We start from the raw sequence: 72,089 nt of genomic DNA, 5'->3' as shown, positions 1-72,089 counted from the left end.
CTCTCTCTCTCTCTCTCTCTCTCTCTCTCTCTCTCTCTCTCTCTCTCTCTCTCCATGCAATTAATCGTTCAAGGTATTGGGGGTGTGTTGGTAGCTTCAATTTTTTCTAGGGTCATATCCTTGTTTGAATGGTCACATGAGTCTTAACAAGGGCCAAGTTGGAAGAAGCTGCCAAATTATGCTTTTTCATGAAGGCCCAAGAAATTAGGCATTGTGGTGGACTTTCATAAGAATGTCCTCAGAGAGAGGCATTGAGAGAAGTCCTACTTTTAAATTTTTTAATTGATTTTTTTATAAAACTATGGCTATCATCAAAATGTTGATGACTACATGTCGATATTTTGACGATGCCTACTATTTTTGGCATGAAAAACTCATTGATAACAATCTCCTAATTATTGATATTTTGACAAGGATTTCCACTAAGGGAATAGAAATCTTGTTGATAAAAATTTCCTAAACATCAAAATTTGGATGAGAACTATTGTCAATAAAAAAAATTAATTTTCAAAGTTTCGACGTTTCCTACTAGTGGTCTAACATCGCCTTGCAACAGAGTTTGGGATCATTTTTGATGGGGTTATCTGTCGATATATAGATAGCCATGGATTACATCAAAATTTTGACAAAATTATAGTGACACAATTTTTTGACCATTGTCCATTGAAATATTGACCAACTCTCATCAAAAAATATATCCAAATTTATTAGTGAGTTATGAAGACCAAATCATAGTCTTAGGGGAAGTGCTATATTTTTTTATATTTTTTGATTTTGAAGGGATTACTAAGTCATGAAAAAAAAAAATTTCCACTAATTTAAAAGGTGGATACTGTTGTCCTCTAAGCATTGTCTCCTATTACATCCCGACACTTAGTCATTTCCTAGGAAGTGTTGGTCGGTCATCATTATAATTGAGCCATCAAGAGAATCTCAACTACATGGACTTGTCTACATTCCAAACAAGTCTAAGATTTCATAGCACCCCAATATAAGCCAAGATAGTATACATATCAAGTAATAAATATAAATACTATGGCTCGCTTTTACTGAGAAAGTTAATAAATTCAAAGTCTATAGAAGCCAAGAGATATCATGAATGTTGGTTATGACTGAGTGACAAAACATTCAATTGCTGAGTAAACTTGTTTTGGCATATGTGTTTTTAATGGCATAAACACTTATGAAAATCATTTTGGCCAACTTTTATGAGGCATATATAGATTGTAGAGAAATTTAAAGAGAAAATTACTCATTTTGTTAGAAGGAATTAATCCCTAGGAAAGAAGATTAACCAATCAGAAAATTAGAAGGTTTAAATAGAAAAAGGAATTATGATCTAGAAAATTATATGATTATATAATTAATAAGGGTTCTAATCATAAATCATAATATATGTGTGATGGGAGTGAGATGAAAGTGTGAAAGAGCTAACAAGTTAAAGATAGAGTAGGGAAGGCTAAGTTTGATAAGAAGATCAGACAGAGAAATCTAATAGTGAAGGGAAGAATAGAGAATATTAGATAAGGATACTAGTTTTAGACATTGAAGAGAGAAAATTCATAAACAAATTTGTGAGAGAAAACTAAAGTATTAGGTACTAAGACATTCTATCAAGTGTATTAGGGAAAATCTCTTAACATAGTAGTTTTAACAGACATTGTTTAAATCTCCTAACATAGTGGTTACTTCATTGTAAATTTAAATCCTTCAATCAAGGTAGAGTTAATAGTCTTGTATTTATTCTAATAGAGAAGATTCCTCATAAGGTAGAATCAGAAGTGATCAAATTTTAGCCTTAACAAGTTAAATTCATTGTTGCACTAGTAAAGGTTTGTGTGTGTCATCCCCACCCTAGTTTTACCTTCACCTTGGAGGGTTTCTATGTTACCAAAATATTAATGTTATGGTTTTCTATTTTCATGGATGTTATTCTTAGATACATTTCACTTTTATAGTTTATTATTATTTGGTGCGAGATCTAAGATATGAGATGAATTAGGAGTGACTGTAGTTAATCTATTATTCTAAGAAGTTAAAAGTTTAATAGATCCTGATTTACCCCTCCCCCCTCTTAGTATCTTGTTTCCCAATAAGAATTCTAGTAGAAGATACAAAAAATTTCCTACTAAACATGAATGAAAAATCCTCTATAAAGATAAACAAGAAGCAAACTAGGGTATTACATTTGCAAAGAAGAAAAGGAAGACACCATATGAAACCATGCAAAAAGCTTGCAAGGAAAAAGTTGAACAAAAAAAAGCTATGAACATCTTTCTATAAAATATAAAACTGAATTACAAACTTATATAAACTAATACATTTTTTTATAGACAACAAGTTTATGTCATAGACTTCAACCCAAAATTGACCCTACCCAAGAACATTCATTTAGTTAAAATGAATATAACAAAATGTATTATTCTAAGAAGTTAAAAGTTTAATAGATCTTGATTTACCCCTCCACCCTCTTAGTATCTTGTTTCCCAATAAGAATTCTAGTAGAAGATACACAGAAGTGCCTATTAAACATGAATGAAAAATCCTCTATAAAGATAAACAAGAAGCAAACTAGGGTCTTACATTTGCAAAGAAGAAAAGGAAGACAACGTAGGAAACCATGCAAAAACCTTGTAAGGAAAAAGTTGAACAAAAAAAGGCTATGAACATCTTTCTATAAAATATAAAAGTGAATTAAAAACTTACATAAACTAATATTGCAAGGAAAAAGTTGAACAAAAAAGGGCTATGAACATCTTTCTATAAAATATAAAAGTGAATTACAAACTTATATAAACTAATACATTTTCTTATAGACAACAAGATTATGTCATAGACTTCAACCCAAAATTGGCCCTACCCAAGAACTATCTTATTATGGTTTTAATGAATATAATTATGGACCTTCCCAATGTGTTTAGATTACTTGTTAGTTTAGAGTGGATGGTTTTCCTTTTTCCTATCAGAAAGTCCTATTTTGGTACTAAATTGATGTTCATTCCTATCTTTTTTATATTATCTATGGGTGTATAGTCTATTTTGTATGGGTCTATGATTTGTATGTATTTTGATAGTGACATTGTCACTATGCTTTTTCTCTAGGCCAGTCACCCAATTTTGACTTCTTTTTATATAAAAAACAATATTAAATACTTAATATGTTGTGAAATATTAGATCCATTAGAGCAATTAGGATTATTGCTGAGATGATTTCTCTAGCCTCATGAATAGACAAAAGCATACTTCAAAAATTATAGTCATGTTTGTCACTACTATGTTTCATGTAGATAGGGATAAGGTTGCCATAGACTTCAACCCAAAATTGGCCCCATCCAAGAACATTCATTTAGTTAAACCGTCCTTCTAGAGATAGCATTACATACCTTTGCAGTCAATGCATATGCATCTATGTGAAGTTGTGAGTAAGAACATCCCATTACATGTAATCTCCTCCATTCTTCCTAAAATAATAGTTTGGTTCTTGATCTCCTATAATGGGTAAACCTAGACATGATGATCACTGACCCTATACTCACTACATTTAGAAATAAATAGGTTCTAATCAATATTTGTAAGGACCACATAAAGTTCTTTAATTAATGGTTTATCAAATAAAGATCTACAAAAGTCTCATATGGAAACCTTATCCCTATCTACATGCAAATAGTAGTAACAAACATGATAGGGATAAGGTAGACAAACATGGTAGACAAACTATGTATCCCCTTTTCTAGATATTGATAAGGTTGTCATAGACTTCAACCCAAAATTGGCCCTACCTAAGAACATTCATTTAGTTAAACCATCCTTCTAGAGATACCATTACATACCTTTGCAGTCAATGCATATGCATTTGTGTGAAGTTGTGAGTAAGAACATCCCATTACATGTTATCTCCTCCATTCTAAATATCATGTAGTAAAATAACATTTCTACCTTCATACATAGTTTGTCTATTGTGTCTCAAGCTTCCCCTTTTTCTAGTAGTTGGAAAAATAATGGGAAGCTTGAAATAACCAAAGGAAAAGTGTTATGTCATAGGATTTGAATTAACATAATGTTCCTAGGAAGGTGCATAGCTCTATGAAAGTTATATAATTTAAAAATAAAACCAAATCGAATGATTTTGTAAGTTTTTCCCTTGTCCATACATTTCCTCACATCCATAGCCAAATCTTCTAAATTAATTAACAGGAAGAAAGGGAAAAATAATTCGTCATAATAATGAAAGTGATTCAATAGTGGGAAGTGGTAGTAATAACTTACTTTGTGTATCCCTTAGGGAGTGACATATTTTATTATCAAGAAGTAGGCATCACCCCATGGGTTAAAAAATTTCTCTCTACCAAAGCCACTACAAAGCTGAACTGGCTCCTCACCTTCTTTGAAGAATCAGTTCATACTGGTCTTATCCACTTTCTCAGTAACCCTTCTCCATTTATTTCCCTTCATATATGACTTAGCAGTTTGAGTTATAACTTCCTCATTAATCTCAATTGTAATGCCATCAATGGTGACACACCATTCTTGCCAAGTATTGACAAGATGCATAGAAACTAGATCATTATGTCCTTCCATGGGCTCTATAAAAAAAAGTAGACCATCATATACTACCCCAATCAAGAATCCCAAAGAAAATAAACCTAATATGTTACAATGTTTACTAAACTATTTATTTTAAAGTTTAAACAACTTCAAGATAACAATGTGGAAATGATATATACATACACATCAAGTACACATAAGCAATTACAAATATAGTTTCTATTCCTAAAGGGTTCCTTTGCATTGAGTTATGTTTAAGAAGTTTATATTAATTAGTTTTAAGTCTCAAGTACATGTTCATGATCATTAAGAAATAACAGAACATCATCTCACAAGAAAATGCATAAGTATAATTGATATAAAGTAAATATATCCAATGAATAACATCCACTGCACATGTTGCAGGATATGCAAGAATAGATATAAGTACATCAAAATACAAGAAAACATGATAAAACATATGCATCAAGTGAATAGAAGCCTCTAAGATAAGAATAAGAATGATAATGGTACAATTGCATCAATGAATATCCAACATGTATAAAACTGAGGGGGACCCAAATGGTAAGAAGAAACTACTTCTAGGCCACATGATCACCTAATCAGGCTCTCACTCCCACCATGTAGGAGAGATGATGTATGATCCACACACAGATAATCAAATCATAAAATAATCCTAGGCAAGGAATCCTGATAGCCAAATCTACCTCAAGGGTAACACAAACTACTCAAGAAGAAGAGAATCAAAATTAGAAGTACACTCATTCCAATACCAACATCACACACCAAGTCAACACCTAGATACCAAATACAATTCAATATCAAATCAAGATAAAGTCAATTAAAAGTAGATCCACCTTAAGTCAAAGGTCACATGTCCAAGAACAATAATCAATAGATAAAAACCATCATCAATAAAAGTAAATTACTAACAATAAGACCATCCAAAAATAAGTACACCACCAGTAAATAGTTTACACTCATAAATAAAAGTTATCTTCCAATAATAAATGACATCGAATCAATGAGTAACAACTCACAATAAATACACCATCAAAAGTAATATCCAACAAGTACATCGCTAGAAGAAATATAAAAAAATCATGAAGGAGACTTAGACTACATACTATGGAGTGTCATCACATGGTCAAACTACTTGAGTTACCCTAGATTTGTCTCTCACTAGATCCTAGACCCTCAAGCATTTAGTTACCTAGACTGGTCACTGTGGACCTCAGACCCTCAAAATGACACATGTGGAACCATAATAACCTCTCATAAAGACCAGGAAAAACTTGTGATACCTCTCACTAGGCATCATCCCATTACCATCCTTAGCCTATACAAACACTCAAGGCATGGGAAAGGAAAAATCTCTAAGTTATCTTTTTAATGTTTTATAAATATTCTAATTGCTATGTTATCACTTATTACACAACTTACAATGCGTTACCCTAGAAGCCACTTTGGGCCCTGACCCCCATTGCAAGCCACTCCCATAGACATGCACATAGAATACCTTCCAAAAACTCACAAACCACAATTGTGTCCCATACCATAAAAATAAAACTAATCAAATTTGAATCCTGAATAGGCAACCCAAAAACAATTTTGGTTCTCAAAACCCAAGTTCTCATAAATGCTCAATAACATAAAGCTCATTAAATATAAGTTTCAATTCAAACTATTAAGTACATCATGAGATCAAGTAAAATAATCATAAAATAAATCTCAAAAATGCCTCTAGTGCACATCCTAAATTGGCCAACTAAACAACCCACAAAGAAAACCATCACAAACAATAAACATCACAAGACTATAAATAGAATATAAGAATACACAAAGTTTTCAGCCATATGATTTAATTCCATTGTTTTCTCTTGTTTAGTATGTGTCATAAGGATGTGTTTAAAAATAAAGTAAGAATATACATGTTAATATAACATGTTATGCTAATATACTTATTTAAATAAATAAATATTTAAATATTCAATCTCTTTGTGCATATAAAATACCATGCAATATTATGATATTATTAATTTAAATAATCATAAACCATAAATAATTTAACTAATAACATAAATGTATATTATTTGATTAAATATTAATATCATTTTCATTTGTAAAATATTAATTTGACTTTTTAAGTTTAATATTAATATTTACTTTTCCTTTAATTCATGATGCAGCTAGAGATAAAATTATAAATTTAATTGAATTATTTGTAATTCCTCTTATAAACTCAAATAGTTATTAACTAGATGATTACAAAGTAAACTCTACCACAACTCTCTTAAAATATAATAAATTTATAAATATTTATTTATTAACTTCTCTCTTGCATTGATAAATCTAAAATTATTTATATGCAACTAAGAGTTTAACTATACTTAAAGAATCACTTACTAACATTCACTTTATAAATAAATAAATAATATTTATTTATTTTTTGATTTTTTTAAATTTTTGTAATTAATAATAATGATTATTTTAATAAATAAATAAATTTAAAAATTATATTATATTTTTATAAAATAAAAATAAACATGCAATCATTATGTCCACATTCCTTTTATCTCTCAAATCATGCAACCATCATATGCTTAGTTTTGTTTTTCCAGTATATTTGTTTCGCATGCATGTATAAGTTAAGTTATAACATATTTTCCTCTCAACTAATCTTTTATTTTTTCCAATAAATTTTGCAACCAAGTTATTTTAGATGTAAGAATAATATTTATCTATATTTAAAAATTTCATGATAATCACATGGTTCTAATGGAAAATTTAAAGTTGAAACCCGAGATGTTCAATTTGTTATTTTCTTCCAATTTTCTCTAATCAAAACTTTCCTATATATTAGAAAGGGTTTAAAAGAATACAGTCATAATAATTTCTACACTATTTTTACAGTCAAGTTTTCTTGATTAATAAGTTTTCATTTTCAAAGTCAACAACATAATTCTTTATCCAAAAATCAATACAATAAATTAATAAGCATTATGCAAGCACCCAAGGAGACATGAAGTAGACAGATCTTTTAATAAAATTATACAATGGGTTTTCAAAGCCTACCTCAAAACCACAGCTAAAATCTGAGACAATCTATGAAAGTATGTAAATCCAAACTCTGTGAAACTTTCAACAATTTTTTTGATCTAATTTTTAGTTTTTGCTCTCCAAAACCTATGTGTCTAGAACTTAGCTCGAATCTCTTAATAAATAGTTTAACTCTACCTAGGGTTTCTAATTTTTGAACATTCAAAGGCCTATCCTTAAAATAAACTTTTATTATTTAATCATTTCATGCACACTTGAAGAGCTTTTAAATTAAAATATTCTTTTATTTTATTTTCCTCTGCTTTATTAATTAGTGCAAGTGTGATTTAAAGCGTAGTATATTATTTAAATTAATAATAATTAAAGCTCATTATTTAAATGCAAATCCAATTTAATTAATATTAATTAAATAATTATAATTAAATAATATTAAATCTTTAATATTTTAATACTCTTTTTATCCAACTTCTAGAATTAGAATTTTAAATTAAATCTTTTAAATTGAAGTTCATATTTAATTAATTTCTTATTAATTAAATATCATAATATTCTAATTTCTCTTTAGTTCTAATTTTCTAAATTTAAACTTCTAAATTTAGACTTTTAAACTAAGATATTTAAATTTAAAAATATATTTAATTAGCTTTTAATTAATTAAATATTTTCATAGTCCCACATTTTCTTTTTAATCAAATTATATTTAATAATTCTCAATATTATATGATTAACCTGAATATTGAAATTAGACCATTTACCAAATAAATGACATAGCCAAATCCACATAAAAGCAACATTACCAAAACTCAAAACCAAGCAACATATGCAAAGATAAACTCATGGGTTTAAAAAGGGTGGAAGGTCAATTACAAGTCCTCCTTGCAAGACAAGTATTTAAAGGCTATGGCTAAGATTGGACCTGAACATTATCTCGCCATTATCAGCATTGAATTATTGTGATAAGGTATGCTCATCTTTGAAATTTAGGGAAGTGGATGCTCAGTACCTACAACTTTGTATAAAAGACAAGCATGTACATGTACATATATATCTAATCTAAATAGGCAATGGTGGGGAGTGGTACATCATGTAGATCTCGACTAGTAGGTGACTATGACTCCCTTTCTCAACCATATTAGGAACTTCACACATGAATGTAAAATAAACACAAACACCATACATATGCAAGTATGGGGTGAGTATAATAGTAAATCTCAAATATAGATAGCATCATATTCTGACATGAAAATATCATTATCATAATGACATAATAATCATATTTTTAGGACACACCATATGGCATCATCATATGTACAAGTAATTTCATTAACTAACTAAGAGCAATTAAAACATCATCACTACAAGTAGGAAATTGTTACAATTTGACACAATCAATTACTCAACATATCAAAGTATTGCATTTTAAATGTCAAATAAGGGCTAACACATATATAGAAGATCCATATAGAAATTTAACAACTAAGTCTACAATGATAGAAATGAAGGGTATTACACATCATCATTAATATCTAGGTCCAATTTTATCCAAAGCATCACCTATGTCAACTAGGACATCTAGTTCCTTGAGATCTTGCACCCTAAAATTCCTAGAAATGCATCTATTAATACTGCTTTTGGTTTTATAGAATAAACTAGTCATAGCAAGTAAAGGATTGTCAAGTTTATAAGAATAGATATTACAAAAATGTCTTCTATGAAAAATATGATTTGAGTATTTGTACTAGGGAGAGTGAGAGTATGATAGCATATTGGAAATATAGAGAAACAAGCCTTTGTCATAAATGCATCAATTTTGGAAGTCAATTTAATCATGTCACAATAAGATTTTGAACTTAGTAAAAAATACTACCTCCTTTTGTAATCAATTGTTTTGTCCCACATCTTTTGATGATCATTTTTGGGAAGTTTTCATAAAGGCATATAGGTGATGTGAAGTTTTCCCCTCATATTAATAACCACTTGAATTTTTGATGCCCAAAGTGATTCAAAAGGGTGGTTTATCACCATCTATAGAGATTGCTTAAAATCATGTTTCACTAGTTGTCACATGTTCTTTACTCTTAATGAGGGTGATGAGGTCAGTGGGGATCGATGAAAATTATCTCCAACACCTAAGACCGAGGATAACTTTAAGAAACCTATCCCTAGAAAAATATGTACGATGTAGAATTCAACATTAAATGTGTAGAAAAATTTTCTAAGTGGAATTTTTTCATTTAAGGCGAGGGAGAAAATTATTTTCTATTAGAAAAATTTTCCTTTTCATATTAAAATTTAATAATAATTTTAAAAAATTAAAATAAAATTTGGTATGTTATAGATGTAGGAAAAAGAAATTGTCATAAGAATTTTTATAATTTAAGAGGCAAGTAAATTGTTTTACATAACACAAACTATTAATATAGTTCGCAAATATGCCAGTTGCTATAGAGAGATTATTTAAGTTTTTGTTGAACCTAAAGAATCACAATTAGTCCATGTCCCACATGCCATGTGTACATTGTACAATGTACTTGTAGTCTTCTAGTCCATTAAGATTAAATTAATAATGTGTATTTTTTATTGCCAACTTGGTCGTCATCACTTTTCATGTTATCATATTTATGGTGAAAGGAAATAATTTAGACTGTTGATATAAGATAGATCAATGGCCTCATATCTATTTTAGGCCTAATTTAAAATGTTATAACATAAATTCTAATTCTTCCCAAAATTAGGACATGTATCCTAAAGCCCAAATAGTAAAATAGTTTGTTAAATGAGGGTAGTTGGAGACACGCATCGCTAAAATGGTAGCTAATGCACAACTCCAAGGAAAATATTATTTTATTCTAAGGGTGAAATAACATTGTCCAATAAGAAAACTTTAGGAAAAGGATGGAAAAAATTTTAAAATAACTGTGTCCTAAATGTAGATTACATTGGCAATTGGACCAAGATTTTTTGACCAATTATGTGTAAACTAATGAGCGATTAGCCTGGGATTTGGACTAAAATTATTTAATATCTTGGTGATGTGGTTGACCCGATATGTAGGTTTTATTCACCAAATTGTGATTTCCAAAAAGATGGAATCGCTAATTGGAAAAGATTCACCACTAAAACACTCACTACCTAAGACTTGTCATTGTGAATTCAAAACTAGGCATCTTGTCTACCCTGTAGTTTCCCTTCGAAAAGGTGTGTTGACTTATCCACAATTCCATTCAATAAAGGTACATCCTGACATCCAATAAAACACCCATTAGAGACCAACCCATCTTTTACCACTAATTAAAAAAATCAATAATTAACTTAGATTCCCCTTCCACAACAAAGTTGGTTGTTCCTAAGTGGCTCATAAATGTGATCCTGCATAGTAGGTCTAGGGCCTTCAACATATTATAAGAGTTTTTTCTATTTTTTGCATAGGATAAAAATATTTTTCATTTTTTATCCTTAAGAATACAACACCCCCCCCCCCACACACAAACCTCACCCCTCCCTCCCCACCATCCTCAGCCCAAATTCAACATCAAATTTGAGCTTGATCTATCCACTTAGGGAGGGGCAAGGGGATGCCATTCAATATTAGTTCTATCCTTTCTTTTAGAATTATCAAAACCTTTAGCCTCCTTAGGAAGGTGGCACTCTTTTATTTCAACCTTCCTCCAAGATTCCACCTGAAAGTTTAATCTAAACTTTTTAATTGGTAGAGTAGTAACACTTTCTGTATTCATCTTGTTTTCCCTGAAGATCATATTTTTCCTTTTATTCCATATGCACTAGTAGACATGTGGGGGTTTGGGTCTCTAGATAAGGAGAACGAGGGGATTTGTGGATGGGAGGATCCAATCCATAAATTGATGTATGGTGTCCCCCCAGACCCATGAGAGATTAAACTTTTGCAATAAAGCTTATATCTATGTTGCAAATAGGCAAGAGATAAAAGGTGGTAGATATCTTCCTCCTTCCTTTTACAAAGGAAATATCTATTAGGGAATTTGAATCACCTTGCCCTTAGTTTATCAATAATTAATATTTTTTCATGAAGCATACCCTACAAGAAGAAGTTTATCTTAGGTGTTAACTATTAAAACTAAACCTGCTTCTAGCAAAGTCTTGGAACCTTTATATCAATATGTAGAAGGTAGGAAGATCTAACAGAGAACTCATCCAAACTATTTTTATCTCATATGATTATGTCATTAGAGGGAATTATAGGGATCCTAAAGGTGTTAATCAACTTCAATAGTTCCTTCATCAGAGCTACATCTTGAGGCAGGCATAAAAATAGATGTTGAGTGAATGTGAATATTTAGTTTGTTTAATCTATTTGAAGTAAATTAACTGTCCTTGTAACTCAAAATTTTGTGGATATATTTTTTAATTTATTTTTCTATACATGACTAACCATGTTGAATATGTATTTTTCACTGAGCAAGACTTGATCCTTGGTGGGCTCTATGTGAGCCATTCAACTCACTAGCAAATAAATGTTTGGGAACTATATCAAATTATTATTAAGGGGATGATCATTTTGGTATGATTTCATCTATGTCTATAAAAATAATAACTTTTTCTCCTTTATACTTTGGGTACATATGCTCAATATAGGATTAGTCAACTCTTATTTATATGTAAGAAGTTGGCTCAACATCAATCATGAATTATAATAAATGTCTTTTATTAGTATTTATGAATAGGCATATACTATTGTAATCAATTTAATTTAACTAGATATTGACCAAATTCATTTACACCCAATTAGAATGATGTATTTTTGTTTTCTAACAAATTTCAAAAAATCATATTTCTTCACTCATTGGTTAATAAATTTCAGGTCTTGTAGATGGATTTCACGAAAAATTTAATAACTTTTAAGCCAATTTCTTTGGATCCACTATAAAATTACTTGTCTTAAAATCTATATATAAAGTTTCATAATATTAATAGAAATTATTTTTTTCTTTTTACTTTTTATTATTTATGTATAAATTCACATATTAAATAAATATTAATCTTTATATTTATATTATATTTTGGCATTACCAATTTTTGATTAATTTATGTACTATACTTTTATATTCAATTTATTCTTTAGTCATTTATATACTATATTTTTATAATCAAATTGTCAATATTAAATATTATAACAGAAGTAATCCAAAAATATTAGTTGTTACTTGACACTTGTTTAGTATTCCAGTATTAAAAGTTAATTTCTTTTAATTTAAATAATTAATATGTTACAGATTGTTATGGTTACAAATTGAATAAAGAGCATACATATTTATTGAAAACCTAATCATGAGAGAAATATTTTAAAAATATTATATTGAGATCGTTTAAGTTTTAATTTAAAAAATATATAGGTAGAATTGAACTTTATCCAAAATGTCTCTTTATGCAATCATGTTGAAGATAAAAAGATATATTTTCATAGTCATCAAAGATTAAACTAAGTATTCTCTTATAATTGTTATTGGCCCACAAGAAAAATCTGCGAAACAAAGTTTACACATGTAGACAATTCCTAAACATGTAGATGTCTATAGTAGAGAAACAAGGAAGGAAGAACACTAAGAAGAACCCAAACTATCCAGGTTTTATTTAGTAAGGTAATAAGATGGTTGGTACATATATTAACTGTCAGAAGTTTAAACATGACACACTAATGCTTGAATTAGAAAATATTAAATAGTCAATGTTGACTTATTTTTCCAAACTAAATTGCTTTAAGGGATCATTCTTTGCTTGCACATAGTATCTTCCTTCATAGTTTACCAATGAGGATGTCATGACCCTGCTCAAATTTTACCTTAAAATGTTGATTGGAGGCTCAAAGAATTTCATCAAACACTTCACATACAAGGGTCATACGACTGATATAACATTTCAGTTTGCTTTAATGACTCTTTTCTTCAATTAGCATAAATGATAATGTTTACAAATTACTCTAAATTGACTAACGATGACCTAACATGAATATGCAACTTATTTTGACAATATTCAATGCATATATGTGACTAAAACTACTTGCAATATGCAACTACAGCAACTAGTAATTATGACAAACACTTTGGATGCAACCTAAGATGACATTTATGCACTTACAACCAAGTGGTATTTTAACAAACATTTGGTATGTATAATTATAACATTATTTATGCCAAAAAAGAGAACCTACAGCCAATTGACATTTTGACAAAAAATTGGCATGCAAACTAATAAGTTGATCATGAATGGCAATAACATATTCAATTACAATAGTAGTTGACCAACAACTTATATCTCCTTCTTTGCAATAAAATGTCTACTACAATGATGCTACGAATTGGTCAAGACTCTTGGCTTACAATATTTTGACAATAGTGCAAAATTTGATTTTCTGAGTATTCACTTAGTAGCAATTAAAATGCCTATGATGACAATGTAAACTACTTAGTGAATGCAAGAAGAACCTGGTAATGATGACGCCCAATGTTGTTGATGAAGAAACAATAAAAACCCAATGTGATAGGCACCTTCCAAGCTCATATCGAAATGCTCAAGCTATTGCCCTTGTTCTTGCTTGGAAAAAGTTTAGATAATTAATTGTAGCACCAAATGCCTTCCAATTTGCCCCTAAAATGATTGTCTTGACAATAGGAATTGAATGCAACAATACCCAGAATGATTGACCTTCTCAATCAAAATGTATGAGCAAAAACATGAGACTCACATAGGCTGATCAACCTCCATAACAGTAGATTATGAAGGTCTGTATTGATTCTTCTCAATAACATAATCAATCTCAGCAATAGATCAGTTGCTGAAGTAACTTCTCAATCAAATGCAACAATACATTAGTTGTTGCAAGTACAATAATACATCAACTATTGTACTCAAATAATCTCCATCGTGAAGCACAAGATTGGACTTCTGAAATAAAGCCCACAATCAGTAATAATTTAGCTAGTATCTCATAACCTCAAAATTGTGTAACCAATGAGGTTTTTTGTCCCCAAAGGTCCTCCAATGGCTAAAACCTAGCTGGCTTCTCCACCAAATAATCACATCAAACAATCATCAATTCCTGGATTATGAGAATGAGGCCCATGATGTCTATTTATGCTTTTTCCTCAAGAGGTTGGCCCAAAATCTAGAAGCTTCCAAAAATTATTTTATTTTTATTAAGTGACTTTATGATATATTATTTTATTTAAGTCACTTTATTAAATTAATTAAATATAAAGTTACCTTTTAATATTTATTTATTTGATAACTTTATAAATAATTAACTTAATACCACTTATTTATTTAATTAAAATAATTAATTAGTCATCCTCATAAAATATTCATTATTTTGGACAATTTAATTAATTAAATCAATTAAATCAAATTACTTCCAAAATGGGGACATTACAGTCTGCCCCCCCTAAAATTGGTTGTCCCCAAGCAATCTCAACAACAAGTACCATTCTCCTCCACTTGGATCTTAAGTGAAGACCTGTGTAATGTTCCAATCATCATCAAACAACTCCTATGAAGAAAACATCAGTATCAACAGTACAAAAATCAGCAACTGAGAAATTGCACTCAACACCCAAACAACTGACATCACTAACAAAATTATCTGAAGACCAATTGTAGATGCCAATAGAAGAAACCACTTTTTAGAACTCAAGCCAAATGAAACATTGACTCTCTCAAAACTCAAGTCCCTATCTAACTGACACTCACACCCAACTACACTGTGGATATGACAACAGCCATAGGTACCTAAGTCACTGCCACCAAATCCAATCTCTGATGAACTATCCTGGCTATGTTGATACTGTAGACTGTGTAACTTGCAACTGCCAATTCCATCTACAAAAGATGGTGCTAATCCATCCCATAATGGATGGTAAGAAATTGGAACCGATCTACACCTACATGAAATCAAATCTTCAATCTTTGAGTCAAAAGAAAAATAATGAGTAGACCCCATCGTATAATGCTGATAGGAACCCCCAAACTCCACTACTGGCTCACCATCACTGAACTGGGAATTAGCAGATGGCTCCAATCTCTAACTCCAAGAGGTTGTAAGCTAGATAGGACCCTATGCAATCTACTCAACAAACCCCACCTCGAAATCCATGTGAGGTAGCATAGTAGAAACGATCACTATAATCTCCCAAACCAATCTATGAATAGCACTAGTACCTCAGATGAGAACACCTTCTGACACTTTATGCAAGTCCAGACGAACACCTGCACTATCCAAAAAATACTCCATGAATGGTTTAGTGTAGTAAAATTATACGAGGAAGCATCAACATACTCTCCCACACATGACAACTAATCCCTCTGTAAAGGTGGCATGACCAACTATACCACATTGTCATCTATGTGAGAAGAATCAATCTAGAGACTCGACTCCACTAGTATCCCAAACTCATCAAGCCTAGGTACTCCCAAATCCTAAACATGTGTGTCAACCCTAACAACATGTTCCTCAGTAACAACTGCAGGAGCGTACTCACCACCAACCACCTCAATATACAAATAAACTAGGTTTGGGGTTGGTATAGACTGCAAATGCTCCAACTCCATGGTCACCTCCTCTAACTGAAACTATGACTCTTGTAGATCTCTCTATGTGTCCTCCAAAGCCTCATTAGTCATTGTGAGCTCCTGGGTAAGCTCACTCACCTCCTCCTCACAATCCAAGAGTGCCTCATAGGCTGTACTCCCCCACTCAACCAAGTGATCATTGTCGGCCACCAACTATTAGTAATCCTATCTCAAAAACCTGATAGCTTCATGCAAGGCATGAACCTCTGCCAAAGAAAGGTAACCACCACTAGACTCATCTGTCATAGAAGCACCTGAACTAGTAACGGCCAACAATTGATGAGTGGTATCAAAATTCTCAAGAACAATAGTGATATCTCTCTTGCCAACGCTCAACTGGTCGGTCACATGGTGACTCTGCACTATGGGCCTCCTATGAACCATCTCGAATACATTGTCCACACCATGAGAGAAAGCTAAATCAAAGAAACTCCCATCAAGATCACCAATGCTCAGTGTACTTACATTTGAGTAAACCTCCACACTCCGAATGCAAGCATCTAACTCATCCTCATCTAACTCCAAAGAAGTTGTTGTTGAAACTATCTCATCATCACAACCTCTAGCTCCCTCATCCTCTGCAACTAATTGAGAGTCCAGATCCTGACAAATATCATTAGGGTCACTGGCAAAATATTCCCTGAACTAACAAGGTAGCCCTGGCTAAAATAAACTCCTGCCACTTAGACTCTACCTTGTCCTCATCTATGGGTTCCAACAACATTGAATCAAGGAACCCATTTCCACCAACTATCGACACTAAATCTATGCCCAAAGTCAGAAATAAAATCCCAAATACACTATAGCACTCATCATCCCCACTCAAAGCAACGGATGAATCTGGAATGCTAGTGTATATATCCTCTAACTACATCTCCTCTATCGACTTTGACCACGTACACAGCTCGACATTGACTTGTGGATAAGCTATACTATAGCATGGAGTGTCATCAAAAAAAACATCTATAACACTCCCATCCTAAGTGTCATCACTAGAAATCTCCATGCTCACATCCTTAGCATAGGAATATAACACTATCTCCTATACCGAACCCATACTATGACTTCTATCATAAATATCAAAACTGTCAGAGCTCAAACTCTCCTCACAGTCATCACTCAATATCATACAGGGGGCATTATCACCAATGTAACTCACAGCATCCTTGAAAGTGTCCTTAGATGTGTCCATACTAACAACTCTCACATCACTTGTAGGAATCTCAATTGCAGACACGGATCACTATACACATGACTCATCATCAACCTGTACACCAACAATGTTGGAGCCCAAATTGAAATTAAATGTCCCCTCTTTAATACTCTGATCACCAAGTACACCACTGGGAGACTCCATAGAAGCCTCAGGCCTATCTGAAGAAGCCACTGCCTCCTGAACTGGAGCCACACTACTAAAGTTGACATACACATCCCCAATGATAATTCCCTCCAAAGAAGAATCTAAGTGATTAGAGATTACTATAGCATCAATTTCCTCTATAGAACCCATAGTAACTGCTCTGGGAGCCTCAACCTGGTGATGCTTGACACTGTTGTCCTCCAATGGCACAGAAACATCCACTGAGTCTAGTGCAACAAAACTATCATCGGCACTATAGATGGTAATAGCATGTGTTGAACTAGATAATGGTACATCAACATCACAATCAGCAGATGAAGAAAACTTGATTCTTCTCCCTTGCGAACCTAATGTCTGCATATGAAAAGCAAAAGTAAAATATCCCGCTGCCCTATCAATTTTAGCTGGATCTGACAATCTCTTTGCAAGTCACTGCTGATGCAATCTTAATTTCTCAACATTTTCCACCAAAGCATCTAACTCTATCCTCTTCCCTCTACTACTACATGTCAACCTCCTAAACTTGACCTCTTGTATCTATCCATGGCTGAGAAATAGAAATACTTATCACTCTGATAATAATCTCATACAAATAATGAGATCAATTCCCACAAGATGGCAAGATCAGAGCTCTAATACCACTATAATGACCCAGCTCAAATCTGACCTTAAAATGTTGATTGGAGGCTCAAAGAATTTCATCAAACACTTCACATACAAGGGTCATATGACTGATATATAATTTCAGTTTTCTTTAATGGCTCTTTTTTTCAATTAGCATCAATGAGAATGTTTACAAATGACTCTAAATTGACTAAAAAATGACCTAACATGAATATGCAACTTATTTTAACAATATTCAATGCATATATGTGATTGAAACTACTTGCAATATGCAGCTACAGCAACTAATCATTATGAAAAACACTTTGGATGCAACCTAAGATGACATTTATGCACTTACAACCAAGTGGTAGTGGTATTTTAACAAACATTTGGTATGCATAATTATAACATTATTTATGCCAAAAAAGAGAACCTACAGCCAATTGACATTTTGACAAACAATTGACATGCAAACTAATCAATTGATATAAATGGAAATAACATATTCAATTACAATAGTAGTTGACCAACAACTTATATCTCCTTGTTTGCAATAAAATGTCTACTACAATGATGCTATGAATTAGTCAAGACTCTTGGCTTACAATTGTTTGACAATAGTGCCAAATTTGATTTTTTGAGTATTCACTTATAGCAAAAATTAAAATGTCTATGGTGACAATGCAAACTACTTAGTGAATGCAAGAAGAACCTGGTGATGATGCCCAATATTGTTGATGAAGAAACAATAAAAACCCAATGTGATAGACACCTTCCAAGCTCAAATTGAAATACTTAAGTTGTTGCCCCTATTCTTGCCTAGCAAAATTTAAGATAATTAATTGTAGCACCAAACACCTTCCAATTTGCCCCTAAAATGATTGTCTCGATGCTAGGAATTGAATGCAACAATACCCAGAGTGGTTGGCCTCCTCAATCAAAAGGTATGAGCAAAAACATGAGACTCACATAGGCTGATCAACCTCCATGATAGTAGATTATGAAGGTCTGTAATGATCCTACTCAATAACATAATCAATCTCAGCAATACATCAGCTATTGAAGTAACTTCTCCATCAAATGCAACAACACAACAGTTATTGCAAGTACAATAATACATCAACTATTGTACTCAAATAATCTCCACCATGAAGTACAAGATTGGACTTCTGAAGTAAAGCCCACAATCAGCAATAATTTAGCTAGTATCTCACAGCCTCAAAATTGCATAACCAATCAGGGTTTTTGTCCCCAAAGATCCTCCAATGGCCGAAACCCTAGTTGGCTTCTCCACCAAATAAACACATCAAACAATCATCAATTCCTGGATGATAAGAATGAGGCCCATGATGTCTATTTATACTTTTCCCTCAAGAGGTTGGCCCAAAATCTAGGAGCTTCCAAAATTTATTTTATTTTTATTAAGTGACTTTATGATATATTATTTTATTTAAGTCACTTTATTAAATTAATTAAATATAAAGTTACCTTTTAATATTTATTTATTTGATAACTTTATAAATAATTAACTTAATACCACTTATTTATTTAATTAAAATAATTAATTAGTCATCTTCATAAAATATTCATTATTTTGGATAGCTTAATTAATTAAATTAATCAAATCAAATTACTTCTAAAATGGTGACATTACAAAGGACATGGTCCTAGGGGAAATCCATAATATGGAAATGGATAAGGCTTATTGAAACTTCCATAATATGGAAATGACAGAGTAGAAAACCTATCATATGGAAATTGTTGACACCAAGTGCCAAAGAGTGGTGAATGCTAGTCATGCCTCAATAAGCTTATTTAGACATAGCAAAGGCATTTCCTTTAGCTGTGAAAAATCTCCTTACGTATAAGTGTCCCACAGATTTATTGCATGGGAGATAAGTTTCATTTGTATTACTATATTTTCTATCAAAGTTGTGTACACATTTATTCCATGGGATATAAATTTCATTTGCACTATTATAATTTTTATCTAAGTTTTGCACACGTTTAGTGCCTGGGAGATAAATTATATTTGTTCTACTATATTTTCTAAGTTGTGCAATAAGATTTTAGGCTAGATAGTGAAACATTTTTTATTTTCTTAATGCATGGTAGTGAATAGTTATTTAATAAGATGTGATGTTTAAGGGTATCCTATGATTTAGTCAATTTTATTCCCAATTCATTAGATATCTATATAGTCACCCTGTCATATGAAACCCAACTCTGAGTAAGACACATCAAAGAACTGATAATAAGGTAACATTTTATTCCAAAGAAGCTCATAAATATAACTCATATCATTGTACTATTTACGAGGACACAAATTCTAAAATATTTTCATTTAAACTAATGTACATTTCTAAACATGTAGAGAGCTTCTACATAAACATGATTTACATTGCCAAATAGGCATTATAGCTGTCGGTTGTAGGTGCTAGGTATATATCAAGAAGAAATTTACTGTGTATCAAACAACACATTTATCCTTACGGCAAAAAAAAACCTTATGTCTATAATAGTTATAATTGAAACATAATTGTTATAATTGAATAAGAATCCTAATATTGAAGTTTGTGAACACAAGAATCAGTTTGAGCTGTTGAAACACATAGTCCACTCAACAATCTCCCTCAATAATGATCTTGTTCAATTTGATCTCAATGCAAATTCCTCTTCTTTTCTCAATTCATTTCTTAGTTGTTCATTTTGTAAATTCATGGTTATTATCTCAATGTCCTCTCCATTCAATTCATGATAGGAAATCATTAATTGGTTCATTGTATCTAGTTACATGTTAGAAATCATTTATACCTCTGATGTCTTCTCTTTCAATCTATCGGTCAACGTCCTTTTGTTATCTTCAATCATGACCTTGTCTTCCTCATCTTTCTTTTTCTTCTTAATCACCTCACATAGAAAAAAATTGATTGGACTTCTTGATCTATCTTACAATTTCTGACCTCTTCAGTTACGGCACCATTAATTTCCATTAGATCTGCAACTACTGCATCAAACTCACTTGAGTTTCCATTTGCAAATATTTTATTAGTATCTTCCTCTTAGTAATGTGTGTCATTTTGCTCAATAGCTATCTCTTTCCTTCTCTTCAATTAATGTTGCAATTCATATCTTGCTTTCATGAGTTGGTGTAGGGCAAGTTGAATTTCAATCTCCTAGTTCTTAATAGTCTTTTTGAACTTGTAGACTTCCATCTTCAAGATCTTTCCTCAATGTTGCAAAGATTTCCTTTTCCAGAGAACAAAGGTCTAATACCAATTGTTGGAATTAACAATGGGAAAGTAAACTCTGAGAAGAGGAAGAGTGGGGGTGAATCAATACTTCAAAACTTTAACCATAAAACATTCACCACACATCCATCTTATAATTTATCATGTAAAGTGAAATAGCTAGCTACACATGTTCGTCTATACAATGAAACCAATAACATGTAACACAACAAGCTGGTTACCCAGAAACCCTCTAATAAGAAGATAAAACTAGAGTGCGGATGACACCCAAAAATCTTCACTACTATAATTGTAAAGTGTATCCAACTAAGGTTACATTTTTTTAATCATAAACTATGAGCTACTCTATGAAAGTTCTGCCCTATTAAAGGCTTACAAAGAGTGTTAAATCTAACCCTATTAAAAGATTTGAACACCCTGCTAAAAGTGTGCCTTGTTAGAGGACTTAAACTTGCTATAAAATAAGCACCCTATTAAAGGATTTACAAAATCCTATTAAGACTACTTAGTTAATATATTTTAACTAATTCACCTATTAGAGTTTTTTAGCCTTGATCCTTTAATTAGCACCTCTTTGCTAGATATCAGATCTCCTCTTTCCTGATGTGTACTTGATCCTCCTGATTAGATGTATCTCTTTTGTCCTTTAATTTCTCTTCTATGTTCTAACTTATTCTGCAATTCATATATCTATCATAAACTCCATAGTCGCCATGAATTCTCTCTCTACATTTAGCATTTGACCTTCTCTTCTCATCTGCACATTGCAAACCCTTGAGGTTGTTTCCTCCTTAAGAAGACTTAGGTGAGCTAGGCTTAGGTAAATCAACTATTATGATTCACCCATTTTTCCACTTAGAACATCCCTTATTTTGATTGGTTGCATGTGCTACATAGGAATTATCAATATACCTTTGTACATATCTTGTAGAATCATAAAACAATCCTTAATTCAGTCCAAAAAAGGCTTACTAGGAATTTGTTCCATTACAAACAACTATGCCAAAAATTGTTTACAGAGCACTTGAAATCTCTAATGCTCGGCATTCACTATATCCTTAATGTTGTAACTTGACTCCTAGATGACTCATTATCTACTTTTTTACTCGACATCTAAATCACTCAGCATGTATGACTTGCTCAACACTTGAGTAACTCAGTACATACTATCTGCTTGACACATATTGGTGCTCAACACTAACTGTGTATATTGCTCAACATACATTATCTTCCATCTGGTGCTTGGCTTGCACTATGTTTCTTCTTGTATATGACTTAAGTATGTTGTCACTCACTTTTCAAAACCAAAATGAGATCAACAATAATCCTCTTCCACAAAAAGGTAGGTTGTTCTTAAGTGGGCCATAAATTTGATCCCGCATAGAAGGGCTAGGGCCTCCACCATATTAGAAGAGTTCTTTCTTCTTCTTTTTCCTTGCATAAGCTAAAAAAAATTTTCCTTTTGTATCCTTACTAATACAATCGCCCCCCACCTCCAACCTTGTCCCTCCCTCCTAAACATCTTCAGATTTGAGCTTGATCCATCCACCTAGGGAGGGACAATGGGATGCCATTCAATATTAGTTCTAGCCTTTCTTTTATAATTATCAAAACCTATAGCCTTCTTAGTAAGGTGCCCCTCCTTTATCACCTAGAAATCCTAAAGGCAAGGCGGTATTTCAGGCTTTCTCCAAGATGCAACCTAAAAATTTTCTCTAAACTTTTTAACTGATAGAGTAGTAACACTTTCCACATTCATCTTAGTTTCCCTAAAGATCCTATTTTTCCTTTTGCCGCATATGCACCAGCAAACATGTGGGGAATCAGGTCTCTAGACAAGGAGAATAGGGAATTTTTTGAGGGGAGGATCCAATCCATAAATTGATGTATAACATCCCTGAAGACACATGAGAGATTAACTTTTTCAAAAAACACTTGTGATGTGGAGTCTAATCAGACTTAGAGGTTTATTCGGTGTGGTTTTCTCCCCATATTATTTCTATGGGGGTTTGGGGGATATGCCCTCAAGATGGGGTCAAGGGATAATGCCCCTACAGGGTCCTATGGCAGTGACCCAGGTGTGCTCCCTATTACAGTATAGGGTGAGGTGGAGGGGCAATGCCCCTATGGTGGTTTTGGGGGGTAGCGCCCCTGAAGCCAAAAATGCCCTTATATTGTAAAAGGCATCGGCTACTAATTTTTCCATTATTCTAACCCTAATTTTTTAACTGATAAAACCTTGTATAAAAGGGCTTAGGGTTAGGGATTTCATGATGAATGGTGATATTCTAGCTTCTTGTGGCGATATTGAGCTATAAGGGATTGTAGATTGTAATCACTGGATAATAATAATATTGGACTTGTTATTGGTGGATGTAGCCCATGGATTGGGTGAACCACGTTAAATCTTGGTGTCTTGTGTTCTCTTTTATGTGATCTACTATTTTCTAGTATTGATTATATTTGCATGTAACTATTATTTCTGTCTGAGGTTAATCCTAACAAAAACTTCCTATATATGTGTTGCAAATAGGCAAGAGATCCATCCCTCTTACAAAGGCAATATCTATTAGGCAATTTGAAACACCACCTCCTTAGTTTATCAATAATTAAGATTTGTTCATGAAGCATATCCTGCATGAAGAAGTTTATCTTAGGTGTTAACTATTAAAACTAAACCTTCTTCCAACAAAGTCTTGGGATCTTTATATCAATATGTAGAAGGTAGGAAGATCTGACATAGAACTCACCCAAACTTTTTTTTATCCCATATGATTATGTCATTAGAGGGCATTATAGGGATCCTAAGGGTGTTGATCAACTTCAGTAGTTGAGTGAATGTGAATATGTACTTTGTTTAATCTATTTGAAGTAAATTTACTTTCCTTGTAGCTCAATTTTTTGTGGATATATTTCAAATTTATTTTTCTATAGATTACTAACCATGTTGAATATGTATTTTTCACTTAGCAAGACTTGATCCCTAGTGGGCTCTTTATGAACCATTCAACTTCACTAGCGGATAAATGTCTTGGAATAATATAAAATTCTTATTAAGGTGATGATCATTTTGGTATGACTTTGTCTATGTCTTTAAATACAATAACTTTTGCCCCTTTATAATTTGAGTACATATTCTCAATAGACGGTTAATGAACTCTTATTTATATGTAAGAAGTTGGCTCATGCCAATCATGATTTAGAATAAATGTCTTAATCAATTTAGTTTAACTAGCTATTGACCAAATTCATTTACACCCAATTAGAATGAAGTATTTTTATTTTGTAGGAGTGCTTAAAATTTTTTCTAAATTAATGTTCAAATATTTAAATAACAGATTGGAAAAAAAAAAAGAATTTTCTTCAAACTCATTGGTTAATAAATTTGAGGTCTTATACATGGATTTCATGGAAATTTATCAACTCTTAAGCCAATTTCTTCAAATCCACTACCTCATTGTCAATGGTATGTTATGAAAATAATTAAATTTATTTTATTTTTTACATTATTTAATTTTAACAATGATTAGATAAATACATTTCCTATAGATATCATTTTGATAAATTATTATAAAATTACTTGTTTTAAAATCTATATATCTTTTATATGCAAATTTTTACTATTTTACTAACATTTGTAAAAAAAAAAATTAAAATTGAAATAAAACTATAACAGTTTCTTTCTAAACTTACTATGCAAGTACACGCCACTATGTGACACTTGTTGGAATTGGGATTATCCAAGATGTTTTTTAACTTATCCAATTTGTTAATAATGCTATGCAATATTGTAGGAAGTTGCTAAATAAAAAGAATTAAGTATATTTGATATAATAAAAATATATAAAACAAGTTATACCTAAAAATATATTAGTAACTTGAAATCTATATAAAGATAAAACATACATTTTTTAAAGCTTTTTAATCATTGAGTCGTAAAAGTTAGTTTCTTTTAATTTAAATAAATAATATGTTACAGATTTGTAATATTATTCTTTTATAATTCACATAACAAAATTATTTGTAAAATACAATTATTTTTTAGTCAATTTCTTAAACTTTTTAGTATTAATTGGAAAAGTTATGGTTACAAATTCAAGAAAGAGAATACATATTTATTGAACACCTAATCGTGAGAGAAATATTTATAAAATATTATATTGATTTTTATTTTATTTTTAAATAGGTAGAATTGAAGTTTATCCAAAATGTCTCTATATACAATCATGTTGAAAAAAAAAAAAAAAAAATTATTTAGAAAAATATTTTTTCATAGTCATCAAAGATTGAACTATGTATTCTCTTATAATTTTTATTTGCCAACAAGGAAACTCTGTCAAACAATGAAACAAAATTTACACACTTAGACAATGCCTTAACACATAGATGTCTATGGCAGACAAACAAGGAAGGAGGAACGCTAACCATTCAGGTTTTATTTAGTAAGGTAGTAAGATGGCAGGTACATATTTTTACCGTGAGAAGCTTAAACATGGGACACTAATGGGTGACTCCTAAGCTAGAAAATATTAAATAGTCAATGTTGACTTATTTTTCCAAACTTGACTGATCTAAATAAACTAGCCGGACCATTCAGTGCTTGCCTTCATAGGTTACCAACGAGAACATGGGCCAAGGGGAAATGGCGGAGCACAAAACCTATCATATGGAAACGGCAGATGATAAAATCTATTATACTCAAATGGCAGAGAATAAAATCTATCATATAGAAATGGGTGTTGAAAACGTTGGCACTGACAGTATGAAGAAAGACATCCTTTGCGAGCTTCAAGCGACTGTTCTATTTTTACATTTTGGTTTTCGCTCGGAACCTTACACTTCTCAAATGCACCAGCGATGACCATAACGTCCTCCCCATTAAACTCCTCAGATATTTTCTTAAGCAAATCACGCTGCTTCTCTGTAAGCGGACAACATTCTTTCAAGTCGCCTAACATACCGAATATACGAGCCATATTTTCTGTTTTTCAACGCATATAAAATCAAACGAGTGAGCACAGTGGATATAATAATTATTATAATACATGCAACATGTGCAAAACAGAATGATTATAATCGGCGTTGGTTAATCTCCAGTAAATATGTACCAAAGACAAAAATAAAAGCGTTAAACATTATTTTTTTTAGATTCACTAAAATACAGTGAAATTTTATCAGAAAAGTTATGAAATACAGTGAGATTTTGTCAGAAAAATTATTGTTCTCGACCATAAAATATATAGATCATGAAAATCAAATGTTAAAAATTTCATATGTTTTTTAGTTTTAAATTTAGTCAATAGTACAATTCGTAGAAAGAATAACTAGATCCATTATAATCCTAAAAGAGAGGAAAGTACAAAGAGACACCAAAGGCACCATTCCTTGTGTTCAAGGCAGAGCTCGCTGACACCAAGCGCCAAAGAGTGGTGAACGCTAGCCATGCCTCAATAAGCTTTATATAGACATAGCAAAGGCATTTACTTCAACTGTGAAAAACCTCTCTGGAGTATAACTGATGTAGAACCATCCCCACACATTTATTGCATGGGAGATAAATTTCATTTGTATTACTATATTTTCTATCTAAGTTGTGTACGCGTTTATTCCCTGGGAGATAAATTTCATTTGTACTATTGTAACTTTTATCTAAGTTGTGCACACTTTTATTGCGTGGGAGACAAATTTTATTTGTTCTACTATATTTTCTAAGTTCTGCAATAAGGTTTTAGGCTAGATAGTGAAACATCTTGTTTTTTCTTAATGCTTGGCAGACAATAGTTAAGATGTGATGTTTAAGGGTATCCTATGATTCATTGAATTTAATTCCCAATTCAGTAGATATCTATATAGTTCACACTGTCATATGAAACCAAACTCTGAATAAGACACATCAAAGAACTAATAATAAAGTCCAACCGGTACCATTTTTTTCCAAAGAAGCTCATTAATATAACTCATATCATTGTGCTATTGACGAGGACACAAATTCTAAACTATTCTTATATAAACTAATGTACCTTTCTGAACACGTAGAGAGCTTCTAGATAAACACATGCTTTACATTGCCGAATAGGCATTATAGTTGTCGGTTGTAGGTGCTAGGTATATATCAAGAAGAAATTTACTGTATATCAAACAAAACATTTATCCTTACGGCGAAAAAACCTTTCTATCTATAATTGTTATAATTGAACAGGAGTGCTAATATTGAAGTTTGCGAACACAAGAATCAGTTTGAGCTGTTGAATTCTATTGTTTTATTCGTTTACCGTCTGAATGCGGGTTATTAGAGTTGTTACAATGACAAAGATGTATCAAGTAGATACACACCTGCTTTACTTCTCTTGTGACGAAGTCTGACATTTCACTTTCATATCTTGATTCCGATGTCTTAACCTGGTTCGTTTGGTTAGTTTGATACTTCAGAATTACATGATATTTGTCTTTCTTCTGAAATCTAGTTACAGTATAAACAATTATTATTTATTTATATGGTTCTTTAGAGAATCTAATAATCAATTAGTTAAGGTTTGTTGGGGTCTAAATTATATTAGAGGTCGATTTAAAATAGATTTCTGCTGTTGATTTTCAAACTAGAGTAGTATAAAATGTGGTCATTGGACATTGGGAAAAGATGCAATTGAGAAGCATTCATAGCGTTAACAAATGAATTTTAAGAGTGGGGTAGAATTACATTGTAGTATAGTAGATCTGGCAAGAGAAATTGGAAGAAGAATTTGCAGAGGATATTTTCAGAGTTCTTTCAATAAAAGTAGGCAGTGTGCTCATTGTGTTGCTTATTTCTTTTCTTTTTTTGATTTGTGAACTTGTAAATGTATTATTATTTAATATTTTCTACAAACAATTCATATATGATAGGAAAGCAATAGACTTTTCACATGGTACTAGAGTCCATCTATGTATAGAAAAAATTAGCAAATCAAAAATTATGAAACCTTACTTTACCCTTGATTAACAATGGTTTAGAAAAAGGAAATCTAAATAACGAAGGATAAATCTTGGAAAAAAAATTAATAGTGGAAAAGTGAGAACTATAAAAAAGGATTAGCCCTAAACATCACAAACTAATAATTCATCATTGGGACTTAATTTACCCTTGACTAAAAATGGTTCATATAAGAGATCTAACTAAGCAGCGATAAATCCTAGAGAAACTTGAAGAGCATAAACTTAGAAACTATCAAAAAGGGGTCAGCCTTAAACATCATACACAAAAAATAAATTAAGCTTGGAATAAAATAGTCAACTTTGACTATTTTGCACTTTTAGTCTAGAACTCAGTTCTTAGCTTATGGTGTTTAATAGAATGAAAAAAAATAAGATCAAATGTTTGGAAAGAAGAATGATACTTATGAATTAGCTACTTTTAGAGTGATTAGAAAATTCTAACATAAAATTGGTGTTCTATACTATAGAAATAATTTAAGAAAGGATGTTGTTAAGAATCTCATTATATACCTAAATTGAATTGTCACTTTTCAAAAGTCACATGGTGAAGTGTTTCAAAAAGTCACATTGTGATGTTTTTGTTAAGTATATTTTCACTTTTTGAAATACATCATACAAATTTTTTTGGCTTCATATAGTAGTCAACAAATTCAACATATAAAATGAGCTATTTACCACCATTTTAAAATGTACAACACCTTATTTTACTTATCTAATATATTAACATTGAAGTTGAACTTTTTGAATGCTTCCACAATTTGATTTATGTGTACTCTAAAAATGGAAAATGCACACAAGACAAAATTCCATTCCTTCTTCTATAGTTTTCAATTGCACATAGAAAATTATCATTATTAAAATATTGAATGGATAAGTATTTAATATTAAAAGTAGTAAAAAATTGGGTGTTTGGCACAAAGAGTAAATGAAGTGGCATAATTACTATTAGCTAAGGAACAAACCAACAAATATCACACTAGACACCCATGTTTAAAATTAGAAAAACAAGAATATGAGAGTTTAGTAACCAACTACCTAACCTCCTATACTAGATACTAATCAAGCTATAAAAAACAAAACTAGTAGTATAAATGTCCTTAGTAATAAAATTTTCTTAATCAATAGAACAGTCACGTGAGGCTCAAAATTAAACATAAAATAAACTAACAACAAACATTAGCACAAAATGAGGTTGACCCCTCATTTCACCTTTTCCTCCTTGAGGGGTTCTTTTAACAACAATACATCCAATCAATTATCAGCAAGGAACTTGTAGAGATTCTCAACCTTTACTTTTTTTTACCCTCCACCTTCTCCTATTGTAAGAGTTGGAAGGTGGTTGTCACCACATGCATAACTTTTACTTCAAAGTGTTCCAATATGTTGAAAAACATATCATGCTCTAAAATAATATTCTTTAGTTTCTTGATCTCCACCCATAGGTTCTTTCTCTTGGGTGAGGTGAAAAGAATAAACAATGAATAGGGGGGATAATCAAGTGTAAGTCGTCAGTAGGGAGAGGGGTCTTCAACATCATGAGGGGGAGAAGTGGTAGTTATTGGGAAGTTTTCAATGGTGCATAGGGCCTCCCATTAAGAAATAAGCTCAACCATGTCCTAACTAAAAATAGCCAACATATGAGAGATGGATTTATCCTAAGGGACCTCCTCCATCTACAGGGGTGACTTGACAATTTCTTCCCCTTCATTCTAAATGCAATGGATTCTCCTGCCTTTCTAATTTTTCCTAACCTTTCCCATTTTCCTCACTTCCCTTCCTCTTATTTCTAATTGAGGCTCTCCAATGTTTCAATGCTTTTTATCTTACTAGTGTTCGATGGAAGCTTCTAAGAGTGTCTCCTAACCCTATTTTATTTTCATATCCAAAATTTTCCAAATAAATAAAAAAGGTCCATTTTAAGGTTGAGTTGAGCATAGGATATAATGTAGGAGGGGGCATGGGTCCTTGAGTTTTAAGCTATTATAAGAAGAGGAATCTTGGGAAATAATTGACAAGTTAGAAATGTAAGTTGACATAGACACAAGGGTAGTACTAGGTGTATGGAGTTGAATCAAAACAATATTCTTGGGAGGACATATAGGATGGTAAAACTTATACTCATGGTAAAATAAACCCTAGTAAATTATAATATTTTTTTCCTTCCCCTCTACATGCATTCAAAATGCAAGCTTCAATATCATGATGTAAGAAGAAATGGAGGGAAATTTCATCAGAGTAATGAAAGTGATTTAATAGAGGGAAGTGGTAGCAATAGATCACTTTTTAGTGGCCCTCGAGGGTGAGATACTTCATTTTCAAGAAGCAAACATTGTTCTACAACCCAAATAGTTTTACTCTGTTGAAACGACCACTCAAGAAAACTAGCTACCTGCCCACTTTAAAGAATTTGTTCATGCTAGTTTCATGTGCAACCGTAGTAACCCACTTGCATTTCCTTCCTTTGAGGGAAAGACTCATCACCTTTCCAATCACTTCATCATTGATTTCGAAAGTGTATCCATCAATAGTAGCTTTCCTATCCTTCCAAGTATTAACTAATTATTATGATACCCTCTTTTCGAAACCTTCTATGGCCAGTATGAGAGGCAATAACCCCCCTCTATTATGTACATCAAGGTGCATCGATTCTTACACCACTCATGTTTAATATTTGAATTTTCAATCTGATCCCTCTCGCCACCCATGTCAACCAATAAAACAAGCTCCTTGGTTTCTACCATCAAGAAAGATTTAAGAGAAATGTAGATAAAATTAGTAAAAAGAAGTATCCTATGAAATGATTAATAAAAAAAACCTTTCTATATAATTCCTTTACGTACAAGAGTTTGAATTTCTATTATTAGGGGTGTCTTCTATCATCAATGACACAATCTAGTCATCTCCAATCCTAAGCTTGTGAGTTTATCAACCACCTTGTTCTCTTCCCACTATGTGTGTTAAATGATGAATTCATTTTTATTTCCAAGGAGAGGAAACACAAAATAAATTCATCGCCGAACCTGCCTTTGACCATTGATTAATAACAAAAATGACAAGTGTGGAATCTCCTTCCACCTAGATCCTATCATTGCCTAACCAATCTATGAAATCGATAACCTAGAAGAGGGCCATAGATTCGGCAATATTAGAAGAGTTAGCACCAACATTGCCATTAGTGACTTTTCCCACAAATTCTCTAAATATTGGGAATAATGTGAATACAAAGGTGTGACATAATTATTAAATTGATGTTTATGATTCTTAAATCTAAGTAAAGGAGGAACACAAAGTTCAACACAAGAAAGTAAAATTCAATGAGTCTCAATGCAACAATCTCTGTAGAGAATTTGTGGAAAAGTTCAGTAATTTTAAGAAAATGAGGAGCACAAGGACAATGTCAAAATTATCATGCAACTAAGAGTTTAACTATACTTAAAGAATCACTTACTAACATTCACTTTATAACTAAATGAATAATATTTATTTAATTTCTAAAATTAATAATTAGTAATTTTTTAATAAATAAATAAATCCAAAAATTAAATTAAATTTTTACAAAATAAAAATAAACATGCAATCACTATTTTCGCATTCATCTCTCAAATCATGCAACCATCAAATGCTTAGTTTTGTTTTTTTAGTATATTTATTTTCACGTGCATGTATAAGTAAAGTTATAACATATTTTCCTCTCAATTAAACTTTTCTTTTTTCCAATAAATTGTGCAACCATGTTATTTTAGATGTAAGAAGAATATTTATCTATTTTTAGAAATTTCATGATAATAACATGGTTCTAATAAAAAAAATTAAAGTTGAAACCCTAGTTGTTCAATTTGTTATTTTCTTCCAATTTGCTCTAATCAAAATTTTCTGATATATTAGAAAGGGTTTAAAAGAATACAATCATAATAGATTTCTACAGTATTTTTGCAATCAAGTTTTCTTGATTAATAATTTTTTATTTTCAAAATCAACAACATAATTCTTTATCCAAAAATCAATATAATAAATTAATAAGCATTATGCAATCACCTAGGGAGACACAAAGTAGATAGATCTTTCAATAAAACTCTACAAATGGTTTTCAAAGCCTACCTCAAAATCACAACTAAAATTTGAGACAATCTATGAGTGCATGAAAATCCAAACCCTATGAAACTTTCAATAGTTCTTTTGATCCAATTATGAGTTTTTGCTCTTCAAAACCTATGTGTCTAGAACTTAACTTGAATCTCTTAATAAATAGTTTCACTCTACCTAGGGTTTCTAATTTTCAAACATGCAAAGGCCTCTCTTTAGAATAAACTTTTATTATTTAATCATTTCATGCACACTTAAAGAGCTTTTAAATTAAATATTCTTTTATTTTATTTTCCTATCCTTTATTAATTAGTGGTGCTATTTAAAGTGTAGTATATTATTTAAATTAATAATAATTAAATCTCATTATTTAAATATAAATCTAATTTAAATAATATTAATTATATAATTATATAATAAAACAATATTAAATCTTTAATATTTTAATACTCTTTTTATCCAATCTCTAAAATTAAACTTTTAAATTAAATCTTTTAAACTGAAGTTCATATTTAATTAATTTCTAATTAAATAAATATCATCATATTCTGATTTCTCCTTAACCAATTTTCTAAATTTATACTTTTAAACTAAGACTTTTAAATTTAAAAACATATTTAATTAGTTTTTAATCAATTAAATATTCTCATAGTCCTATATTTTATTTTTAATCAAATTATATTTAATAATTCTCAATATTATATGATTAACCTAAATATTGTAATTAAACCATTTACCAAATAAATCACATAGTCAAATCCACATAAAAGCAACATTACCAAAATTGATCAAAACTCAAAATCAAACAACACATGCAAAGATAAACTCATGCATTTAAAAATGGTGGAAATTCAATTACAAGTCCTCCTTGCAAGACAAGTATTTAGGCTATGGCTTGAATTGGACCTGAACATTATTCCCCCCTTCTTACCATTGAGTTATTGTGATACGGTATGCTCATCCAAGAAATTTAGGGAAGTCAATGCATGGTATTTGCAAATTTGTATGAAAGATGAATATATATCTAAGATAAATAGGTAATGGTAGGGAGTGGTACATTGTATAGATCCCAACTAGCAGGTGATTATGAGTCCCTCTCTCAACCATATCAGGAATGTCAGACATAAATGTAAAACAAATACACACACCATACACATGCAAGTATGGGGTAAGTATAATAGTAAATCTCAAATATAAATAGCATTGTGTTCTAACATGAACATCTCATCATCATAAGGATAGAATAAACATATTTTTAAGACACACCATATGACATCATCATTAAAGTGATTTCATTAACTAACTAAGAGCAATTAAAACATCATCAGTACAAGTAGGAAATTGTTACAATTTGACATAATCAATTACTCAACATATCAATGTATTGCACTTTAAATATCAAATAAGGGCTAACACATATATAGAATATCCCTATAGAAATTTAACAACGAAATTTGCAATGATAGAAAAGGAGGGGTATTACACATCATCATTAATATCAATGTCCAATTTTATCCAAAGCATTGCCTATGTGGATTAGGACATCTAGTTCCTCGAGATCTTGCACTTTGAAATTTCTAGAAATGCCTCTATTAACAGTGCTTTTGGTTTTGTAGAATAAACTAGTCTTAGCAAGTAAAGGATTATCAAGTTTATAAGAATAGATCTTACAAAAATGTCTTCTACCAAAATTATGATTTGGTTCTTTGTACTAGGGAGAGTGAGAGTATACTAGCATATTGGCAATATAAAGAAACAAGCCTTAGTCATAAATGCATCAATTCAGGAGTCAGTTTAATCATGTCACAATAAGATTTTGAACTTAGTAAAAAAATACTCCCTCCTTTTGTAATCAATTGTTTTGTCCCAAATCTTTTGATGATTATTTTTGGGAAGTTTTCATGAAGGCATACAAGTGATGTGAAGTTCTCCCCTCATATTAATAACCACTTTAATTTTCAATGCTTGAAGTGATCCAAAAGGGTGGTGTATCACCATCTATAGAGATTTCTTAAAATCATGTTCCACTAATTGTCACGTGTCCTTTACTCTTAATGAGAGTGATGAGGTCAATGGGGATTGACAAAAAATATCTCAAACACCTAAGACTAGGGATAACATTAAGAAATATATCCCTAGAAAAATATGTAAAATGCTAGTGAGTTCAAGATTAAATGTGTAGGAAAATTTTCCTTTCCGTATTAAAATTTAATAATAATTGTGTCAAACTTAAAATAAAATTTGGTATGCATATAGATGTAGGAATTTTTTTTTGTCATAAGAATTTTTATAATTTAAGAGGTGAATAAATTGTTTCACATAACACAAACAATATTAATAGTTTGTGTTATGTGAACTTAAAGAATCACAAGCGGTCCATGGCCCACATGCCAAGTGTACATTGTAAAATGTTCTTGTAGTCTACTAGTCCATTACGATCAAATTAATAATATTTCTTTTTTATTTCCAACTTAGTCACCATCACTTTTCATGTTATCATATTTATGGTGAAAGGAAATAGTTTAGACGGTTGATATAAGATAAATCAATGGCCTCAGATCTATTTTAGGCCTACTTTAAAATGTTATAACATAAATTCTAATTCTTCCCTAAATTAGGACATGCATCTTAAAGCTTGGATAGTAAAATAGTTTGTTAAATGAGGGTAGTTGGAGACATGCATCAGTAAAATGGTAGGCGATGCAAAACTCCAAGGAAAATATCATCTTATTCTACAGGAAAAATAGCATTGTCCAATAATAAAACAATAGGAAAAGGATGGCAAAATTTTTAAAATAACTGTGTCCTAAATGCATATTACATTAGCAATTGGACCAAGATTTGGGAACAATTATGTGTAAACTAATGAGCAATTAGCTTGGGATTTGGACCGAAATTATTTAATATCTTGGTGATGTGGTTGACCCGATATGAAGGTTTTATTCACCAAATTGTGATTTCCCAAAAAGATGGAATTGCTAATTGGCAAAGATTTGCCACTAAAAAACTCACTGCCTAAGACTTGTCACTATGAATCCAAAACTAGGTGTCTTGTCTACCATGTAGTTTCCCTCCCAAAAGGTGTGTTGAGCTATCCACAATCCCATTCAATAAAGGTATATACTAACATCTAATAAAACACCCATCAGAGACCAACCCATCTTTTACCACTTATTGACAAAATCAATAATTAACTTAATATCCCCTTCCACAACAAGGTTGGTTATTCCTAAGTGGGTTGTAAATTTGATCTTGCATAGTAGGGCTAGAGCCTCCACCATATTATAAGAGTTATTTCCTTTTTTTACATAGGCTAAATTTTTTTTCATTTAGTATTCTTAAGAATACAGCACCCCCCCACCACCACCTCGCCCCTCCCTCCCTACCATCCTCAGCCCAAATTCAAAATCAAATTTGAGCTTGATCCATCCACCTAGGGAGGGGCACGAGAATGCCATTCAATATTATTTCTATCATTTCTTTTAGAATTATCAAATAACTTAGCCTCCTTAGGAAGTTTCCACTCTTATATCACCTAAAAATCCTAGAGGTAGGGGGTATTTTAATCTTTCTCCAAGATGGAACCTTAATTTTTTTACTAATAGAGTAGTAACACTTTTTGCATTCATCTTGGTTTACCTGAAGATCTTTTTTTTTCCTTTTGTTCCATATGCACCAGCACACATGTGTGGGTTTGGGTCTCCACACAAGGAGAATGGGGGGATTTATGGATGGGAGGATCTAATCCATAAATTGATGTATATCATCCCCCCAAACCCATGAGAGATTAAACTATTGCAAAAAAGCTTGACATCTCCATGTTGCAAATAGGAAAGAGATAACAGGGGATAGATATCTTCCTCCTTCCTCTTACAAAGGCAATACCTATTAGGAAATTTGAAGCACCTTGTCCTTAGTTTATCAATAATTAAGATTTGTTCATGAAGCATACCCTACAAGAAGAAGTTTATCTTAGGTGTTAACTATTAAAACTAAACCTTCTTCTAGCAAAGTCTTGGAACCTTTATATCAATATGTAGAAGACGGGAAGATCTAATAAAGGACTCACCTGAACTATTTTTATGCCATATGATTATTTTATTAGAGGGCATTATAGGGATCCTAAGGGTGTTGATCAACTTTGGTAGTTCCTTCATCATAGCTACGTCTTGAGGCAAGCATAAAAATAGATGTTGAGTGAATGTGAATATGTAGTTTGTTTAATCTATTTGAAGTAAATTAACTTTACTTGTAACTCAAAATTTTGTGGATATATTTCAAATTTATTTTTCTATAGGTGACTAACTATGTTGAATATGTATAGACTTGATCCTTGGTGGGCTCTTTGTGAGCCATTCAACTTCACCAACATATAAATGTCTAGGAACAATATAAAATTCTTATTAAGGGCAAGATCATTTTGGTATGACTTTGTCTATGTCTATAAAAACAATAACTTTTTCCCCTTTATTCTTTAAGTGCATATGCTCAATAGAGGATTAATCAACTCTTATTTATATGTAAGAAGTTGGCTCAACATCATTAATGATTTAGAATAAATTTCTATTAGTATTTATTGATAGACATATACTATTATAATTTAGTTTAACTAGCTATTGACCAAATTCATTTACACCAAATGAGAATGACATATTTTTGTTTTGTAAAAGACTAAAAAAATCAATTTTCTTCACTAATTGGTTAATAAATTTTACGTCTTATACACAGTCACGAAAATTTAATAGCTTTTAATGCAATTTCTTTGATCCACTATAAAATTACTTGTTTTAAAATCTATATATAAAGTTTCATAATAGTAATAAAATTTAATTTTTACTTTTTGCTTTTTATTATTTATGTATTAGTTCACATAATAAATAAATATTAATCTTATATTTATATTATATTTTGGCATTACCAATTTTTAATTTATTTATGTACTATACTTTTATATTCAATTTATACTTCAGTCATTTATTTAATATATTTTTATATTGAATTTTATTTTTATAGTATATCTTAATAATCAAATTGTCAATATTAAATATAACAGTAGTAATCTGAAAATACTTGCGGCTAGTTAACACTTGCGGTAACACTTGTTTATTATTCCAGTCTTAAAAGTTATTTTCTTTTAATTTAAATAATTAATATGTTACAGATTTGAAAGTTATAGTTACAAATCGAAGAAAGAGCATACATATTTATTGAAAATGTCTCTTTGACACAATGAAACAAAGTTTACACACTTAGACAATGCCTAAATACAAATATGTCTATGGCAGACAAACAAGGAAGGAAGAACACTAAGAAGAACCCGAACCATTCAGGTTTTATTTAATAAGGTAGTAAGATGGTCCGAACATATATTAATTGTGAGAAGATTAAACATTGCACACTAATGTTTGCCTCTTTAGACTAGTGAATGTTGACTTATTTTCTCAAACTTAATTGCTTTAAGGAATCATTAGGTGCTTGCACATAGTATCTTCATTCATAGATTACCAACGAAGACATGGCCCTAGGGGAAATCCATAATATGGAAATGGATAAGGCTTATTGGAACCTCCATAATATGGAAATGGCGGAGCAGAAAACCTATCATATGGAAACGGCGAAGGATAAAATCTATTATACGGAAATGGTGGAGTATAAAATCTATCATATGGAAATGGGTGTTGGAAACGTTGACACCGAGAGTATGAAGAAAGACATCTTTTGTGAGCTTCAAGCGCCTGTTCTAATTTTAGAATTTGGTTTTCGCTCAGAACCTTACAATTCTCAAATGCACCAGCGGTATCGATGACCCCAACATCCTCCCAATTAAACCCCTCAGATATTTTCCTAGTGAGTGCAAGCAAATCACGCTGCTTCTCTGTCAGCGCACAACATTCTTTCCAGTCGCCTAATACACCGAATATACCAGCCATATTTCCTGTTTTTCAACGCATATCAAATCAAATGAGTGAGCACGGTTGATATAATAATAATTATAATACATGCATGATGTGCAAAACAGAATGATTATAATGGGAATTGGCTAACTTTTTCAGATTTATCATAAGTTAAATTTTTTTTTTTTAAATTGTTATTTTCAATCACAAAATCAAAATATACAGATCATGAAGAGCAAATGATTAAAAATTGATAAATGTTATAAATTTCAAAAAAAAGTTTATTATGTTTTTCATTTTTTTGAAATTTAGTCAATAGTACAATTTGTAGAAAATATAGCCATTCCATTATAATCCTAAAAAAGAGGGAAGTACAAAGAAACACCAACGGCACCTTTCCTTGTGTTCAAGGCAGAGCTCGCTGACACCAAGCGCCAAAGAGTGGTGAATGCTGGCCATGCCTCAATAAAGCTTATATAGACATAGCGGAGGCGTTTCCTTTAACTGTGAAAAATCTCCTTGCAGTATAAATGTCCCACAGATTTATTGCGTGGGAGATAAGTTTCATTTGTATTACTATATTTTCTATCAAAGCTGTGTACACGTTTATTCCGTGGGAGATAAATTTCATTTGCACTATTGTAACTTTTATCTAAGCTGTGCACACGTTTAGTGCCTGGGAGATAAATTATATTTTCTAAGTTGCCTAATATCTTATTAGGCTAGATAGTCAATACTTCTTTAATATGTAATGTTTAAGATGTGATGTTTAAGGGTATCCTATGATTCAGTCAAATCTTATTCCTAATTCATTAGATATCTATATAGTCACACTGTCATATGAAACCCAACTCTGAGAAAGACACATCAAAGAACTGATAATAAGGTAACATTTTCTTCCAAAGAAGCTCATAAATATAATTCATATCATTGTACTATTGACGAGGACACAAATTCTAAACTATTCTTATATAAACTAATGTACCTTTCTGAACACGTAGAGAGCTTCTAGATAAACACATGCTTTACATTGCCGCATAGGCATTATAGTTGTCAGTTGTAGGTGCTAGGTATATATCAAGAAGAAATTTACTGTGTATCAAACAAAACATTTATCCTTACGGCGAAAAAACCCTTCTATCTATAATTGTTATAATTGAAACATAATTGTTATAATTGAACAGGAATCCTAATATTGAAGTTTGCGAACACAAGAATCAGTTTGAGCTGTTGAATTCTACTGTTTTTTTGGTTTACCGTCTGAATGCGGGTTATTAGATTTGCTACAATGACAAAGATGTGTCAAGTAGATTCACACCTGCTTTACTTCCCTTGTGACGAAGTCTGACATTTCACTTTCATATCCTGATTCCGATGTCTAAACCTGGTTTGTTTGGCTAGTTTGATACTTCAGAATTACATAATATTTGTCTTTCTTCTGAAATGTAGATACAGTATAAACAATTATTATTTATTTATATGGTTCTTTTAGAGAATCTAATAATCAATTAGTTAAGATTTGTTGGAGTCTAAATTATCTTAGAGGTCAATTTAAAATATATTTCTGCTGTTGATTTTCAAACTAGAGTAGTATAAAATGTGGTCATTGGACATTGGGAAAAGATACAATTGAGAAGCTTTCTTAGCATTAACAAATGAATTTTAAGAGTGGTCAATAGTGGCATGTTGTGATGGTTAAGTTGTTGAGTTGTAATCCTCAAATCTAACGAGGATGAGGTCCCCTGTTTGTGGCCTCACTGGTTCATAGCTCCAAGTAAAAGCATTTACCCCTCTTAAAAAAAAAGAAAAACAAATGAATTTTAAGAGTGGGGTAGAACTAGATTGTAGTATGGTAGATTTGGCAAGAGAAATTGGGAGAAGAATTTGCAGAGGATATTTTTAGAGTATTGAGTTGTCTATTTCTATTTATTTTTTAATTTGTGAAGTTGTAAATGTATTATTATTTAATATTTTCTACAAACAATTCATATATGATAGGAAAGCAATAGAATTTTCACATGGTACTAGAATCCATCTATGTATAGAAAAAATTTGTGAATCAAAAAATTATGAAACCTTACTTTACCCTTGATTAACAATGGTTTAGAAAAAAGAAATCTAAATAATGAAGGATAAATCTTGCAGAAATTTTAATAGTGCAAAAGTAAGAATTATAAAAAAGGATCAGCCTTAAACATCACAAACTACTAATTCATCACTGGGACTTAATTTACCCTTGAATAAAAAAGACTCATCGAAAAGAGATCTAAATAAGGGGTGATAAACTCTAGAGAAACTTGAAGAACACAAATTTAGAAACTATCAAAAAGGGGTCAGCCTTAAACATCATACACGAAAAAATAAATTAAGCTTGGAATAAAATAGTCAACTTTGACAATTTTGCAATTTTAGTCTAGAACTCAACTCTTAGCATATGATGTTTAATAAAATGAAAATAAATTCGATCAAATGTTTGGAAAGAAGAATGAAAGTTATGAATTAGCTACTCTGCTGAGTGAGTAGCTGATTTACCATAAAATTGGTGACCTATACTATAGAAATAATTTAAGAAAGGATGTTGTTAAGAATCTCACTGTATACCTAATTTGAATTGTCACTTTTCAAAAGTCACATTGTGATGTTTTTGTTAAGTATATTTTCACTTTTTGAAATATATCATACAATTTTTTTTGGCTTCATATAGCACTCAACAAATTCAACATATAAAATGAGCTATTTACCACCATTTTAAAATGTACAACACCTTATTTTCCTTATCTAATATATTACCATGGAAGTTGAACTTTCAAAATGCTTCCAAAATTTGATTTATGTGTATTCTATAAATGGAAAATGCACACAAGACAAAATTCCATTCCTTCTTGTACATAGAAAATTTTCATTATTAAAATATTGAATGGTTAAGTATTTGATATTAACAGTAGTCAAAATTGGGTGTCTACCTCAAAGAGTAAACAAAGTGGCATAATTACTATTAGCTAAGGACCGACCCATAGACCAACAAACATCACACTAGACACCCATGTTTAAAATTAGAAAAATAATACTATGAGAGTTTAGTAACCAACTACCTAACCACCTATACCAGACAGTAATCAAAGTGTAAAAAACTAAAGTACTAGTATAAATGTCCTTAGTAAGAAAAGTTTCTTAATCGATATAACAATCATGTGAGGCTTAAACTTAAACATAAAATAAACTAACAACAAAAATTAGCACACAATGAGGTTGACCCCCCATTTCAACTTTTCCTCCTTGAGGGGTTATTTTAACAACAACACATCTAACCAATCATCGGCAAGTAACTTGTAGACAATCTATATATTATAAGCATTTACTTTTTTGTACCCTCCACCTTCTCCTATGTAAGAGTTGGAGGGTCGTTGTCACCACATGCATAACTTTTACTTTAAAATCCTCTAGCATGTTGAAAAACATGTCATGCTCTGAAATAATATTCTTTAGTTTCTTAATCTCCACCCATAGGCTCTTTCTCTTGGGCGACGTAAAGAGAATAGAGAGTGAATGAGGGGACAATCAAGCGTAAGTGGTCAATGGGGGAAGGGGTCCTCCTTCAACATCATGAGGGGGGGAAGTGGTAGTTATTGGGAAGTTATCAATAATGCGTAGGGCCTCCCATTAAGAAATAAGCTCAACCATGTCCTAACTAAAAATAGCCAAAATACGAGAGATGTCTTTATCCTAAGGGACCTACTCCATCTATAGGGGTGACTTGACAACTTCTTCCTCTTCATCCTCAATGCAATGGATCCTCCTAATTTTATGATTTTTCCTAACCTTTCCCCTTCTCCTCACTTTCCTTCCCCTTATTCCTAATTGAGGCTTTCCAATGTTTTAATGTTTTTTGTCTTACTAGTGTTTGAGGGAAGCTTCTAAGAGTGCCTCCTACCCCCATTTTATTTCCATATCCAAAATTTTCCCAATCAATAAAAAGCTCCATTTTAAGGTTAAATTGAGCATAGGATACAATGTAGGAGGGGGCATGGGTCCTCAAGTTTTAAGCTACTAGAAGAAGAGGAATCTTGGAAAATAATCAGCAAGTTAGGAATGTAAGTTGACATAGACACAAGGGTAGTATTAGGTGTATGGGGCTGAATCAAAGCAATATTCTTGGGAGGACATATAGGATGGTAAAACCTATACTAGTGGTAAATTAAACCCTAATGAATTATAATATGTTTTTCCTTCCCCTCTAGACACATTCAAAATCCAAGCTTCAATATCATGATGCAAGAAGAAGTGGAGGGGAATCTCATCAAGGTAATGAAAGTGATTTAATAGAGGGAAGTGGTAGCAATAAATCAGTTATAGTGGCCCTTGAGGGTGAGGTACTTCATTTTCAAGAATGTAATGTCCCCATCTCTTTAGCATCTCAATAGATTTCTTAGCCTTTCGTCCTTCAAAGGCTAAGTGGAAATAATTAAATTGATTTCTTATAAAGTCGTTAAATAAATTAAAAGAGATGACTTTAGATTTAATTAATTTAATATTAGGGAATCGTTGAGAGGCACAGCTCATCTATTGTTGGAAAGGAGGAAGCTTCTAGAATAGTGTGATAAGATAACACACGATTCTTCTAGAAGTGGGGGTAGGAATAATATAAATAAAGGAGAGAGCCTCATGGGAAAGCATCCAAATTTGTATTGACATTTTCCTATGTATTTGTGGAGCCAAGAGCTTGCAGATAATCAATTTGTCTTTGGGAATGAAAACTCCCAATGATAGCAATTTTGAGGGTGTGAAACATCACCCAAATTATTGCAGGTTGGAGGTGATATTTTAGTCACTCCATTGTGCTAAATTTGTGGCCAAGGGCCAGGTGTGAAGAAGAAAAAATAAGTTGGGGGTTTGCTATAGGCACCTGTTGCAAGAACATGCTATTACTTGTCATTAGGGTTTCATTTAGGGCACATCATTAGAGTTGTTTGGCAACCTCATTTTGAAAAATCAAATACTTTAAGGAATTTGCAACATAACCAAGTTTCCCTTATTTATTCATGTATGTTATATGCTACTATTGTAGGTAGAGGTCTTTTCAGTTTTTAAGCATTCATTCATACATATATTACCAGAGTCTTGGGTTTGAAAATTGGCATTGTAATGGATGAGAAAAAATTAGTAGATTGTTACAAATATTAGTTTTATATTTAGATCTTGTAAAGATTTATTGGTTGTAGATGTTTCATATTCTCTTAGTTTTTGCTTGCATAATAATTGTAGAACTATTTAAAAGTAACAAATAAGGAAATAGGTGATCAGATTTGAGCAAGGCTCGTTACAAAGAAGTGGGCATTGTTCTACAACCCAAATAGTTTTACCCTATTGAAATGACCACTCAAGAAAACTAGCTACCCACCCACTTTAAAGAATCTGTTCATGCTAGTTCCATGTGCAGCCTTAGTAACCCACTTCCATTTCCTTCCTTTGAGGGAAAGACTTATTGCCTTTCAATCACTTCCTCATTGATTTCCAAAATGTATCCATCAATAGTAGCTTTCCTATCCTTCCAAGTATTAACTAATTATTGCAATACCCTCTTTTTGAAACCTTCTATGGCCAGAATGTGAAATGTCCCCTTTGCTAATTTTATATGATATTTAAAGCCTCTAATCAGATTTTAAAATCAAACAACCAATAATTAAAAAGATCAACTGATTTCTCAATAAACCCAAATCGGGTATGCCTGAAATAGTGCCAAAATCTTCACAGCTTCACATATTATTAATAAATCTAAAAGTAGACATTTTTACAGAAAATTTTTCAGAATAAAAGCTCACAAAATGAAATTTCTAGATCTGTATAGAGTTTACACAACAGCTCCCAAATGGAGGACAAAAACAATGCTCATCGGGCTCCCGAAAACAACACAAAATAGCTTGAAAACACCACAAAACACTAATAATCTATCATAGAAGTATAACCATGACCCAATACATGTATTCAGCTCTATTTTAATATCTAAATATTTTCAATATAGCAGCAAAAAAAACTGATATGAAATACTCAACTGGAAACATCAAACTCTTACAAGAAACACACTCGAAAACTCACAAATTTGCACTGTTCGGCACAAGGGAAAACTATGCATGAGCTTGCACATGGAATTTCCTCAAACCCCCATCCTTAGCCTCCCTAGAAACCTAAAAACTCCTGTCCTTGGGTCTCCTTCTCCACAAGTTTGGCAGCCTCTGAAGAACAACAAAGCAATGAGCAAAAATCAAGTTCTAGAATGAGCCTGAAATGCCTCCAAATCTCTTTAAAAGAGGGTATAACCCTAACTCACAACCAAGAGGGGTCAATAAAACATATTTTAATAATAATTTTCATTTATTAATCCATTGATTTCCAAAGATTAGCCCCTTTTGTGGAAACTTCACTTTTTGAGCCTGCTTGCCTTAACAAAAGTTATTATTTTTGATTATTTGAAAAAGGGACATGACAACTCCTCCCATCCCAAATATTTCTTTTCCTCAAGAAATGAAGGTTGGGATGCTCAAGAATATGTGCTCCTTCCCAAGTTTCATCCTCCAATGGTAATCCTTTCCATTTGACCAAATGCTCTATGATGCTCCTATTTCTCAATCTTTTATCTCTTGTATCCAAAACCTCTTCTAGTATCAAAACTAATTTTCCTTCATCATCAAGAGGCGTTAATTCTATAGATACTATAGTTTTCTGGCCTAGAACCTTCTTTAGGCAAGACACATGGAAAACATTATGTATTTGTTGTTTGGTGGGAGCTCCAATTCATAAGCTACCTCTCCTACCTTTCTAACGATCTTATAAGGCCCATAGAACCTTGGCTTGAGCTTCTTTTCCCCACTCCTCTTCAAGGTGCCTTGCTTATATGGTTGCAACCTAAAAAATACCAAATCTCCCACCTCAAAAGATCTTTCAGTCCTTTTCCTATCAACATACAACTTCTGTTTGTTATGTGCATGTTGTAGATTATCCTTGAGGTACTTTATTATGTCTTGGCTTTGCTTGATGAAATCACTTACTTTAGGTACTCTATTATCTAAAAGTACTAGATAAATAAAGGAAAGTGCATCATAACCATAAAGAGCACAAAAAGGAGGCATACCAATAGACATGTGATGAGATGTATTATAACAATACTCCCCTAGGTGCAACCATTTCACCCAAGCATGTTGTTGATTTGAAACATAGTTCCTCAAATATCCCTCTATCTTTTTATTAACTATCTATGTTTGTCCATCTATTTGAGGGTGATAGCTAGTAATGGGAGTGAGTTCAGTTCCTACCAAACGAAAGAGCTCCTTCCAAAAAGAGCTAAGGAATCTACTGTCCCAGTCATTGACAATGTTTCTAGGCAAGCCATGTAATCTAAAAATTTCCTTGAAGGACAATTCAGCCACTTGTGATGCTTAGAAATTAGATGTGTTGGGAAAGAAATGTGCATACTTAGTTAGTCTATCTACCACCACATATATGCAATCCTTACCTTGAACCTTGGGCAACCTAGTGATGAAGTCCATGGAAATACTTTTCCATTTTCATTCAGGAATAGGAAGTGGCTGCAACAAACCTGCAAGAAAAATTTGCACACTCTTGTTTTGTTGGCATACCATACATTCCTTAATGTATTTAAGGAAATCCTCCTTCATATCCTTCCTTGCAAACCACTCTCAAATTTTTCTGTATGTCTTGAAGTATCCTTGATGACCAGCCAAAAGTGTGTTATGAAAGGCCCTCAATATCCTCTCCTTAATTTTTGATAGTGGCACTAAGAAGATCTTGTTCTTGTAATAAATCAATTCATCAACAAACTTGTAGCTATTATCATCCCCTAACTTATCTAAAATCTTGGTGGCAAAGGAATCTTTAGCATACTCTAAAATTATGGAGACTTTCCAATCAGCAAAGATAGATGTTAAGGAACACAAAGTGGGATTTCTTGAGAGAGCATCAGCAACCACATTATTCTTTCCTTGCATGTATTCAATATCAAAATCATAAGCTTGCAATTTTTTTACCCATTTTTGTTGATGATCATTCAAATCCCTTTGGTTTAAGAAGAACCTGAGGCTATTATGGTTTGTCTTTACAACGAATCTCCCACATACCACATATTGTCTAAACTTATGAAGTGCATGCATGATTGCCAACATTTCCTTATCATAGATGGAGTAACCTTTCTTTGATTGACTTGATTTTCTACTCTCAAATGCTATTGGATGTCCCCTTTGAGTTATGACAGCTCCTATACCTTCTCCAAAAGCATCACATTCAACAACAAAAGGTAAAGAGAAATTTGGAATTGCAAGCACAGGGTATGAACTCATTACCTCCTTAAGCTTATCAAATGTTTTTTGTGCCTCTTCTGTCCAAAAAAAAGCTCCTTTCTTTGTCAAATCAGTCAAAGGGGCAGCAAGCTGAGAAAATCCCTTGGAAAATCTCCTATAGTAGCTACACAACCTGAAGAAAGCTCTCAACTATGCAAGATTAGTGGGTGGAGGCCAATCCAAAATTGCCTGAATTTTTTGTTGATCAACCTGTACTCCTTTAGAACTTATAATGTGTTCCAAATATAGGATTTCTATCAAACCAAACTCACATTTAGATAGCTTAGCATAGAAGGATTGATGCTCCAAGATTCGTAAAATATTGTCTATGTGCTTTAGATGCTCTTCCCATGTTTTACTGCAAATCAAGCTATCATCAAAAAATACCAAAATAAATTTTCGAAGATGCTTGCTAAAAACCTTATTCATACAAGATTGAAATTTTTTTGGTGCATTAGTGAGGCCAAATGAAATAATAATAAATTCAAAGTGCCCATAGTGACATCTGAAAGTGGTCTTTTCCACATCTTCCCTCCTCATTCAGATTTGATGGTACCCTGATCTTAAGTCAATTTTTGAGAAGTATACAACACCATGTAACTTATCAATGAGTTCATCTATGCATGGTATGGGATATCTATTTTTTATGTATTCTTGTTTAGATCCTTGTAGTCTATACACATTCTCACGGTACCATCTTTTTTCTTGACAAGTACCATAGATGATGCAAATGGACTAGAGGTAGGCCTTATGAATCCATGTCCAGGAATTCCTTAATATTTTTTTCTATTTCTTTTTTATAACCCCTTGGATGGTGGTATAGAGTTGTTATAACTAGTTTGGCACCTTGTTCTAACTCTATAACATGCTCAAAACCTCTATCTAGTGGTAATCCTAGAGGCAAATCATTGAAAACTATACTATGCTTATCAAGAATATTTTGAATTTCAAAATGGAAATTACCTTGATTCTTTGGAGAGCTTTTTGGATGGATTATGACTCATGTTTCCCATGCTACTTGTCCTCTTTGAAAAGTCCTCTTCATTTTCTTTGTAGTGACCACCTTAGGTGCTCCATTTGATAAGCCTCTCAATAAGACTTCTTTCCCATTGGAATGAAATTTAAACTTCATGGTTTGATGGTTCATGTAATAGCCTCCAATAGAGTGCAACCATTGAACACCCAATACAAAAAATTTCTCCCCAATGCCAACAACATAGAAGTCATCACATAATTCATAATCTCCTAAAGTCATCTTGAGTTGTTTCACCACCCGTGTGCAAGGCATACTGAATCCATCAGCTACAGTAACATTGAATCCCTCAAAATCTTCTACTTTAAGCCTTCTTTTCATGACAAATCTCTCATCAATAAAATTGTGAGTTGCCCCACTATCAAGAAGAACTGTCAACCTTTTCCCTGCTAGTAGAGGGATGATATCTTGGGACTCCTGATAATGTTGTTAAAGTGTCATCCTTGCTGATTTCTTTTTCCTTCTCTTCTTCTTCCTCCTCCTTAGTATCATGAAATTCCTCATGCTCATCCAAATTAGATTCTAAAGCAACTTCAATATAGTGCACTTGACCTTTCCCCAAACATCTGTGTCCTACAACCCATGGTTCTCTACAAGTGAAACAAAGCTTTTTCCTTCATAATTCACTCCTAGTCTCTTCATCTACCTTCTTTTTTGCTACGTTTATCACATTCTTTGGTGGTAGTACTAGAAGATTCTTTTTCTAAAAATTCCCCTTATGTTGCCAAATATTTGGGGTTTTTTGATTAGTGACTAGTTTCATAGGCACACAAGTTTCAAGTTGTAAACTTCTTTTGGTAGCTTCCTGTAAGGTTGAGGGTGAGAAAACCTTAACCAGACCCTTAACAAAATCTTCCAAACCATCAAGAAAAAGATAAACAATCATCTTTTCACTTATATCAGGTACCATAATAGCCACTTTTTGAAACTCTTCTATATACTCATTAACTGATTTGGTTTGCTTCAACTTTGACAATTCTTTAAAATACTTCTCATCATCCTTGAGGTCAAATCTATCTATCACTCTTTGACTGAAATCATCAAATGTAGTTACCTGATCATGACTTTGAGTAGTCATTCCATGATACCACCAATCATAGGCTACATCTTCCAAGTGTAGACTTGCAAATTGAATGGCATCACTCTCCTTCATGGGGTTAAGTGTGAAGAAGGCCTGTAATTTTTGTAGCCATGCTCTCACTAAAATTTTATTTGTTCCATCAAAAGTAAGTGCTATAAACTTGCTTATTTTATTTTTGAGCTCTCTGAACCACTTATGTCATGCTCCCTTCTACACTCTTTCTTGGGCATCAAAGTGTTAATCATATCCACATATTCTCTAAAAGGAATCAAACTACAAAATTCATCGTCTAAGCCATTGTAAGTAGCTCTTAATGCAATCAAGTTACCTGTAACCTCTTCCACAGGACTAAGGGTTGGATTTGGTACTGGTGGCTCATCTGTAGGTAGGAAAATAGTTTTTGTTGATTTAGAGGGTTTAGGTTTCATATTTCTTGGCTCCTCTGAAGTGCTCCTTTTCTCATTAGTAGATGCAACTCCTTGCACTTTTTCTGTCAATATCCACAAAGCCTCTCTAGTTTCCACCAAACTATCCACTGTTTGCTTCTAAGTATTCTGGATTTCCTAGAAGAATTTCTTTGCCATCTCATCTGGGTCAGCCATAATTTTTCCTTCCTTGTATTTTTTACTTTTACTTTTAACTGGAGATTTGATCAAAATTTCTTTATTCTTTTCTCACTGTGAATATCTCTTTTTTCTTTCACTTGGTTGCATACAAACTTCTACAAACCCTCAGGCTAGCAAGATCATAGCTCTAATACCACTAAAATGTCCCCTTTTCTGATTTTATATGATATTCAAAGCCTCTAATCAAATTTTAAAATCAAACAACCAATATTCAAAAAGATCAACCGATTTCTCAATAAACCCAAATCGGGTATGTCTGAAATAGTGCCAAAATCTTCACAGCTTCACATATTATTAATAAATCTCAAATTAGACATTTTTGCAGAAATTTTTCTAGCATAAAAGACCACAAAATGAAATTTTTAGATCTGTATAGATTTTACACAACAGCTCCCAAATGGAGGACAAAAACAATGCTCATTGGGCTCCCGAAAACAACACAAAATAGCCTAAAAACACCACAAAACACTAATAATCTAACACATAAGTATAACCATGACCCAATACATGTATTAATCTCTATTGTAACATCTAAATTTTTTAAATGTAGAATCAAACCAAACTTATATGAAATACTCAACCAGAAACACCAAACTCTTACAAGAAACACACTAAAAATCTCACAAATTTGCACTGTTCGGCACAAGGGAAAACTTTGCATGAGCTTGCACATGGAATGGCCTCAACTCCCATCCTTAGCCTCCCCAGAAACCTACAAACTCCCATCCTTGGGTCTCCTTTTCCACAGGTTTGGCAGCCTCTGAAGAACAACAAAGCAATGAGCAAAAATCAAGTTCTAGAATGAGCCCGAAATGCCTCCAAATCCCTTTAAAAGAGGGCATAACCCTAAATTACTACCAAGAGGGGTCAATAAAACATATTTTAATAATAATTTTTATTTATGTAGTGCCTGCCCCTAAGTCGCATTCCTGATATCATTGCCAAACTCTTTTAGGCCAATTTATGTTTGATGATTAGTATTATTATTTTAGAGATTATCAGATGTTGTTTTACACTCAGTTTATTATATGATGAGATTACTTGGTACTCTATATTTCATGCATGTATGATGATTATTCAATGTTTTCTGTTATCGATGATGATTAGTTAGATGGTTTATTTTTCCATGTGCTTCTTATAGATACTTACCCCATACTGCATGTGTATGGTGTGCGTGTTTATTTTATTTATGTATGGTGTTTCTGATGTGGTTAAGGAAGGGAGTCGTAATCACCTGCTAGTCAAGATCTACACGATGCACCACTTCTTGACATTGTCTGTTTAGCTTAGAATATTGTGTTTGTACATGCGTGGATTTTATGCAGGTTGCAGGTACCGAGTATCGACTTCCCTGAATTGCCAGGATGAGCGTACCCTATCACATTGTCTCAATGGTAAGAGAGGGGAGATAAACTCTTAAGTCCAAATCTTAAACCCTTTAGCCAATTGTCCTAATTGATAATTAGGACAAGTATCTGAGTTAAGTACCCTTCGAATGCATCAAATGATGTAATTTCGTGATTATAACCCTTTTTTTTGATTTGGTATGTGTTTTTCTATGATGGATTTTCGTATGTTGCTTTATGAGTCCTTGGTGTATTTTCTATTAATTAAGTCTAATTAAAAAGATCAATTAATGATTTAATTTAATAGAGAATTATTATGATATCTTTATATTTAATTAATTGAGAAATTAATTAAATAAAAGAATTAAATTTGGAGATTAAAGTTCAAAGATAAATTTAGAACAGGATAATATTTATTTAATTTAATAATAATATATTTGGAGTTCATTTTTAAATAAATGCTAAATATTATTGTTATTCAAATTTTAATTAAATATGTTATCAATTAAGTTCTAAAATAAATTAAAAGTTGAAAGATATTAAATTATTAAGAATTCTAGATCGCATGATCTAAGCATGAGTTTAAATATGAGAATTAAATCAAAAGATTAAATTATAGAAATTAATAATGTTATTTTAATTTCTTAAAAGTGCACATAAGATTAAAGTAATAAATTAATTAAAAATAGAAGTCAAGTGGAATATTAAATAAAGTTATTTAATAATTTAACTTAATGTGCATGAAAGTTGAATGCAAAATAAAAGAAAAGATAATAAAGGTTAATTTGGAGTTAACTGAGTTGTGCAAAGAGTCTTCTCGGGTAAACGCACAATTAGTGCCCCGATTTGAGGAGAAATTGCTTATCACAACTTTGGGGGTTCATTTTTGGAGAGATACGAAGTTGGACGGGAATTTTTGGGGGAGACATCTTTTGGAAGCGATTTTCAGAAGGCGAATACCAAAGAAAGATTTTGGGAAGAAGGTTATTGAGAGGAGCGAATTCTCTTATAGTTCCTGGGGATTTCATAATAGCATCAGGATCAGGTAGGGTCTTGTGTTGTTGATTATCGATTAAATACGCAATTATCCTTTCCTGTCTTCTTCGTGTCTGGGGTTTGTAAATTCGAATTCTCTATGATGAAAGTTTTAAGCTTTCAATATTGTGAATTTATTAATTGTTCATCAATAATTTCTGTATCCATGGAGACTGGATGAATTATTAGAACCCTTATTTTCTTGATTTAGAAATTAAGATTTAATTAGGTAAGGGTTTTGAATGTAAAATTGAAAGTTCTAAGTTTTAAAAATATATATATATTATATATATATTTTCCTTGGAGGATATTGTCTTAATGAAAATTAAATAAAACTAAATTTAAAATAAACATTATTTATTATATATATATATATATTATTTTAATAAAATTAAATAAATCTAATTTAAAATAAAATTAATTTATTTATACTTTTATTAAAATCGAAATTGGAGATTTGTTTTAAATTTTTTTTTAAAAAAAAATTTAAAAAAAATAAATAAATAAATAAATATATATATATATATATATATATATATATATTTGGGGTGGGGCGGGGCCACCACTTCCCACGCCCCACACTCCTTCCCACGCTGCTGCAGCAGGTGGTACTGCGCAGCAGCAGCAGTAACACCTGCGGCCGCAGGTGGACGGCAGGCCGGCGGGCCTTTAAAAACGCCATTGTTTTTAAAAAAAAGAAAAATATTACGATTTAAATTTTTATAAATCATTTTTTTAAAAAAAATGTTTTAAATAGAATTACTTTATTTAATATTGTTATTAGATAATTTAAAATTATTAAATTTAAAATTATATTGAAATTTTATTATTATTTATTAATAATTTTATAAATAAATAAATTATTAATAAATATAATATGATTCTTTATGTATCATTAATTAATCTTAGTTATAGTTTGACTTAATTAAGATTAATTAAATCAAATATTTGTGTGAGCAAGTTTAATATTATAACATCGATTTTAATGGAAGCTCAGATTATTATAATCAACAAGGATTATTAATAATTTAATTATTACCTTAGATTGTTTTAGGACTTTGACTTAAAATCAATTAAGGGTAATTAGGTGTTTCATTTGGAGTTAGGAACGGGATTATTTGTAAAGGTGAACTATGGGTTCTATCTGTTTAAAACTTACGTTCAACTGGAAATGGAAACCTCACATTAACGCAATAGTATATTATCAATCAAATTGAACTATAAAACTTTTTACTTGAATATAAACACTAGAAACTGAAACATAAACCTTACCTTAACTCAATAATATACTTTCAAATCCAATCTCTGAGACTTTGATGTTTTCTTTGTGCTTTGAATGTTATGGGGTTGGTTTAGCGTTGACCAGTTTAGGTTGTTACCAGAGGCTCGGGGTTGTGAATGTGATGTCATGATGATTTAGTTTCGATCTTTCTTAACCCGACCATGGTAATGTGATGAAGTGCTCTATGACATGATTGTGTTTACTATTTGTTATTGCTTTCCAATTTCCTTGTGTGAAGCTGAGATGTATGTATTTGAGATACCTGATTTAACCATTTTCGAGTCTTGATCAGTTATATTGATAACCATTTTTGAGTCTCGATCAGTTATACTTGGATTGCTTTTCGGTCGCTTGAGAGGACTGAAGTGTTTGTTATGTTCTTGATGATGTCATGTTTTGACTTGACCATTTTGGAGTCTTCGATCAGTATTGTAATTTACTATTGGGATACTTTCTGGTTGCTCATTGGAGAACCATTGGATTTTGTGATTTATCATTGATGCCTTCAGTTGCTGATAGAGAACTGTCGTGGTCATATGATTATTATTTGGTGCTTATCTGTTGCTCATGAAGAACTGATGTAATTTTGTGGCTTATCTTTTATGATGTTTTTCAGTTGCTTGTATAGGACTGAGGTGGTTTTATTATGATTCTTTGATTTATGATATCATGAGCCTAGGATAGGTTATCTATGTGTAGTGTCGGGAAGTGGCTTGCAATGGGGATCAGGGCCCTAAGAGGCTGCCTGGAGTAACCCATTGTAAGTTGATTTAATAAGTGAAAACATTTACACTAAATGGGAGAAAATGAACCTAACAAGATAATTGTATGTTCTCTCCCATGCCTTGAGTGCTAGTACAGACTAGGATGGGGTAGAGAGAACACTTGGTTACGACCTTGCATTCCATAGTATGCCTCGTCAGTACGAGAGGATACTAGTGGCCGCAAGGATCAGTAGGGACCCGAGATTCCTAAGGGATTGCTCGAGTAACTTCTACGTGACTTTTGCGATGACACTTTCCTGCTTGCATATTAGGTTTCCTACGTGTCTTGTGGTACCTCTGGGATTTAGATGTCGATCTCTTTAGGAACCCTTGAGTTAGCATACTTATAGGATTTCCTGGACTTAGAGAGTATTTATGACTATAGGTTTTGTTATCCTATTTGGGACTTGAGACTATGTCCTCAGCGTGGTGGGAGTGGACCATTTAGGTTCCACGCGGTCGGGTGGTAGTGCTTTTACTCTTACCATTGAGATTCGTTCCGTGGTCACCATGGCAGGAGTTTTCATGATTGGAATTTACCTTCACTATGTTCTTGGATTATTATGATGGATGGTTAGATTTTATGATAGATGTTTTATCATTATGGATGTATGGATGTATCATGTATGGGGAATAGTTTCATATATTTTTTACTGTACTTTGTATCATGGATTTGAGGATGTTGTATCTTTATCTTTACATATGTATACTCTTTTAAGCCTTTCATACCCTGTGACTTGTACAGTGGATGATTGAGCATTCCGAATTAATTTGCCAAGGAGCATTCGGAAAAAATGTATATTATGGACATTGGAGTTTCTGATTATTCTTTCATATGTATGTGATAGTTGTTAGACTTAGAATTAATTAAATTTAAACGTGACTCAACGTCTTGGGATCTTTAAGAAATGTAACTTACAATGTATGTTGTCGATGATTACATGTTATTGCTTCTGCTACTATGTGTTTGATGTGTATGTTATACCTTCTTACTTTTTTTAAAAAAAAATGTTTAGCAAACTTAGTGAAACTTTAGGTTAATTCTTTTGGATCCCTTGGCAGGGCGTTACAATTTATTAATCCATTGGTTTCTAAATATTAGCCCCTTTTGTGGAAACTTCACTTTTTGAGCCTGCTTGCCTTAGCAAAAGTTATTATTTTTAATTATTTGAAAAGGGGACATGATAGTATGAGAGGAAATAACCCCCCTCCATTTTGTATATCTAGGTGCATTTATTCTTGCACCACTCATGTTTAATATTTGAAGGTTCAATTCAATCTCTCTCGCCACCCATGTCAACCAATAAAACAAGCTCCTTGGTTTCCACCATCAAGAAAGATTTAAGAGAAATGTAGATAAAAATGTGATTGGGCTTGCAAGGGTTGTTTTTAGTAAAAAGAATTTTCCTATGAAATGATTAATTAAAAAACCTTTCTATATAATTCCTTTACCTACAAGAGTTTGGATTTCCATTATTAAGGGTGTCTTCTATCACCAATGACACAATCTAATCATCTCCAATCCTAAGCTTGTGAATTTATCAACCACCTTGTTCTCTTCCCACTATGTGTATTAAATGATGAATTCATTTTGATTTCCAAGGAGAGGAAACACAAAAAAATTGATCTCCCAACTCGCCTTTGACCATTGATTAATAAAAAAAATGACAAGTGTGGAATCTCCTTCCACCTAGATCCTTTTCTTTTTTTTTTACTCTTTTAATGCATCGGGTAAACTTTTTAACATGATCGGTAGCGCTGGCGCGATACGCCCACTAGTACCACGAGGACGGGGGAGACTAGAACCTGTGACCAACCCCCTGCAACAAGGAAGATTTAGCCAACCAAGCTAGGGCCCCCGCCCAAGATTCTAGATCCTATTCTTTCCTAACCAATCTATGAATTCGATAACCCAAAAGAGGGCCACAAATTTGGCCATATTAGAAGATTCAGTACCAATGTTGCCATTAGTGAATTTTCTCACAAATTCTCTAAATATTGGGGATAATGTGAATACAAAGGTGTGACATAATTATTAAATTGTTGTTTGTGATTCTTAAATCTACAGCAAAGTAAAGGAGGAACAAAGTTCAACACAAGAAAGTAAAATTCAATGAGTCTCAATGTGACAATCTCTGTAGAGAATTTGTGGAAAATATCACTAATTTTATGTCATGCCCAAATCACATTTTAAGAAAACAAGGAACACAAGGACAATGTGAAAGTTATCATGCAACAAGCTTGGAAACAAGTGTACTCTGTAATTTGAGAAGCATAAATGTATTTGCAGTATTGCTCTAGTCAGGAGTGGTGAAAGAAATCTATAACATTGTGTGCTTCAAGCGAGGTCCATGTCATTCATATCCATGACTTATTGTGGTGTCTTTTGTTTGGATTTGAGACTTTCTTATGCTGTAGATTCTTCAGAGGCCCATTACAATGAGATTTGTTGTTGAAGAACGGGAGAATTTGTCAAAGAAATGAATGGTCCCTTGTACATTCATGATGAGTATGTCTATAAGAAGTAGTTGGAAAGCACTTTGATTGTGTTATGGAAGGAATATGATGGCATAAATGCTCTGACAAAAATTATGCTCAACAATAAGGAAGAAAATAAGGCCTTATTAGCCAACTTTTTAGCGTAGTGACTGTAGGTGTGGAGTAATTTGCATGAGCAAGCCAGAGTACCTAAGGTACCTGAGTGGCTTAGGATCAAATCCTGAGACTTGAAGTGGATGAATCTAGCTGATAATGCAATTGGCATGGAGTGTGAGAAAATTTGGATGGGATTGAGGTTTAACTACCTGATCCCCAATGTATAATGCTAACCCATTGCCAATGGCAAGAGATTGTGAGTTTAATCTATGTAAATATATTTTAATAGTTTTTATTTTTTAATGAATATATTATAATATTTTGGTTAGGATAAGATCAATAATAATGAGATTATAATGGGGATTTATAATTATAAAAAATGAAAAATTATATTAAGATAATGGTGATCTTTTTCAAAGTATGACATTTTTATGATTATCTTTAATTTATTGGAAAGATCTTATATTGAGTATTTGATTAGTCTATCTCTTATTTATTTAATTGCATACTATAAGAGCTATGTGCCTTGATCTTTTCCTCTAAGGATGTTTTTATAGGAAAAAGAGGGAGATCGATACTTGGAGTGAGGTTGATGATTCAAGTAACCTTGAAAGAGAGAGAGAGAGAGAGAGAGAGAGAGAGAGAGAGAGAGAGAGAGAGAGTATAGGATATGATTTAGTCAACCTTTGGTGATCTTGATCGTATTGATTTAGAGGGAGTATACATGTTTAGATGGATTCTCTAGTGATCAATAAATTGTAGTAGTCAAGAGGACTATTATTCATGAATATACCTCATCACTATGTGATTTTAATGGGCCTATCCCCTATGTCCATCATGAGGAAGTGATGACTTCCAAATGACATCACTTGTATTTGTAGAAGTTAGTGTAAGGTGACGATCTGACAACAACTTGTAACACAAAATCAAATAAATTGAGTAAAAGGTGAATGTCTTGCATCTCAACATTCTCAAAGGCCATTACTCAAAGAGTATATGGTGAATATCATTAATATTCTAAGAGGCCAATACTCTTGATATCAAATATGATATCAAAACTTATTATGAGTACTTGGTGAATATTATTCATATTTTGGGAGGCCAATACTCTTGATATCAAATGTGATATCAAACCTTATTTTGAGTACCTGATGAATATCATTGATATTATTAGAGACTTATACTCTTGATATCAGATATGATATCAAAACCTTTTTGAGTACTTGGTGGATATTATTGATATTCTGGGAGACAGATACCCATAATATTGAATGCGATATCAAATAGTGGTAATCTTTGAGATACCAAATGATATATCCTGAAAATGGTAATTTTTAATATTATGTGGAAGTAATATTTATGTTTATATTTTTATCCTTCTAAGTTAAGATGGAATGTTGATGTTGATAGCTCCACACTATTAAACCTATTATGTATCTGATCAATGAGCAGCATGTCCCATGAAGGGACATATCAATTCATTGAAAATTTTCTCTATATAAATATAAGAGGATTTTGTATATGGTACATACATACCTAATACATGGAAGTGCTATTACAATATGCAAAAGTCCTCTAGAATTTAAGAAGTTTCTAGATCCAAACCTTATCCTAGTAGATTGTGGGAACCTTCAAATCCATAAATAAAAGATAAGGGGAGGGAATAGAAAATTCCCCAAGCATGTTTCTATCCTAGATGACTTTGTCCCATGAAGGCATGACTAGGATCCTAAAGAGGCTAATAAGGTCCTATGACTCCTAAATTACGGTTAGATCTAGGTGAGGGCCCCTTCAAATTTGTTTAAGGAATTTCCATATCTAGGAGGGAGTGAAATGATCTTTGAAAAATTGACCAAAATTTTCCTTTAATTCATTCTTGAGGTGACATAATTTTCTAAATATAAAAGGCTTACCCCTTGTTAGATTATCCTCACAGAATCTTGTTTTATCTCTCTTGGTAACAAGCCATTGCAGATTCCTTTGGAGAGAAGTTTGATTTCATATCACATTGTTCCAAATTATAGAACCTTAAGGAATGTGTGTGTTTAGTTATGGGAGGTGAAGGGAGCATCACTGAAGTACTTGGATTTCATTATATGTTTCCAACATCTTGAGCCTCGGGGAAAACACCGACCAATTTTAGTGATGGAAGGTATGTAGGACAAAGGAACCAATTTGAATATCCTAACATCTCACCAAGAGTACAAAAAAAATAAAAAATAGATCTAATAGAAAATATATTTTTTCATGAATTGATATTGATTAATTAGACAACTCACATGATAAAATATGCATGCTAGGCTCTAAGTCCTTTCTTGTGTTGGAATAGTTTAGAATAACTAAGAGGGGGGGTGAATCAGTTATCCAAGGTCCAAAACTCCCAATTAAACCTTTTAGTGCTTAACACGACTCATACATATAACTCCTTATCATGTATCTTGCATGCACTCAGAACTTATAAGCTTCATAGATTATTTTCCTAGGTCAAAATCACTTTGCAGAAATGTAAACATGAAACATAACAAAATCATTCACACATATGGCATAAGGATTTTATGTGGAAACCCAATTTTGGAAAAACTACCAGTAACATGCTACTAATTCTCACTTTTCTAAAGTGATGCCCTATGAAAGGCCAACCCTATTAAAGGATACAATACACAATGTTAAATGTGACCTAGTTAAAGGATTTCAATCACCCTATTAGGAATGAGCCTTGTTAGAGGGCTTTAGGTCATTCCATTAGAATGCCTGTTAGAATCTGAAAAGATTAATAACCCAGAAAACTAGTGCAAAGAGTAAATATCTAAACTATGAATGCAAATGATACAAAATCAAAATAGCATCATAGAGTTAGTCTCCAAGAGAGTAATGCAAATGTTGGAAGTAAAATAGCATTAAGAGGATGCAAAAATAAGAGATGCAAATAAAAGCCAGGTAGCATGCTTATATAGGCTAGGAAGAGAGAGGAGGTGGCAACACCAACCAATGAGGAGCAACCATCTATCGGACTAAAGATAGCAAAGTATCTTCCCAAGATAGCTAATGGATGCTCACATGTAGGAAGGTGACACCTCACAACCATTCACCTAATAAGACATGCTTTATTAACCTAAGAGAGATTATTAAAAGTGTAGGAAAAACCTAGCAAAATAGGAAAAATAAAAAACTACACTAACACCCCCCCATAAGCGAAGCTTAGGTGGATGTAGAAATGGGTCCCGGCAAGTCAAGCCTGATGAGGTACTCATGTACATAAAATTCCCCCAAAAGAGAGAGAAAAGAGACTCCCCAAAGAAAATTAGGACTCCAAGTGAGAGGAAGAGGCCCCCCCAAAAGATGTATCATCCTGCTCCTCCAGCAAAGCTTGCAAATTTTGTCCAGTAGATCCACTTACATCGAACAAGTTTTCTTCCCTTAGGAAAAGGGACAAGATCCCAAGTGTGGTTCCTCATCAAGGAACTATACTCTTCCTACATAGTTGTATCCCACTCAAAAATACCAGAAGCCTCATGAAAGGATTGTGGATTTGAGGTAGTAGCAATGAAGATATGTAGAGCATCCTGGAATTGTGAACGAGTCTGCTTGGTGTCTGATGGATCCCCAACCCAATCACCTGCAAACTGCAAGGTCTGTCTAACCCAAAGTGGACCAGAAGATGGGGAATCTAGAGGAGAATAATCAACCTGTAAATGATGACTAGGAGAGGAAGGAGGTGAATCCTCTGAATCACTCTCTGCATCAGAAGTGGAGGTAGAAGACTGCTCAAGTGAATCTGACCCATTAGAAGATCTATCATGTATTCCAAGTGACTCCAATGTCAAAGTAGAAGGCAACCCTATGACCATGCTCTGCTGGTTAAGCTGATGCAAGTAGTGGAAGTTAAGATGGCCAAACCGCTCATGCCATAATCTGCTCACATCATTAGAGTGAGTGAGTGAAATAGTCAAAGGAGGATCAGGAACAAAGTGAGAAAACATATAGAGTCGTGACTGATGATTTGCTCTCCCAACTGCATCTGTAGAATCATTGTGCAACTCACATATCTCCACTAAATCAGGAGTGAACTCAACCCACTTGCCTAAACTTGTGTGAGTGATCTAGTCTACCGATAGGAGATTGGTTGACAATGAGGGTACACAAGGAACATCATGGAATGTGCCATCCCCCACATCAACAGACCCTCTCCCACACACCTCAACAGGAGTGTTATCACTCATCAACATAGAAGGCATAGTACATGGCTCCAAGGATGCAAGTTCTTCCTTAGATGAATCCATGTGGTGTGAAGTACTCGAATCAAGAACCCAAGTGGATGGTGAGGAAGCAACTACAAAAAGGGCCTTGCCCTTTCCTTTCCCCTTGCTGTTTTCTTTTTCCTTGTTAGACCCTTCAGTAGAACTTTGTTTGATAGACTCAGGAACACTGATATTATTCTTCTCAAGAATGTATGTCAAGTGATCAAGTTGTTTCTGCAAACATTTATGTTCATCATGACCAGGTCTTTTACAATAGGCACATTTGACCTTTTCTTTCTTAGGCTTATCGCCCTTGGAAGATGGTGTATCAATAGTTGCTTTTGAAGAAACTGGCATCTGATCCTTCTTCTCCACGCTTTCCTTTTGTTTCTTGTCCTTACTATTTGTGTTACTACTTTGTCCTTGTTGTTCTTTTGTGCCTTGGTTGGCAGCCAAGGCATGTGACTTAGAGGACTTAAGAATGCCCATCTAGATTAGCTTGTCCTATTCTTGAGTGAGATTGATAGCAAAATCATCTAAAGATGGCATGGTGAATTGAGTACCAAGTGCACCCTTAGTAGCATAGAAGGTAGAAACAAATACAGAATATTCTGAACTTAGCTTAGAGAGAATACTAAGAATCAGTTGTTCATATTTCTTTTCAATTCCACATTGTTTTAACTACAGCCTTAGTGATTTCAATTTGGTGAAGAAATCTTGGATTGTGTTGAAATTGCCTGGACTCAAACTAATTAATTCATTTTCCAACATATGACCCCTCATTGAATCTTGTGTGCCAAATAGTGTTTCTAGCTTTATCCATACTTCATTTGGTGTATCCAAAGACTCAATGTGAAATAGCAAGTCAGGAGAAATAGACAAACACAATGTCCCAAATGCCTCATCACATTTGTTAAACCACTTAGGCTTATCTTCATCTTTAGCAAGTTCAGTTTCAAGTCCCATAGTTATCCTATTTAATCCAGCTTTCTTTAAGTGAATTGTCATGCGTGATTTCCACTCAAAGTATTTGTATGGAGTTAGGATGGGCATATTTGTTTGATCCATGATGAAGAAATGTAGAGAAGAAATGCTAGAAAGAAGAGAACCCAGCCACGACAATGCCCCCTCTTTTTCACTCAATCAAAGAACCCCCCCCCCCCAAAGAAATATGATTTGGCACTTTATTTTAGTGCATTTACAACTACCACTAGAAAGAGATACTTAGTGGTCTTGATTTCAATGCATTACAAACCCTCATGAAGAGCATATGCTAAAAGTGAAACTTGGGCACAATAATCAAGGAAACAAACAGCACCACTGCGATCTACTCAAAAAATCATGCACTTTCAAAAAAAGAATCGCCTCAATACGAGGTCATATGAGAAAGTTATGATCCTCCAAAGTTTCCAAAACAAGAACTATGCACAGTCATGGCTGAGAATCTGCAATTTTTGAAGAATTCATGCATGAAAATCAAAAAATAACTCCACTAGTGGATAGAGCACAAAAAAATAGCCAAGTTCATAACAAGAATCATCAAAATCGGAGTCCGTATGAGCAAGAATGAGACATTTGAAAACTGTGTTCAAATCTGCGACTGCCAATGGAGATGGGTATCTTTTAGATTTTGCATGCAAGCTATATATTTTACAGAATCGAGCATGCAAAGCTATAGCTCTGAAAAGATTAATAACCCAGATGGTTTTTCGGGGCTGCGAACAAAACCCAGAAAGCATTTTTCTTGTTGATGTACAGAAGATGTTGTAGTGTAAATCAGACGCCTTTGACAGTAAAAAAATAGCTCCAAAAATTAAAAAATGACTCCAGCAACCAGAATATGACATGAAAATGCTAGATCAGCTTCCTAAGTCCATCAATGGCATGCTGGAACCTGCAAAACTAATTGAAAATTCCAAATATGCAAGTTGGTTGTCAGATTTGAGATTGAAACCCCAGAGGAAAACCGTTTTTGTCAAAACTTTTCTAATTCTCAAGATCATCCAAGGATGCAAGAGAAGAGCATACTTCATTTTTCAAAAAACTACAATAAAATTTATTTGCCCCCCCTCGAATCTCTCAAATAAGAAAACTAAAATCTACTCTTGCACATAGAAAAGCTCTGATACCATGTTAGAATCTGAAAAGATTAATAACCCAGAAAACTAGTGCAAAGAGTAAATATCTAAACTATGAATGCAAATGATAGAAAATCAAAATAGCATCATAGAGTTAGTCTCCAAGAGAGTAATGCAAATGTTGGAAGTAAAATAGCATTAAGAGGATGCAAAAACAAGAGATGCAATCACAAGCCAGGTAGCATGCTTATATAGGCTAGGAAGAGAGAGGAGGTGGCAACACCAACCAATGAGGAGCAACCATCTATCAAACTAAAGATAGCAAAGTATCTTCCCAAGATAGCTAATGGATGCTCACATGTAGGAAGGTGACACCTCACAACCATTCACCTAATAAGACATGCTTTATTAACCTAAGCGAGATTATTAAAAGTGTAGGAAAAACCTAGCAAAATAGGAAAAATAAAAAACTACACTAACAATGCCCCCCAGCTACAGGATTTATAAATGATTGTTAGGTCAACCTTAATACAAAGGATTTTTCCCTAAACTAATATAATGATTAGAGAGTAATAATAAGCCTTGATCTAATAACAAATTACAACTCACTTGCAGATTATAGATCTCTATTCAGTCCTCCATTTCACTTGGCTTCATTCACTTCAGCTTTAATAGCTTGTTCACCCTTCAAGTATTCATCCTCTTAAGTCTTCCTACTTTTCATGCCAATTGCAAACTCTATAGTTTGGCCTCCATATGAAGCAATGTCCTACACTTCCTGTCTACCTTGGGTTTTTGCACATGCCAACACTTAGTCAACCAACCGAACTTTGCTCCATGCCTTGTATCCCCTTATAAAGAGAATTTAGATCTTTTGTCGCTTCATCTCATTCATCCATTCCAGGGTTAGGTACGATTCAATTAATCTAACCGTCTTTCTATTTTGCCTCCCTCTAGAAACTTCCTTTACATTTCTCCTTAATTTTGACTTAAAATTATTTAACTTGAATTTTGTGCCACCATCTCATCAAGCTTATCTTCCACATAGTTCACACAATCCAGGAAATCAACCTTTCCAACTCAAGTTCATTGAATTCACGATCTTTCTCATAATGTTGTCACTCGACATCAACTAACTTATGATCCTTAGCACACACTATGTTTTTTGGCATCCACTAATAATTCACTCGGCATGCACTAAAGTTTATTGATGCTCATGACCAACTAAATTTTACTCATCTTACACTATTTTTAATTGGCATATACTAAAACTTCACTTTTCTCGACTCCAACTGATTATCTACTCGGCTTGTACTAACTTTTCTTGGCACCTACTGTGGACTCACTCAAGCTTGGAAAACACAATTCTTCTTATTTGTTCTTCTAGACTTAATCAATGTATCCATCCTTTGTGGCCTTAAGTAAATAATTAATAAACTATATCATCACTATCTCAACTTATTTTTGAACTCCTTTTTCATACCATAGCTCAACCTTTACTCTAAGTTCTCTTGAACATGATCACATTTAATCAAATCATCTTCATCAATCAAACAAATGATAGTACTCAAATTAGCTAAGCAGTTGTCTTACTAATAGGTAGCAGGTTTGACTTCAATAACAAAACAATGATTGAAATACATTCTCATACTTGTATCAATCTTTGCTCAACAATATCCCTCTTTGGCATTGATGGAAAACCAATACCAACAACAATACCAAAAATAAAATAATTCCTTGTATTGAAATCTCTCTATCTATCAATAGTTTCAATCTTCTATATAGGGTATCAAATTCTATTCTAATTAATAGAAATCAACTTTTCCTTATGACTCCCTCCATCTATCATCTTGCATGACTTCTCCTTTTGAATTTCTGACTTTCTTTGATCACTCTCTCTTTCTGATATTTAGGTATATGTCCCTTTTTCTATACTTATTTCTCCCTCTAAGTAGATATTTTAGATTCCTTTCTTGAATTATATCTCCCTCTAAGTCGGTATTCTTATCTCCCTTTACTATTTCTTTCGTTATTTGGTATTACTTTATTTCTCCCTCTTGGACAACAATGCCAAAGACTTGTCATCTTCACATGCAAATGTTAACAATTTTAGGTTGTCCCTCTGTCACCTAACTTGTGAGTGATCTTTTATTCCACCTCTTGATTACTTTAGGAAGCTCCTAAAGTAAATTCCATCACATTAATGTGTAAAATATGTCATTCATCTCAATTGATGCAAGGCACAACTCATGCTTCTTTAACTGCTTTGGATAGGGGGATCACCCATAGTTTACCTCTTAGATACTCATGAGCATCCTTAAGTAAGTATTTTTTGAATATATCAACTAGATCTATTCTTTGGCATTCACATATTCTATCTTCACTTCTTTGTCTTGAACCAACTCTCTCAAGTAATGATACTTGATAGCTATGTGTTTTGTCTTTATGTGGATTACAAGGTTCTTGGATATGTTTGTTGCACTAGTCTTGTCATAGTTAATTATAATAGGTTCTATGATTTCCTCCTTCATTCATTTGAGTAGTTATTTGATCCATAAAATATTTGTACAATTTACTACAACAACAAAATATTCAGCTTCAATAGTAGATTGAGATATGTAGCTTTGTTTCTTACTAGTCCAAGTAACTAGTCTCTTCCCTAAGAAAAATGTTCCACCACTTGTACTTTTTATGTCATCAAAATTTCCAACCCTTCAAACATCTCATTATTCTATTAACAACCATCAAATGATTCTCCTTAGGATTTGTAGAGAATCTTGCAACAATCCCAACAACTAATGCAATGTCCAGTCTGCTATGCACTACATATTGCAATTTGCCAATCATATACTTGTACAAAGTTTGGTTCACATCAGTAGAATCATCATTCTTTTATAGTTTATGTATTGTGACCATATGTGTGCTAATAGGCTTTGAATCTTCGAATACAAAAGTTTTTAGTATTTCCTTCACATACTTAGACTAAGTGATTTAATACCATATTGTATTTGATACACTTGCGAGACAACAAAAAATTTAATTTCTCTCTACATGGAAATATCAAATTTTTTCTTAATTTGATTAGCAAATGTATTGCAAAGTATATTTTGTCCTCCAAATATGTTATCATCAACAAAATTTCAACTAGTAAAATACCTTTACCAAATTTAGTCTTTAAGTATAAAAAGTTGTCGTCATTAGTTCTCTCAAAACCAATTTTCACAAGATAAGTATGAAGTCTCTCATACCATGCTCTAGGTGCTTACTTTAAACCATATAAAGCTGTGACCATGTTCTTGTTGTTAGCATCAACAAATCCTTCACGTTGTTCAATATAAACCTCTTCCTCTAATATACCATTTAGAAATGTAGATTTCACATCCATTTGGTAAACCTTGAAACCTTTGTATGCAGAGTAAGCAAGCAATGTTCTTGCTCCTTCTAGTCTTGCAATAGGGGCATAGCCTATTCCTTATTCTTGAGCATAACTTTTGCAAACTAGTCTTTCCTTATTTCTTTTGACTTCACCATTTTCATCTAACTTGTTTCTGAATACCAACTTGGTACCAATGACATTTGTGTTCTCTGGTTTGGGTACAAGTGACCAAGTTTTGTTCTTCTCTATTTGCTCAATCTCTTCTCTCTTGGCTTTACTCTAGTCATCATTCTCTAGTGTATCCCTAAATTTTTTAGGTTCATGCATGCTTAGTAGACATGTATCATTTCTCAATTTATTTCTTTTCATAGGTCTGGCCTCTTTGTCTCACATAATTTGAGTAGCGGGGTGATGTCTCTTGACATACTTTGCCAATCTTGGTTCTTCTCTTTTTTCTTTCATAGGTCTTTCAACTTTAGAATTAGTGTCTACTTCTCTTTCAAGTAATTCAACATCTCTTTCATGTGTACTAATATCATTATCGAAATGTACCTTAGCTTCATTTGCAACTTAACTCTTGACTGTAACTCAATTTTTGAATGCAACTCAACATTCACTATATGTGACTCAACAGTCACCAAGACTTATTGTTGTTGATTTATAATTTGATTCACAACAACATCATCAATCATGTCATCATAGAAACACACAAAAGATTTGTAATCTTCAAGTTCTTTTGCAAGTTCAGCTTTAGGTACTGTATATTCATCAAATTTCATATTTGCACTTTCCACAACTTTGTTAGTGTTAGTATTTAAACACTTATATGATTTTCTTCTTGTGGAATAACCTAGGAATATACCTTCTTCACTTTTAGCAAGGAATTTTTCATTCCTATTGTCCTTAATAATATAGCACTTGCTTCCAAATACCTTAAAATATTTTAAATTGGGTGAATATCCATACCATAATTCAAAAAGTGTTGAATGAGTACCTTTCTTGACTTGTACAGAGTTCAAGGTATAGATAGTTCTTCTTATACTCTCTCTCCAATATTTCAAAGAACCATTCTTGTCCATCATCAATGTTCAAGCACAATCTATAAAAAATATGTTTCTCCTTTCAGCAATCCCATTTTGTGGAGGAGTTCTAGGTATAGAAGTATGTCTTTTGATTCCTCTATTATTACAGAACATCTCAAACTCATTTGATGTAAATTCTCCACCTCTATTAGATCTCAAAAATTTCAAGATTTTTCTAGTTTCCTTTTCCACTGTAGCCAAGTACCACTTAAACATTTGAAATGCATCAGATTTTTTCCTTAAAAAATATAACTATCATCATTCTAGAACAGTCATCAACAAATAGGATAATGTACTTTTCACCTTTATATAGTTGAACATTTATTGGTCCACATAAATCAATATAAAATAACTCAAGAAAACCTTTTGAAGTATAAGTCTTTCTTTGAAAACTTGATTTAGTCATCTTTCCTAACTGACATTGTTTGCATATTACAAGTTTTGGTTTCTTTAGTTTCGGCAAACCTTTGACTCTCTTCATCTTACTAATACTGACCAAATTATCAAAGTTAACATGACATAGCCTTTTGTGCCATAGCCACACGTCATCAAATTGTACCACTAGACACGAAGAATCATTCATAATAGAAAATATTACCTCTAGTCTAATCATGATTTCCAATTAACTCTCCATTAGCATCATAAATCTTGGATTTTCTATTTCCAAATTTAGCCTTAAAATCAATACTATGATACACATGGAAAATTTTAATTCACTCCTTCCACATAATAAGAATTGTCACAAATGATCTTATCTATCAACTTAATTGATCTTTTTCCTTTGATAAGACATGGTGCATCATTCCCAAATCTAACACTATTTCCATCATAATGCACAAGGGAATTGAACTTACTTTGAACTCTAGTCATGTGATTGAAACATCCACTATCAATGATTCAGCAATCACTCTTATTCACACAAGATACAAGTGTAGTTGCCTCATCTTCATCAAACTCATCCTTCATTGAAACATATACAACTTCATCCTCATGATCATTAGATTCTTCACTAGATTCTTCTTCAGTAATGTAGTAGGATTTCTTTCCTTTGTCTTTGTAATCTTTGTTGTTCTCATCTTTTTTGCTTCTGAATTTGTCTCCACTTTTTGTGTTCTTCTTATTTGGACATCTAGTAGCAATATGACCAACTTCATTGCAATTAAAACATGTGATAGGAATCTTACCTTTGTATTTTCCTTTGCCTCTATGAAATCTCCTAGACAACAGTGCTTCAAGTTGTTCAATATCTTCCTCATCTGTATCACTATCATTAGAAACATGTTTTCACTCTTTCTTTTTCTTTTCATTAGCTTCTTTCAGTGACAACGTAGCTTTAGAATCATATTCAACATTCTCAAATTTTAAGTTATCATTTAGAGAGTTCAAATGTAGTAAGCCTACCTACCAAACCTTCAAGGTGCCAAATTAGTACTAGGCATACATCTTAGCTCTTGTATGGAAAAAACTCTAATAGCATAGATGGGCATAGGTGTCCTCAATAGTTCTCTCAATATAGTCCCATCATCAATCTTGCTAGTAGATCATCTTATAGCATTTACAACTTCTTTTTCTTTAAAGAAATACTAAACAATGTTCTCGCTATCTTCCATTCTCATATCATCGAACTTACCTTTGAGACTTTCAAATTTAGATCTCAAAACATTTTTGTCTCCTCCATAGATAGTTTGAAGAGAATCCCACATCTTCTTTGTAGTGTCACAACTCTTGATATCATCAAACTCTGAGTAATATAGGGCAGATGCAATCTCCAACATTGCTTGATTGTGTTCTTTCTTCTTTTTCAGATCTTCAGTAGTGGGGGCTCTAGTAGGGTAAACATGTTCAACAGTAATGGTATATTGTGCATGATCACAAATTCCTCCTAAGTGTAGTTTTATCAAACTTTTACATGCAAGAACGTTCTCCTTGTTAAGCTTGGGTACCTCTCTCTTAGTCATTTTGACCTTTGACTTATAGTACCTTGAAAATATCTCTCACAAGAAACCAATGCTATTATACCAAGTCTTGGAATAGTTTAGAATAAATGAGAGGGGGGAGGGGTTGAATTAGTTATTCAAGGTCCAAAATTGCAAATTAAACTTTTTAGTTCTTAATACAACTCATACATATAACTCCTTATCATGTATCTTGCATGCATTCAAAACTTAAAATTTGCAAATTACTGTCATAGGTCACCATCACTTTGTATAAATATAAACATGAACACAATAGAATCATTCATGCATATAATGTATAAGGATTTTACATGGAAACCCAATCTGGGAAAAACCACCAATAACATGCTACTAATTCTCACTCTTCTAAAGTGATGCTCTATGAAAGGTTGACCCTGTTAAAGGTTAAAATACACACTGTTAAATGTGACCTGGTTAAAGGATTTCAATCACCCTATTAGGAGTAAGCCCTGTAAGATGAATTTAGGTCATTCCATTAAAATGCCACCATTTAAAGGATATACAAATGACTATTAGGTCAACCTTAATCCAAAGGATTTTACCTTAAACTAATACAATGATTAGAGAGTAATAGTAAGGCACCTATGTTTTTATAGTGACCTATGTTTGTAAAGTGACTTGTGTTTGTATAGAAACTTGTTCCTCTATTCCAATAGTCATCTTATCCTCTTCCCTATGTGAATCAACCTTTTGATTCTCTTCCTTATCCTTTTTAATCTTCATGACCCTCTTTGTCAAGCAATTATAACAATTACTAGTAATCCAAAACTGTGTAGACTAGGCATTAATGTATCTTGTGTTTCCACCTCTATCTCTTTCATCTCAATGGCTATACTAGGTATTGAAGATGGTTCTTTTGTAAACTCACCTTTCTATTCTTGGATTACACTTTGTTCTATTTGATATTCTTGTGATTCTTTCTCTTTCTCCTCTACAAGACTAGATGGCACTGATGATATGTCTTGTTGTTTCTCTTTCTCAATGGATGAAATCTCAAATTTTTGAGATTCATCAATCCTCACCAATATGGGGTTTTTTCATGGGATTGTAGTGTTGGCGGATTCTAGTTGCAGTTTCTTGATGTCTTCTTCACTCAAAGGATTTACATTTTCAATGGTGCTTTCAAGAATTTCCTCAATAGTCATTGAGTTCTATTTCTTTCCTTCTATGTACATGGAGGACTAGTGCTTAGAGCATTAGTATCATGTGCACCCTATTTCTTTTCTTCTATAGTGTTGTCTTGTCCCTTTTCTGTTGTAGTTTCCTCTGTTGTGGTGTCCTTCTCTGTATTCTCCTTTTCTTGGTCATCTTTCTCTTCCACATCTTTTTCATTTTCTTTCTCTACTTTCTTTCCTTTCTCCTCTATAGCCTTTGTGGATAACCCATAGATAACTTTCCAAAGCAATGCGCTCTGACTTACCACCTCCTCTACTTGCTTGGCACATTAGTATCATGTGCATCTTATTTCTCTTCTTTTGCAGTGTTGTCTTGTCTCTTTTCTATTGTAGTTTCCTTTGTTGCAATGTCCTTCTCTGTATTCTCCTTTTCTTGGTCATCTTTCTCTTCCACAACTTTTTCAGTTTCTTGCTCTACTTTCTCTCCTTTCTCCTTTACAGTCTTTGTGGATAACCCATAGATAACTTTCCAAAGCAATGTGCTCTAAGGTACCACCTCCTCTACTTGCTTCTTCAAAATGTGAAATACTCTATATTTGGGAGAATATCCCACTTTTTATTTCTCCATTTCCTTAGCAATCATCTACTTATCCAAAGAAGGCATGACTTGTGCTAATGTAGCCTCTCTAATTTGTCTCTCAGTTGTTAAATTGAACTGTCACTTTTGCTCAACTCTATCATAAAAGATTTTTCATATTGAGTTGGAAATTTCTATTAGATTGGTCTTGAATGTTTCCATCATATCACATATGGCCTCTTCTACATTATTCTTATCTACATTCCCTAGCTTATCGAAATCTATATGTGAAAACTTAGATAAATCTATATTTTTTTCACATTTTCACATAGCTTATCAATATCAGAAGAAGGATTGTGGCTTACCACTTTGAATTGAATTAATTCATTAGACTATGTATTCTCCTCATCTAAATCCTCTTGAGGTGTGTATTTTCTTCTTAATTTCTTAGCAAGTTGGCTCAGCTTTGTTGTGGCACTTCCTCTAAATTACCTTTGGTCTTTGTCTCCTTGGCTTGCACAGTGGTTTTCCTAGTGCTTGAGCTTGTCAAAGGTAGAGTTGGCTTTTTTTGAGACTATTTCATAGTCTTCGTTGGTTTCTCCACTTCCTTTTGTTGTTCTTTTATCTTTTTCTCAATTAGTTTTGGTGCTTCCTCGACTTCTTCTTCCTCGGCACCCTCTACATCAACATCTTTATCTTCTCATAATCCTTATGTAAGTTTAAGAGGTTCTTAGCCTTCTTCTTCTTCATCATCATCTTCTTCTTCATCTCCTTCACCAAAATTTTCTTTCAGTTTCTTCACCATTTTATTCTTCTTTCTAATGATTGAGGCAATCTACAAGTTTATTGTTATTCTAGATTTTGCCTCATCATAATTTCCAAAGGATGTGGCATCCTTATCAATCTCCTCTGCCAATAGCACAATAATTGTTGTTGAGGCTCAATAAAAATTTATTTCATATGGTAAGGGTGTCAACCATATTACCCTAGGAATTTCTTCTATACATATGTATAATCGGCATCAACTAGGAAACAGACATCATTATAATGTTGTTCCACTAGTGACATAGGAATTCTCAACCTTTGCTTCATGGATTTCTTAAAATCCTCAAAATAGCTAGTCATAACTAATTCAAATTTTCTCCTAGTTGTTCAATGAATTCTG

General features: G+C 32.6%; 1 protein-coding gene across 1 annotated transcript; it reads right to left on the bottom strand.

The window, feature by feature from the left end:
- Positions 1-25,707: 25,707 nt before the first annotated feature.
- LOC149558406 (uncharacterized) lies at positions 25,708-38,824 on the bottom strand. The gene is made up of 2 exons (XM_089832648.1): positions 38,767-38,824; positions 25,708-26,404 (listed from the first exon to the last, which is right to left on the bottom strand). Exon 2 carries the CDS (start codon positions 26,397-26,399, stop codon positions 26,037-26,039), a length of 363 nt encoding a protein of 120 aa, XP_089688774.1. The 5' UTR covers positions 26,400-26,404; positions 38,767-38,824; the 3' UTR covers positions 25,708-26,036.
- Between the last annotated feature and the right edge of the window lie 33,265 nt (positions 38,825-72,089).

The sequence above is a fragment of the Cupressus sempervirens genome, chromosome 5 (assembly GCF_028749045.1).
Source record: "Cupressus sempervirens isolate cs-2001-9-10 chromosome 5, ASM2874904v1, whole genome shotgun sequence".
NCBI lineage: Eukaryota > Viridiplantae > Streptophyta > Pinopsida > Cupressales > Cupressaceae > Cupressus > Cupressus sempervirens.
This window is presented reverse-complemented; position numbering and strand designations above follow the sequence as displayed.

What these genes read in the sequence shown, in the direction of transcription:
- LOC149558406 (XM_089832648.1), bottom strand. Translation starts at nt 26,399, where the DNA reads ATGGCTCGTATATTCGGTATGTTAGGCGACTTGAAAGAATGTTGTCCG.